Source organism: Tachyglossus aculeatus, chromosome 17 (assembly GCF_015852505.1).
Source record: "Tachyglossus aculeatus isolate mTacAcu1 chromosome 17, mTacAcu1.pri, whole genome shotgun sequence".
Taxonomy (NCBI): Eukaryota; Metazoa; Chordata; class Mammalia; order Monotremata; family Tachyglossidae; genus Tachyglossus; species Tachyglossus aculeatus.
Window position 1 is genome coordinate 2752694 of NC_052082.1, and position 72089 is coordinate 2824782.

Sequence of the window (72089 nt, forward strand, 5' to 3'; positions counted from 1 at the left end):
CCCCCAACTGCTGGGTACAGTGTTTTGCCAGAGTAAGCATTCAGTAAATGCTATCTATTAAGTGCCGGGAGGGCATAAGACCAGATAGAGTCCTTTGCCCACTCAGGATGCACCATCATGCTTTATCGTTCAGCTTTAATTTCCCAGAGCAGAATTCTGCACAAAGCGGATGATCAGTAAATTCTGTTGATGATGAAACTATTATTGTTCCCTGTGTTTTTCTGGATCATTATGATAGAACACCTTGAACAGAACAATAATGAAATAATTACAATCAGTATGCACTTCAAATCATTATTATTTAACATTCACCTAGCACGCTATACCTGTTAACTGCTTTCAATCACTCACAATATCATCCTCCAAACACAGCATTGTGGTGCGTGCTCTACTTAAATTACCTGGGAGCAAGAGAGACTGAGCCAGAAAGAGACTAAATAATGTGCCTAAGTTAACCCTTTGAGCTGGTCCTCGCTTCCCAATTCAGGCCTCCCGAATCCCATTGTTACTTAATCTTTGAAGCTCCCCACCTAGGGCAAACCTCCTATTCAGTTCTTGCTTTAGCCAAGTATTTCAAAATAAAAATTAGATAATAATAATAATGATAAGTGTGGTATTATTAAATGCCTATTAGCCAAGGTCCATACTAAGCACTGATGTAGACAGAAGATAATCACAGTACTAGAAGGGGCTCACACTCTATGTAGAAGGGAGAACAGGTATTTAATCCCTGTTTTCCATATGAGAATACTGAGGCACAGATTAGTGAAGTAATTTGCCAAAGGTCACACGGAGAGCAAGAGACGGAGCCAGGATTAGACCCCACGTCCTGATTTGCAGGCCCATGCTCTTTCTACGTGGCTATGCTGCTTCCCTGAAAGATCTGTGTTCTCCTTCTGGGTATATTCCCAAGCCTCCCAAAAAGGGACTAGACCTTTAAGAGGAGAATCAGTGCTGAAATCCTACCCGGCTTTAGCTCTGAATGGGCATGATTAAACACATGTGTAAAATACCACATTCCCAAGGGCACCGCAGGGAGTCGATGAGCATTCCATGGCTTATATCCTGGTGTAGAATTGCCGCTAGGTCTGTCCAGCACCTCTCAGAAAGAAATGATCCCCAGCTCCAGTACTCGATTTCACTGGGCGAACATGAAAATTTAGCAAATGGACCCATTTTTCCGTGGGGTGGCTACCGGTGGAATTTCCCATCAAGAACAATAGACTAACCCCAATCTTGACACTCTGGACCTGAGGGCCTGCACTCGTAAATGATAAGAAAAAATACAGTCATTATTAAGCACTATCAATCGATCAATGGCATTTACAGAGCCTTTACTGTGAGACGAGGACAGTAAAAAGCACTTGGGAGAGTATAACAGGTTTGATAGACATGTACCCTGCCCACAAGGAGTTTGCAATCTAGAAGCGGAGGCAGGCAGAAATTGAAATAAATTTTGAGTAGGTACACAGCCATTGTGGAGCTGAGGGTGGGATGACTATCAGCTGTTTAGAGGGTACACGTCTGATACGTCAAGGAAGATTAGAATGGAGCAGAGGCCATTAGATTTGTTAAGGAGGAGGTCATTTGTGACTTTTGAGGGGGACATTTGCATGGAGTGAAGAAGGCGGAAGCCAGAAAAGCAGGGTGTTAAAGAGAGAATTACTAAACCCTCTGATCCCGCATTGGGATCCCAGTATAAGAGAGGAGGGCTAATTAACCTGCTTGTGCCCATTGTGCAGATGAGGAAATTGAAGTCCAAGGAGGTTAAGTGACTTAGAGAATCAGCGTGGCTCAGTGGAAATATGTGTGTATATATGTATATATGTTTGTACATATTTATTACTCTATTTATCTTACTTGTACATATCTATTCTATTTATTTTATTTTGTTAGTATGTTTGGTTTTGTTCTCTGTCTCCCCCTTCTAGACTGTGAGCCCGCTGTTGGGTAGGGATTGTCTCTGTGTGTTGCCGACTTGTACTTCCCAAGCGCTTAGTACAGTGCTCTGCACACAGTAAGCGCTCAATAAATACAATTGATTGATTGATTGATTGATTGATTGAAACAGCACAGTCTCTGGAGTCAGAGGTCAGGGGTTCAAGTTCCACCTCTGCCACTTGTCTGCTGTGTGGCTTTGGGCTAGTCACTTCACTTCTCTCATCTGTAAAATGGGGGTGAAGACTGTGAGCTCCCTGTGGGACAACCTGATCACCTTGTAACCTCCCCAGCACTTAGAACAGTGCTTTGCACAGAGCAAGTGCTTAACAAATGCCATTATTATCATTATTATTGCCCAAGATCTCACAGCAGGCCAGTGGCAAAGCTACAGTTGGAGCCACCTGCCTCTCGAATTAAAGAAATCAGTGGAAAATACATTAGCGGAAAGGAGCCAACTATAACTCATTTTAATTTTTTCCCACGCCCGATACTCGTAGAGCCCTGAGTGCTCACATCAAGAAGAGCACCATTCTCAGACTGGTTTTCATTTGGGGTCTGCATAGGCTGATCCCACAGCCATTCCCTTCAAAAGATGAAGATGTGTCCCCTACACTGTTCTCCCTCTATATCCCCCCATAGTTGTGTGGCCACCACTGTAACTGCCACCAATGGACAACAGGAGGTGGGCTGTAGAGAGCATCACCCAAAGGGTGATCGTGTTGCCCACTCTGATTTTAATAGCAATTGCATTTTATTTATATAAATGATCAATCAATATTTACTGAGCCCTTACCATGTGCAGAGCACTGTTCTAAGAACTTGGGAGAATAATGATAATAATAATAATAATAATGATAATAATGGTGGCATTTGTTAAGCACTTACTATGTGCCAAGCACTGTTCTAAACTCTGGGGGAGATACAAGGTAATCAGGTTGTCCCACATGGGGCTCACATTCTTAATCCCCATTTTACAGATGAGGTAACTGAGGCACAGAGAAGTGAAGTGACTTGCCCAAAGTCACACAGCAGACAAGTGCCAGAGCCGGGATTAGAAGCCATGACCTCTGAATCCCAAGCCCTTGCTCTTTCCACTGAGCCACGAATACAACAGAGTTGGTAGACACATTCCCTGCCTACAATAAGCTTACAGTCTATAATAATAATAATAATAATAATAATGACACATTAAATGCTTATTGTGTGCAGAGCACTGTTCTAAGCGCTGGGGGGGATACAAGGTGATCAAGTTGTCCCACGTGGGGCTTACAGTCTTAATCCCCATTTTACAGATGAGGTAACTGAGGCTCAGAGAAGTTAAGTGACTTGCCCAAGGTCACACAGCAGACATGTGGCAGAGTTGGGATTCGAACCCATGACTTCTGAAAGCCCGTGCTTTTTCCACTGAGCCGCGCTGCTTCTCTAGAGGGAAGTAAAGCAGGTTTAACATTGGCTTCGGCTTTTTTTTTGTGGTTCACAATTATTTCAATCCCCCTTAATTGGTTTATAACCTGTAACTCATTTAGCCTTTCATTATCCAATGGGAACATATTTATTCTCAAATAGAATTTGAACATTCACACAGTAACCTGTGCTTTCATGCTTTTTGTACCCCTACAACTCTGACTTTAGAGCAATCAATTGAAGTAAACAGCAAATTTCAACAGACTTGAATACAATAATTTTTTTTTAATAGTAACTAATTAAGGAAGACAGCAAGCTGGTGTGCTGTTCAAAGGACTGTGTTCCTAGCTCTAGGGAACTTGAAAAAATAAACTATAATGAATAATAAAATACACTTTGCAGTTGAATATAAACTGTAAGCTCTTTTTTGTGACATCTGTTAAGCATTTACTACATGCCAGACACTGTATTAAACACTGGGATAAACACAAAACGATCAGTTCGACAAAGTCCACTTGCTAGATGGGTCTCACAGTTATAGAGAAGCAGTGTGGCTCAATGGAAAGAGCATGGGCTTGGGAATCAGAGGTCGTGGGTTCTAATCCTGGCTCCGGCACTTGTCTGCTGTGTGACTTTGGGCAAGTCACTTCACTTCTCTGTGCCTCAGTTCCCTCATCTGTGAAATGATTAAGATTGTGATCCCCCTGTGGGACAACCTGATCACCTTGTAACCTCCCCAGTGCTTAGAACAGCACTTTGCACGTAAGTGCTTAACAAATGTCATCATTATTATTATTATTATCATTATTATAATCCCTATTTTATCGATGAAGTAACTATGGCACAGAGAACTTGCCCAATGCCACACAGCATCATCATCATCATCATCAATCGTATTTATTGAGCGCTTACTATGTACAGAGCACTGTACTAAGCAGACATGTAGTGGAGCAGGTCTAAGAACCCAGGGCTGCTGGCTTCCAGGGTCAGGCTATTTCCACTAGGCCATGCTGCTTCTCTCATAATAATAATAATAATGGCATTTGTTAAGTGCTTACTATGTGCAAAGCACTGCTCTAAGCACTGGGGGGGACTACAAGGTGATCAGGTTGTCCCACGTGGGGCTCACAGTCTTCATCCCCATTTTACAGATGTGGTAACTGAGGCTCAGAGAAGTTAAGTGACTTGCCCAAGGTCACACAGCAGACATGTGGCAGAGCCGGGATTAGAAACCATGACCTCTGACTCCCAAACCCGTGCTCCTCCTGCTGATATTGTACTCTCTCATGGTGCATGAACTCTTCTGCTACACTGTGTAATAGTAAGCACTTACTCTGTTATATTGTAGAGAAGCAGCATTGCCTAGCACATAGGCACATTGCCTAGCAATGGGGAGCAGTGTGGCTCAGTGGAAAGAGCCCGGGCTTTGGAGTCGGAGGTCATCGGTTCGAATCGCAGCTCCTCCACTTGTCAGCTGTGTGACTTTGGGCAAGTCACTTCACTTCTCTGGGCCTCAGTTCCCTCATCTGTAAAATGGGGATTCAGACTGTGAGCCCCCTGAGAGACATCCTGATCACCTTGTAACCTCCCCAGCGCTTAGAACAGTGCTTTGCACATAGTAAGCGCTTAATAAATGCTATCATTATTATTATTATTATAGACCACAGGCCTGGGAGTCAGAAGGACCTGAGCTCTTATGCCACTTACGCCACTTACCTGCTGCGTGACCTTGGTCAAGTCACTTCATTTCTCTGGGTCTCCGTTACCTCATCTATAAAATGAGGATTAAGACTGTGATCCTCATGAGACATGGACTGCATCCAACATGATTCGCTTGTATCTACCCCAGTACTTAGAACAGTGTTTGACACATAGTAAGCACTCAAGTACCATGAAAAAAATTGTACTCTCCCTTAGTAGTATTGTGCTTAGTACAATACTCTGCACACATTAAGCATGCAATACAGTCTATTGACTAATTGATTGATAAATACTATTACTACTACATAAACACTCTGCTAAATCCTGGGAAAGAAGTACAAGGGTGAAGTATAGGCATACTCCCTGTCCCCGCGAGGGACTCACAATCTAAGAATAAGAGGGGGAATAATAATAACAGTAATATTGATGGTATTTGTTAAGCGCTTACTATGTGCAAAGCACTGTTCTAAACGCTGGGGAGGTTACAAGGTGATCAGGTTGTCCCACAGGGGGCTCACAGTTTTAATCCCCATTTTACAGATGAAGTCACTGAGGCCCAGAGAAGTTAAGTGACTTGCCCAAAGTCAGACAGCTGACAGTTGACGGAGCCAGGATTTGAACCCATGACCTCTGACTCCAAAGCCCGGGCTCTTTGAAATTTAAAGAAAGCTGAAACAAAGTTATAAAAGATAAAGACTGATAAATACCAAAATAGCAAAAGAATTTCAGGCTCCTCATGGATCAAGCCAATAGTCACAGGAGTCACAGTTGTGGCTATCGTAGTGACCATTCCCATTCTATAGTTTAAAGGCAGGGATGATGACTACTAACTCTAGTATACTCTCCCAAGTCCTTAGTGGCCAATGAAAATCTTTGATTGAGTGTCAGATTGTCCGAAGTACATAACTCGGGTTTTCTTTGGGTTTGAGTCCAAGAACAATTGCTGCACTGCATGGAGAAAGTCAGAACTGCTAACTTTTCCATCCCAGTCAAAGGGTGACTAGAGGCAAGAGACTCTGACAAGGTTGGTGACCCTGGGGATCCTAGAGGCTGGGTTGAACTGGAAGGTCCTTGAAGTCAGAGATCAAGTCTACTATTTTTTATTGTACTCTCCAAGTGCTCAGTACAGTGCTCTACACACAGTAAGCACTCAATAAATATGATTCATTTAATTTCTATCCATCCCAACATCTAGACTTGAAATTTCTTGTGGGCAGGGAACATGTCTACCAACTCTGCTGTGCTGTACTCTCCCAAGCATTTAGTACAATGCTCTGCCCACAGAAAGTGCACAATAACTATCATAGATTAGGCTCCTCAGTTAGATTAGAAGCTCCTTGAATCCAGGGGTCATGTCGACTTGATGGTTCCCAAGTGCTTAGTACCGTGCTCAGCAGAATTTGCGCTCAGTAAATACCCCTGACAGATCGAACCTCTCGGGCTCTGCTCCTTTCCCTTCAGGCCTTGAAATGGCTAGCGATCCCACTTCTTAATAAGCCTTACAACATTTGTCACTGAATGCGCTCTCATTTTGTTAATTACTCTCCACTTTGTTCATTGTGATTACCCAGGGAACTGCGATTTATCATATCTCTCCACTTCTTCAAGGACTCATTAGCAAATCCTGATCTTCCATGAGTCCTTATTAACATTTTTAATTGCAGATGCCTCTGGGGCTCATCTAAACTTTCCTTTTTCTTCTCAAAGTAGTAGTAATAATGAAATTCATTGTGCCACTAATGAGTGCAGTTGACATCGGTTCCGGCCCTTATCCTGTACCTGCAGTTCAGCAGTGGTTGTGTCTCCAGGGCTCTGTCGTGGTGGGGAGACACACTGTGATAGTGGGCAAAAGGGGTTCACCATTTCCATTGGATTTAGAGTCAGGAAACCCAGGATACTCATCCCTGTCTATGTAGGAGACTGAAATTTCCCACCCCTGGAGTTGGTGAATTAGTGATGGGGTCACCTTGAAGCAATGAACTGTCTTTCCTAAAGAGGGACCTAACTGGTTTGATTGAAAAGGATATGTTACTGGGAGAGTAATGATTTTTTTCCAGTGTTTTTTTTTTTATATACTATATTTTTAACTTTTACTATGGTCAAGCACCATCCTAAGTGCTGAGGTAGATGCAAGATAATCAGGTGGACACAGTGCCTGTCCCACATGGGGCTCACAGTTTATGTCAGAGGGAAAAAGGTTTAATCCCCATTTTATAGATGAGGGAACTAAGGCACAGAGAAGTTCAGTGTCCTGCCCAACGTCACACAGCAAAGTGGCAGTGTCATGACTAATGATAATAATAATAATAATAGTTAATTGCTTACTATGTGTCAACATTCTAGTAAGTGTTGGAGTTTATACAGATTATCACGTTCCACCCTACCAAACACCTAGTATAATGTTCTGCACACAGTATATGCTCAATAAATAGCGTTGATTCATTGATCAGGTAAAACCCAGCCCCCTGTCCCACAGAAGACTCAATGACCAGAGAAGGGAGAACAGGTGTTTAATACCTATTTTACAGAGGATGAAACAGGCACAGAGACACGACCTGCCTAAGGACTCACAGCAAGAATGTGGCAGAGCTAGGATTCGAACTACAGGGTACTTAAACAATCAATTAACTCATTCCCTGCTTTGTCTAGATTGTATAGTCCCTCTAATTGTGGGCAGGGAATAATAATGATGACATTTGCTAAGCGCTTACTATGTGCCAAGTACTGTTCTAAGCGCTAGGGAGGATACAAGGTAATCAGGTTTGTCCCACAGGGGAGCTCACAGCCTTAATCCCCATTTTACAGATGAGGTAATTGAGACACAGAGATGTTAAATGACTCCCCCAAAGTCACACAGCAGACAAGTGGCAGAGCAGGGATTAGAACCCATGACCTCTGACTCCCAAGCCCAGGCTTTTTCCAATGAGCCACGCTGCTTCTCTATGCATTGACCAATTCTGCTGCATTGTACTCTCCCAAGCGCTTAGTACAGGGCTCCGCACACACTAAGTGTTCAATAAATACCACTAATTGATCAAAGGAGTTGACACTTCAGTGGAGACACAGATATGGGAATATTTCCAAACAGAGTCATCAAAATAAATAATTGATTGTCCAGGTGAATAAATGTCTATACATAAGTGCTGAGGCTAGGTATAAATAGGTACCTAAGTGCTAGAGCTGACTGGCGGGTTTATCTGGCATGAGGCTCTGGGAATTTATAAGCAGCGAAGCTCGGAATTTATAATCAGAGAAGCAGCATGGCTCAGTGGAAAAAGCATAGGCTTTGGAGTCAGTGGTCATGGGTTCAAATTCCGGCTCCTCCAATTGTCAGCTTTGTGACTTTGGGCAAGTCACTTAATTTCTCTATGCCTCAGTTACCTCATCTGTAAAATGGGGATTAAGACTGTGAGCCCCCCGTGGGACAACCTGATCACCTTGTAACCTCCCCAGTGCTTAGAACAGTGCTTTGCACATAGTAAGCGCTTAATAAATGCCATTATCATTATGATTATTATTATAAGCAAAAGCGAATAGGAGATGCCATTGGTGGTGGGGACAGATGCGTTTTGAAGACAACAAAGAACCTTCTTTGGATCCAGGTGAGTGAGGGCTATTGGTGTTTTATCTGCTTATATTTTCTCTACCCCAGAGCGAGTGCTTAACAAGTACCGCAATTAACATCATAATTGTGATTATCTTCGGGCATTCAGTTGAGTGCCTTCATGTGAAGCATCGCGTATCAGCAGCGGTGACTACTGGTGTTTGGGTTTTCTGAGCCGGTGCCAGTCTGCGATCTAATGGCAGCATTAAACCCTGGGTGGCCCCCTAGTTCTGATCAGAGATGTCAGCAGCCCCATCACCCTGTTCGGAGGATCCAGACACAAGCTGTTCATCTTTTTGGCGTCCTCCTGTCCGTTGCTCGGTGTTTGTTATTGTTTGTGGGTGGGAGGCCGCTGTTGAGGTGAGCAGTCCTCAGGATGATTGATTATTTTTCTCCTGCCAGCTAGACCTGTGCTGAGAAATTTTTGAGCCAGAAAAGTAACAGAGCTTGCATTTCTGCCTTTGGCATTTTGTTGGTCAACTCATTCTGAAATGCAGTAGAGATAGTATTTTAAATATACTGCTGATAATAAGGCACTTCTTACGTGTGTACTGTGTACTAGAAACTGGGATAGAATCGAGGCTGTCAGATTGCACACAGTCCCTTTCTCACATGGGGCATTAATAGTAGTAGTGCTTATTGTGCTTAAGTGCTTACTGTGTGCTGAGCACTGCTCTATGTGCTGGGATAGATACAAGTTTATGAGGTTGGATGCAGTCTCTGTCCCACATGGGACTCATATTCTTAATCCCCATTGTACAGATGAGGCAACTGAGGCCCAGAGAAGTTAAGTGATTACTCTGAGGTCAGACAGATATGTGGCAGAGCCGGAATTAGAACTCGGGCTCTAGCCACTAGGCCACACTGAAGTATCCCCACATTACAGGTGAGGAAACTGAGCCCAGAGGAGTTAAATGACTTGCCCTAGGTCAGAGCAGGCAAGTAGTGGAGTTGAAACTCTCACTCCCAGCTCCTGAAGCCCAGTTCTCTAATCTTTCCTGTAGGCCACCCTTCCTGGCAAGGGGAGACCCTAGTGATTTAACAACAACAGCCACAAAAAAACCCCAAAACTCAGTGAACCCAAAATAATGGTGCATTTCCAAGCATCCTCTCCTTGCATTCAGGAAGGACGGTACCTCAGAATTACCCCAGAGAGATGCGGTAGCTCACCACAATCCCCATAGGGAGTTCCCATGATCTCACACAGTGTTATGTTCCAGGGTCCTTTCAGAAGCAGACACGGATGAACACACTACAGACAGAGAAGTTCACAGTCCTAGAGAAGCAGCATGGCATACTGGATAGAGCACTGGCCTGGGAGTTCGGAGGTCATGGGTTCTAATTCCGCCTCCGCCACCTGTCTGCCATGTGACCTTGGGCAAATCACTTCACTTCTCTAGGCCTCAGTTCCACGTTTGTAAAATGGGGATTGAGACTGTGAGCCCCATGTGGGATAGGAACTGTGTCCAACTCAATTTGCTTGTATCCGCCCCAGCGCTCAGTACAGTGTCTGCCACACAGTAAGTGCTTAATAATAATAATAATAATAATAATAATAATAATGGCATTTATTAAGCACTTACTATGTGCAAAGCACTGTTATAAGCGCTGGACAAATACCATAATAATAATTATTATTATTAGCCACATTGTGCATAGATAAGGGCTTCCCCTTGTTCTGTGGTCATGCTCAATGCTTGCAGCTCCTGCTTTCATTTTTACATCCAGATCTCTCATTGCTTCTGAAGTTTTGGGGCAAAAAGCCAGTCACTCCTTTCTTAATAGCCATATGTCATGCTAGTCTGTCCTCAGCAATTGACTCCCAAAATGGCCTGAGGCTTTGTTTTCTCATGTCCTTATAATGCTTCTACACTTTTTGCATTTGGCTTTCAAATTTCAGTTCTCCAAATAGCAGCTGTGTGCAGAGCACTCTACTAAGAACTTGGGAGAGTACAATATAACAATCAACCAACACATTCACTGCTGGCAATGAGCTTAAAGTCTAGAGGAGGAGAGAGACATTAATATAAATAAATTACAGATATGGACATAAATTCTGTGGGGCTGGGAATGGGGGGATGAATAAAAGGAACAAGCCAGGGTGACACAGAAGGGAGTGGGAGAAGAGGAAAGGAGGCTTTAATCAGGGATGGCCTTTTGGAGGAGATGTGCCTTCAATAAGGCTTTGAAGTGGGGGAGATAAATTGTCTGTTGGATATGAGAAGGGAAGACATTCCAGGCTAGAAGCAGGATGTGGGCAAGAGGTCCGCGGCAGTGAGATAGATGAGATCAAGATACAGTGAGGTTAACATTCATTCTTCTCACATTTTGATCAATGAGTGGTATAATAATAATAATGGTGGCATTTTTTAAGCGCTTACTATGTGCAAAGCACTGTTCTAAGCTCTGAGGGGGATACAAGGTGATCAGGTTGTCCCACTTGGGGCTCACAGTCTTAATCCCCATTTTACAGATGAGGTCACTGAGGCACAGAGAAGTTAAGTGGCTTGCCCAAGGTCACACACCTGACAAGTGGCAGAGCTGGGATTCAAACCCATGACCTCAGACTCCCAAGCCTGCGCTCTTTCCACTGAGCCATGCTGCTTCCACGGTATTACTGAGCACTTAGAGTATGCAGAACACTTTGCTAAGTGCCAGGGAGAGTGCAATGCAATACAGCTGGTAAACGCATTCCCTGTCAAGGAGTTTACAGTTTAGAGGGAAAGACAGACAATATAAACAATATTCATTCATTCCTTAATTTAATCATATTTATTGAGAGCTTACGGTGTGCAGAGCACTTTTCTAAGCGCAGTATCCCACCCAACATACTGGTGTTGAGGTGAGCAAAACGCTGAGGGCAAGAGACAAATTTTGTTCCAGAACCACACTATTTGGAATATGAAGTCATGTGAAATGTATTCATTCATGTGTTGATGCAGTGCTGGTCAACACACGCTGTATTAAGATCTTCTCTGAAACATCATCGACACCAGACTGTAAATGCACCCTGTAGACGGTGAACTCCTTATGGCCAAGGATCGCATCTACCAACTCTGCTGTATTGTGCTTTCCCAAACATTCGCCTCAAGGCTCAGAGCAACAAGAGCCAAATGAATCCCACCGATTGATCAGATTTCCTTTCAGAGTCTGACACGGCAGCCGAGTCAGCAGCCGCTTCGTTCTAGAAAAGATGCTTCTAGAAAGGCATACGCATTTTCAGAGGCAAAATGTGCTATGGCCTCCACCTGCCAATGGCCCTTTCTTCCTCTTAGAAGGGCCAAAACTCAGTGCCATCATCTCTCCAATTAGCCGCCTGAGCTGCGGCTAGCAGAGACCTGCCGCACACCAGAGTGAGGTGTCGGGAAGTAAACTCTGTGTTGGCCTAAGCAAAGCCCATTGCGGGGGATTAGGCAGATACTAGCGGGTCACTTCTGCTGCCCGTTGATCTCTGTGCCAGCAGTCGGTGCCAACAGCCAGTAAACAGATTTGGGGAACCTTGCCAAGACCCAGGCCACAACTGAGGCTTGTTGCCACCAACGCCGCAGAATGGAGGTGCAGGATCAGACACAGTCTGGGAAGCAGAGTTGCCTAGTGAAAAGAGTGGACCCGGAATTCACAGGACACAGGTTGTGATCCCACTTGCCACTTGCCTGCTGACTGATCTCGGGCAAGACACTAAACTGTCCTGCACCTCAGTTTCCTCATCTATAAAATGGGAATTAGATACTTCTTCTCCCGCCACCTCAGGGAGCCAGCCCCATGTGGGCCAGAGACTGCGTTTAATCTGATTATAATGCATTTACCCCAGTATTTGGCACCATGCTTGGCACATAGGAGAAACTTAAATGTCTCTATCATTATTATTATCATCTGCAAGATGATATTCAGGCTCTGTGGACCTTTTAGCTTGCGCACATAAAACAATGGGTCATAATTTCATCTTTTATGTTCTGTTGATGCATTCCTGATGCACCCTAAAGCTTAAGGTGAAACCCTGACCTAACATGTGCAATTAAATATTTGCTCTCTGTCCCCACTTGAACCGTGAGGCCCCTGTGGGAGAGGGACCATATCCAGTTTGATATATCATATCTACCCCAGTGCTTGACACATAGTAGGTGCCTAAAAACTACCCAAAAAATTATTAAATGTGATGAGACAGTTTTTACCCTCTTGTGGTTCAAGGGAAGCACTTGAGCATTTGAACACAGGCCTCTGGAAGTAGGAGTCACACGTGGAAATGTTCTGTTGCTTCCTCTCACACCCACAACAGAACTTCTCTCTCTTACTATTACATGAAGAGACCTCACCCATCTACCATGATAGTATGTGAACAGGATGGCAAGGAGGGGGAGTTATAAGAAAGGTAACTGAGGCTGTGTAGCCTCAGCCCAAATTCTGAGCAGAGGAGACATAGAGCAGTCAATACTAGTGAGAAAGACCCCAGAGGCCAGGTTAGGAGGCTCAAAATCAGTGGGCAAAAATCCAAGCAGAAATGGAAAACAGAAGGGGTGTGATCAGCTGGGAAGAGAGGAAAGAAAATCAGCCGTTTACCTCCTGCAAAGGCTTGGTGGCTTCAGTCAGTTGATTCCTAAAAGATGTGTTTCCGTTCAGGGAATATTCATTTAACATTTCTGTAAAGGCATCTGGGAATATTACGTGCATGCTTTCATAAGGACATTGTTTAGGTCCCCTATGTAATCGGAGGAGAGGTTTTTCTTTCTTGTAATATGAGATTTCTAATGAGAAAACCATTAACTGTATTGTGTTGTTTTCCTTATCAGCCTCCCCAAACCTGCCCTGCCTGTGCACCCTCTGGGTGAATAGCAGTGGTCTAGGCAATAGGGATTTCCATATCCAGGAGATAAGGCAGTTATCCCTTCAGTCATCGATCTGCAGTAGGCTCCCAAACACTGCAACCTGACACAGCAACAAGCTGCGTAGGTGTAATAAACAATAATTGTAGCTAGAGGAGCCCAAACTGGGAACACACCGCTTGCCCCTAATTCAGCATGGGACAAAAAGCATCTCTTAAACGTCATAAAATTTGGAGTGGAAGAGATTATTTTTCTGCTGTCTTAATTAAAGATCCAATCTTTCTGTCAATCTTTGAATACACACAAATCTATGTACACGTACACACACACACACACACACACACACACACACACACACAGAGCAATACCCAAGTATATCTTCACCTCGAGTAGTGGAGGGAGAATGTGACCATCATAAATTGTGTTTGTCATTTTGCTGTTCATCATCTTTGCCTATATCCTGACATTTTTCAGTCTATCAATAGTATGTTAGTGCCTACTTTATGCAGAGCACTGTACTAAGTGCTTGGGAAAGCACAGTACAATGGAGTTAGTAGACACTTCCTTGCCCACACAGAATTTACAGATGTATCATCACAATTTTACTCGAATACTAACAATTAGTATTATCATGATCATAATAATAGTGATATTTGTTAAGCACTTACTATGTGTCAAGCACAGTATTAAGTGCTGGGATAGATAAAAGATAATCAGGACAGGTACAGTCTCTGTCTCACATGGGGCTCACAATCTAAGTAGGAGGGAGATCAGGGATTGGAATTCCATTTTGCGGATGAGGGAACTGAGGCACAGAGAAGTTAAATGACTTGCCCAAGGTCACACAGCAGGCTGAGAGCAGAGCCAGGATTAGAACCCAGGTCCATGCTGTTTCCACTAAGCCATGCTGCCTCTCAAATAACGATTCCTCCCAGCAACTCATTGGCCAAACCCCTAGAGAAATCAGTCTCCAAGAAAGCATCTACCGTGTTGAAGTAGAGCTGTCTCAATTGGCCTTGAACCTTCTGTGAGTTTAGAAATTACTGACCTATCTCTCCATTAGAAATCCTAGAGCCAGCTGAATAGATTAAGCATGGTCCCAATTTCGAAGTGATATGGCAATTCTTTGAGAAGACAAATTGGGGAAAGATGACAGAGAAACAAGGGATCCTTGGGCGTTCAGTTATTAGTGTATAGAAACCAGAGCGTCAAGAGAGTAGTTGGAAAAGGCATTCAGAGCCTCTCCTTCTCTGTGACAATAACATTTCCTCTAAATATCACTATCAGGCGGGCCCCATAGACAACAGTGATTAGATGCAGGATCTGAGGGTATGTTTCCAAGAAGACAGTGCTAAAATCCCTTCAGGAATTGAAGTGTTTCTGAATACTTTCTAGAGGAAGATGATGAAGGATAAAAGCAAGCATTTTTTTTTTACCTAGAAAAGCAAGTTCAGTACCTGGGGAGGAAATCACATCACTTTCTTTGGGGTGGAGTCTGTCCTCTCTTTTTTCCATATTTAAAATTCAAAGACCTAACCTGTTCTTCCTCTCTCCATACGACTGTCCTCTGCCTTCTTTCTACACATTTAAAAATGTAGATGGATTTCAGCGGCACCTCTGTATTCCTTGCTTTAACCTGTAAAGTGCTTTTCTCACATCGTGTCACACTGCAGAAGCTGCAAACACATTTCCCTGCCCCTGCTTTCTTACCTTCAAGCCACTGTTCATTTAACAACTTTCCCATTACAATGTTTCAGCTGGCAGTCTGTACCTCGACAGGGAACACTGGCAGGAAATTCAGGGGAATGGAAACACCAGAGCCTTTTACGCTTGGGCCGCTTTTGGAGTTCACGTGAAATTCATTTCCCAAACCTGACAAAGCCTAAGTTGATGGGAAAATCTCCAAGCACATAATGCTGCCTTCCTAACCCCCGGCTCTTTACAATTAGATTTCTGCAATATTTAGAACACCTGCTTTTCCTCCATCTTAGACCGAGATCCCCTTTTGGGTTATTGACTGTGGCTGAGCAGATTATCACACCACCTACTCCAGTATTTAGCGTACAGTGAGTATTTAATAAATGCCACTAATCAACACAAGGTAAGCAGTATCACAAAATAGCAAGGAGCTGAAATTAGAACAGTGTGCTCAAAAATCAAATATCTGTGTATACAATCAATCACAGAAGCAACATGGCTCAGTGGAAAGAGCACGGGCTTGGGAATCAGAGGTCATGGATTCAAATCCATGCTCCGCCACTTGTCAGCTGTGTGACCATGGGCAAGTCACAACTTCTCTGTGCCTCAGTTACCTCATCTGTAAAATGGGGATTAAGACTGTGAGCCCCCCATGGGACAACCTGATCACCTTGTAACCTCCCCAGTGCTTAGAACAGTACTTTGCACATAATAAGCATTTAATAAATGCCATTATTATTATTATTATTATTATTTACTGAGAACTTACTCTGTGTGAATCATTGTACTAAGCACTTGGGAGAGTACAATATAACAGAGCTGATAGACCTGTTCTCTGCCCACAATGAATTTACAGTCTAGAGGGGGAGACAGACATTAATATAAATAAATTACAGATATGTATATAGGTGCAGTGGGATGGAGGGAGGGCTGAAAAAAGGGAACATATCCCAGTGCAAGAATGACGCAGGAGGAAGTTGGAGAGGAGAAAATAAAGGCTCAGTCAGAGAAGGCCTCTTGGAGAAAATGAGGGCGTAGTCAGGGAAGGCTTTCAGTAAGGCTTTGAAAGTGGGGAGTGTAATTGTTCGTCAGATACGAAGAAGAAAGGTGTTCCAGGCCAGGGGCAGGAGTGATAGACGAGATTGAGGTACAGTGAGTGATTAGGTTACAATTAGAGTAGTGAAGTGTGCAGGCCAGGTTGTAGTAGGGTAGCAGCGAGGTAAGATAGGAGGGGGCAAGGCGACTGAGCGATTTAAAGCCAGTGGTAAGGAATGAATAGACTGCAGTTTTATTAAGAAGTTTCAAATCATGCCTGCACTACCATCTTGTATTTACCATAGATTCAGCAGAGTGCCTGATATATGCATATATCTATAATTATATTTATTTATATTGATGCCCGTTTATTTGCATCGATGTCTGTCTCCCCCCCCCCTAGACTGTGAGCCTGTGGAGGGCAGGGATTGTCTCTCTTTATTTTTTGTATTATACTTTACAAATGCGTAGTACAGTGCTCTGCACACAGTAAGCGCTGAATAAATAAGATTGAATGAAGTATATATATATATGGACAAGTCTCTAAAATTCTCATGTGTAAAATGGGTGAATACTAGTTCTGTCTCCTATTTAGACCAGGAGCATCCATGGGGGACAGGGACTGTATCCGATCTATCTTATATCTAATCCAGTGCTCAGCACAGTGCTTGGCACATAATGAATACTTAAATACCATTATGATTATTATTAAAATTATATACACTAAGGTATATTGGTACAGTAACATTCTCTTCAACTGCTCAGCATACAACAGTGGTATTGATTGAACACTTACTGTGTGTAGAGCGCTGTACTTAGTACCCGGTAGAGTATAATAGAGCCAAGTTGTTAGATCCCTGCCCACAAAGAACTTACGTATGCTGTATCCTGAAGGATAGAAGGATATCTGGGATAAGATAGAAAGGAAGAAGATTTCTTTCCTAAATAGCACACACCAACCACAATCCACAGAGGAGAGACAAATGTTTGTTCTCCACCAGTTGCCAAAAATCGCAAATTGCATGCATGCAGTTGGAGAGAATTTGGATTTCCATCCCATCCTGCCTTGAGCTGCTTTATCCTACATCATTCCCAGAGTTCTCTGGGAATCTTCAGAGTGCCCTATGCAGTGTCAAATATCAAGCACCATATTCAAAATGTCCATTAGTATAATTCATTCTGCCCTGAAACTGTGTATGAAAGTGTCATCAGCAAAAAAGATGGGAAGGCTCAAATCCAACCATGTTGGCATAGCTTTCATTTTTTTTTGTAAGCTGATGAAAGACTGCAACCTAAATCATCCTTTTTATATATGAAAATTGTCCAAAATTATCCCAACTTGTGGCATCTATTTTAATTCATTCAATCATATTTATTGAGTGTTTACTGTGTGCAAAGCACACGAGAGATAGAATCATGAGTAAAATGTGGCTAGAGTGAGGTTTTAAGCTATTACAGAAAAGGTCATCCAATTTCTAGAATGAAAGGAGGGTTTAGCTATCTTAACAACCAAGGTTTCAAGAACCAAGGCATAAATAAGACAGTGAAGGGAAAAATGGCACTGGGTACCATGGACATGCTGTAGCCAAGCAGAAATTGTCTTTTCATGCCCAAAATGTGGGGGAGATTGCCTGTCACGAATTGGTCTTGTCACTCAGCATGAAGAGTATCTCCATCATCTTGAAATCTGAAGGACTGATTATTACAGACCAAAATAGAAATGTCTCCTTAAAAAGAAAGAAATGAGATATTTTTACTGGACTTGTAAAATCATTTTAGTGAAAAATCCCCTGTATGTTTGTAACTCCATGACCCAACCTAGAGAAAAGGACAATTGATAAAACCCATATTAAGCTGATAAGGAATTGGCTGGAAAATGAATATTGAACAGAAGTTTTATAAGCTTTTAAACTTTTTAGGGTGTTTTTTTTTTTCAGTTTGGAAACAGACTTAGGTCAGGTGTAAAACTACAAAGGAGCTTGCTAGAATATTCCAAAAATACTGTGAACTAAAATTATGTACTACTGTGTGGCTGACCTTGAAATCTGAGAAAATACAGTCTGCATACTTCTCCTTACTGGAGGAAAAAAAATAAACTCCAAACGGTTATATGAAAATCCAAAGCCTTACAGCTATCCTAGCTTACAGAATTTGAGAGAATTTGAAACAGAAATTTAATGTTGATTTAGAAATGAACTGTGCCTTGACTGGGGTATTTCCATTAGAGATTTGTCCATTTGTGATAAGCACAATTTAATTCAGTAGTATCAGTTGAGGCCTACTTTGTGAAGAACACTATGAGAGATGCTTGAAAGAATACATTAAGAATAAAAGAGTAGGACCTGCCCTCTTGGCCTGTCCTAGACCTTAAGATGATGATTTAATCATTCAGATATTCCAATCTGTCTCAGCCCCATGGCATTTATGTTCATATTTATAAATTATATAAGTTATTCATGTTAATGTCTGCCTCCCCTTCTGGATTATAAGCTTGACGTGGGCAGGGACTGGGTTACCAACAGTGTTGTAATGTACTCCACCAAGCGCTTAATACAGTGCCCTGCACACAGCAAACCCTCAATAAATACCACTCATGGATTAATTCTGTGAAATGTAGAAATGTAAGTTAATATTCTGGTCACAGGTGATGCAACTGGAATGAAGCTGTGCAGATTCCAGCCTCCCACCTGTCGCCATTCATTTATTCAATCTTATTTATTGAGCACTTACTGTGTGCAAAGCACTATACTAAGTGCTTGGGAGAGTACAATACAACAATAAACAGACGCACTCCCTGCCCACAATGAGCTCACAGTCAAGAGAAAGTCACTAAGATCCATTCTTTCCTCTCCATTCAAACTGTTACCTTGCTGATTCAAGCACTTGATCCTATAATAATAATAATAATGGAATTTATTAAGTCATATGCATCTCTTATTATTAGTAAGAAGAATTATGGTATTTGTTTAATAATAATAATGGCATTTATTAAGTGCTTACTATGTGCAAAGCACTGTTCTAAGCGCTGGGGAGGTTACAAGGTGATCAGGTTGTCCCATGGGGGGCTCATGGTCTTAATCCTCATTTTACAGATGAGGTAACTAAGGCACAGAGAAGTTAAGTGACTTACCCACAGTCACACAGCTGACAATTAGTGGAGCTGGGATTTGAACCCATGACCTCTGACTCCAAAGCCCGGGGTCTTTCCACTGAGCCATGCTGCTTCCTATTCCATCTTGACAACTACATTTGCCACCTTGCTGACATCTCTGCCTCCTGGGTGCCTCCCCACTCCAGCCCATACTACACTCTGCTGCAAGGATTATTTATCCACACAAACGTTCAGTTCCTATCTCCCCACTCCTCAAGAACCTCCAGTGGCTGTACATGCACCTCAGCAAACAGAAACTCCCTTCCATTGACTTTAAAGCATTCATTCAGTTCACCCCATCCTACCTTACCTTACTAATCTCCTACTACAGCCCAGACTGAACACTCTGCTCCACTACCTCCAGCTTACTCACTGTGTCATGGTCTCATCTCTCTCTGCTGGCACCTCTCCCACCTCCTCCTGCTAGCCTGAACTCCATTCCCCTCCATATACACCGGACCACCCCCCTCTCCACCCTCAAAGCATTATTAAGGTCACACCTCTTCCGAGAGGACTACCCTGCTTAAATCCTCTTTTCCCTACCTCGTTCTCCCTTCTGGCACCGAGATCACTTATGGATAGCGTGACTAGAGACTCGAGCAACTGGGGGAAGAGGCGAGTGCCCTTCAATGGAAAGTTTGACAGCAGGGTTCTCAACACTTAGGCATATTCTTTTGCTCAACTGTGCATTCATGTCTTGATTGAAGCCGCATGGCCTGGTGACAAGAGGGCTGGAGAGTCAGTTTAGCCATTTGCCTGTTGTGTGATCTTGGTCTAGTCACTTAACTCGTCTATGTCTCAATTTCCTCATCTGTAAAATGGGGATCAAATACTAATGATGGCTACTCCCTCCTACTTAGACTGTGAGTGCCCTGTGGGCCGGGGTCTGTGTCTGACCTGATTAACTTGCATCTACCCCAGAGTTTAGTATAGTTCTGGGCACATTGAAAGCATTTAACAAATACTATTTTTATTATTACTTTGATTAGTCTCTAAATACATCTATGTCTGCCTCCCTCTCCATTAGACTGTAAGCTTCTTGTGGTCAGGGAAGGTGCCGCTTAGTTACTCTGCCTTTTCCAAGGGCTTAGTACAATGCTTTGCACCCAGTGACCCCACAATACTATTAATGTTGTTTATTGAAAATTTACTGAGTGTTCTTACTTATTTACCGAGTGTCTTCTGACCATAAAGAACTGTGCTAAGCACTTGGTACGAGAAACAGAAGCAGAAGGCACATTTCCTTCCCATATGGAGTTTAGACTCTAGTGGAGGAAGACTGACATAAAAATATTCACATGCAGTGGAAACAGAATAAGTACAACTGAACATCTAGTGTCAACGGAATTGGGACGTAGACATATTGACCTAAGGAGCCATGCTCACCCATACTTTCCTCCCAATAAATCCAGGACAGGATCGCTAGCCATTCTCCATAGCGACAGCTACCTTGCCTAGCAGGCCGGATATAATTTCTCATTGAGGCAGTCTGAAAGACAAGAAAGGAAGCAAGAAACTCTGTATTTCCTGCTCATATGTTGTCTCAGCTGTTTGAAACTTACAGTTTCAGCTGAAGAATGTCCATTTATCACGTAATGCTAATCAGTTATCATTCTACTCTACATTTTGTATAAAAAATAGCTAGGAAGTCTGTTCTGGACTTGATGGATAGTCAGCACAGGACAGCGTATAACCACAAAAGACATAAATACTCACAGCTGTCTAGTCATAGAGATGACTGAACTCCAACAAAGCAGAGATGGATATGATGCATTCGGTGTAGGGTGGCCATTTGCACATTTTTATACTGGACAGTTTGGTTTTCAATCAGTCTGTCCCCATCCAGCATATACAGCCCTAACTGTCTTTAAGGCAGTTGTTTTCACTTCCGATGCCAACATCCACCGACTGTGACTCGTGCTGCCAAGGTCCACAGCTTAGCATCAGCGCCCATGCTCCCAGGGACAGGGCAGAGAGATGAAGCGGCTCTGGAGTGAGGGGGTTGGAGGGGAGAGTTCAGAGATCCCTCCACCGCCCAGGGTCATACTTCTGATTCTCTCTGATTTCCACTAAGGCCTCTCCTTTAGTCCTTATGACGCTCCTTTGTCACATTATGTTACCGGCATAACAAATGTGTCATAATGGATATCTATAGCATCTGAGTCTCTGAGAGACAACTAAAATCCTTGAGTATCATCAGCAGTTGCCCTCACTGAATGTCATTGGAACCCATAGGAAAAAAGAGAGTATGAACTTAATAATAATAATAATGATGGCATTTGTTAAGGGCTTACTATGTGCAAAGCACTGTTCTAAGCGCTGGGAGGAATACAAGGTGATCACGTTGTCCCATGTGGGGCTCAGAGTCTTAATCCCCATTTTACAGATGAGGTAACTGGGGCTCGGAGAAGTTAAGTGACTTGCACAAGGTCACACAGCAGACATGTGGGGGAGCTCGGATTAGAACCCACGACTTCTGACTCCCAAGCCCGTGCTCTTTCCACTGAGCCATGCTGCTTCTCTTAACTTGTATTGTGCCACCATACTGACCTTCCATCTTCTCAGGTCCCTTCTCCCTCCTTAAGTTAAGAGAAATGCTTCCTCTATCTGGCTAGGAAAATGCTTACCACCATATCTAATTGTCTTTTTTTTGTTGTTATTGTTTATGGCATTTGTAAAGAGCTTATTTTGCGTCTGGCACTGTACTAAACACTGGGGTAGATACAAGCTAATCAAGGTAGACACAGGCCAGGTTCCACATGGGGCTCACAATCTTAATCCTCATTTTACAGAAGAGGTAACAGAGGTGTAGGGAAGTTAAGTGACTTGCCCAAGGTTACACAGCAGATAAGTGACAAAGCTGGGATTAGAACCTAGGTCTTTCTGACTCTTAGGCCTGTGCTCTATCTACTAGTCCATGCTGCTTCTCTTTTTCTAAGGATAAACCGTACAGGAAGTAGAAAAACATGGAAATCCTATTTACTATTGGAAAATTTGCAAAAATGACCTCAGCCTAGTGAAGAATTCCAGCCACATCACTTATGAGCCATAGGCAACATCAAATAGCGGGACAGAGACACTTTCAACAAGGTCTTGAAATTGTATTTGCAAGCGGGCAGGGATTCTCTCTATTTGTTGCTGAATTGTACTTTCCAAGTGCTTAATACAGTGCTCTGCACACAGTAAGCGCTCAATAAATACGATTGAATGAATGAATGAATCAGCATCTTGGCGAGGCTTTGCTGTGTGACATAAATGAGGAGAATGGACAACAGTAAGTTATCTTTATGATGAACTGAAATGGGGCATGCACAAGCAGGGAGAACAAGAACAATCTTTCAAAACTTAGCAGAATAACAGTGATAATAATGATGATGTATGTTAAGTACTTACTATGTGTCGAGCAATGTTCTAAGCTCCAAAGTAGATTCAAACTAATTAGGTCCCACAGAGAGCTCACGGTTTGAAAGAGAGGGAGAAGAGGTATTGAATGTAAGGAAACTGAGGCACAGAGAAGTTAGATGACTTGCCCAAGGTCACACAGCAGGCAAGTGGTAGAGCTAGGAATAGATCCCAGGTGTTCTGACTCCAGGCCTGTGATCTTTCCATTGGGCCATGTTGCTTCCCATACCTTTATGATGAACAGTTCTCTAGATTGTAAGCTCACTGTTGGCAGGGAACATGTCTACCAACTCTCTTGTACTGTACTTTCCCAAGCGCTTACTACAGTTCTCTGCACGCAGTAAGTGCTCAATAAAAGCAAATGATGGATAGACTGATAGAAAGAGAAGTAAAACCGTTTCAAGACACGGCAGAAGTATAGTCTCTAAACGACATGATGGAACACAGGACTGCCAGTCAACCAGTCAGTGGTATTTGAGCACTTACTGTGTTCAAAGCACCATAACAGCAAACATAGTAGTAGTAATAGCAGTTATTAAGCACTTACTGTGTGTGGAGCACTGTACTAAGCATTGGGAAAGCATGCATAGGTGGGAATTAGGCACAGACTGTCACAATCTAAGGATCTAGTAATTAAGAGAGCGCTTACTTTCTTCCAGAACAGAGGCTTTGTGAAGAGTACATTGGAAGGAGAATCGTCTTTGGAAACTTGGAAAATGCACTCTTCTACTCAAAATCTTTTTCGCTCGCATTCTCTCTCCCTCTCTCTGTTTCTCATGGTCCTTAAATCAATAAAGCATTTACATTCATTTCCTATAGAATAAAAAAATTAAATTCAAAATTCGTATCTCAGGAACAACAAGAATGAACCAATGTTCATCTTTTAAATTAGATAATCTCAAAGTTCAATTATTAAATGTCATTGAATTCATTCATGTCTTTCATTTAAATAACCTGAGATCTCTGGAAGCTAAGCCTATTTCATTTAAATGACCTAAAGAACTGAGAACTTGTTACTTGAGTTGGCTGTTTTTTCCTGTGAAATTTCTTCCAGTGTTGTATTTCCCAGAGCAAAAAGTGTGTATCTGTTGAAGTCTCCCAATCGTGGAGTTTTTCTGTAGCAGTCTTATTCAAGAACCCATTTTCATTATCTACATATTTGTTGTTCTTGTCTGTGGATCAGCACTGAAATCAATTTTCTGGATTTTATACTCCAGTTCCATAGAGGAAATCAGTGCCAGTTTACTTGTGATTTTGGCTGCTGGTTAGTGCAAGGTATATCCAAATTATCATAACTTGAAATCAGAATTTATATGCGTACTATTACCAATTTTTGCCATGTGCTGCACCTCTACCCACCACTCACTTTTTACACCCAGTGCTCCAGAGGGCACATGATGGCAGAGATCAATCAATCAATCAATCAATCAATCGTATTTATTGAGCACTTACTATGTGCAGAGCACTGTACTAAGCGCTTGGGAAGTACAAATTGGCATCACATAGAGACAGTCCCTACCCAACAGTGGGCTCACAGTCTAAAAGGGGGAGACAGAGAACAGAACCAAACATACCAACAAAATAAAATAAGTAGGATAGAAATGTACAAGTAAAATAAATAAATAAATAGAGTAATAAATATGTACAACCATATATACATATATACAGGTGCTGTGGGGAAGGGAAGGAGGTAAGACGGGGGGATGGAGAGGGGGACGAGGGGGAGAGGAAAGAAGGGGCTCGGTCTGGGAAGGCCTCCTGGAGGAGGTGAGCTCTCAGCAGGGCCTTGAAGGGAGGAAGAGAGCTAGCTTGGCGGATGGGCAGAGGGAGGGCATTCCGGGCCCGGGGGATGACGTGGGCCGGGGGTCGATGGCGGGACAGGCGAGAGCGAGGTACAGTGAGGAGATTAGTGGTGGAGGAGCGGAGGGTGCGGGCTGGGCAGTAGAAGGAGAGAAGGGAGGTGAGGTAGGAGGGGGCGAGGTGATGGACAGCCTTGAAGCCCAGGGTGAGGAGTTTCTGCCTGATGCGCAGATTGATCGGTAGCCATTGGAGGTTTTTGAGGAGGGGAGTAATATGTCCAGAGCGTTTCTGGACAAAGATAATCCGGGCAGCAGCATGAAGTATGGATTGAAGTGGAGCGAGACACGAGGATGGGAGATCAGAGAGAAGGCTAGTGCAGTAGTCCAGACGGGATAGGATGAGAGCTTGAATGAGCAGGGTAGCAGTTTGGATGGAGAGGAAAGGGCGGATCTTGGCAATGTTGCGGAGCTGAGACCGGCAGGTTTTGGTGACGGCTTGGATGTGAGGGGTGAATGAGAGAGCAGAGTCGAGGATGACACCAAGGTTGCGGGCTTGTGAGACGGGAAGGATGGTAGTGCCGTCAACAGAGATGAGAGTGCAAAATGTGCTGGCCAAATCTCTAGCCTTAAACCACTTTTGTTCTCGCTCTCAGTCCCCAAGTCTTCATGATAGATTGGGATACTCTGTCATTCCAGCGGGAGACACCATCCTTGTCACTCCCTTCAAATGCATCTGCCCCTCAATCCAATCAAACCCTCCATTCATCCTAGCTCCCTCTTTTTTTTCTTACAGCCAAGTTTTTCCTGCTTCTGGAGGTAGCCTATTTACTCCCCTTCTCGACTTTCTCTCCTCTCTCTTCTACCCTAAACAGTTCTGCTAGTCGCTCAAGCAGTCAGGGCAGGATCAATCCCCCTGGGGACCCCACAGCCTCGATGTGAGACCCCCAGTGGGATGAAACTCCTGCAACATGCCCCCTCCCAAGGTCCAAGCCCATTGTCTGTACCTCCTAATGTCCCTACCTTAATTGGGCCCTGATGGTGGACGGAGTGTGTGCATGCAGCTGGAATCTGGGACTGTCGCCAGAGGATTCTGCACATCTGCCTTGTATTCTCCCTTCTCGCAGAAACAAGAGAGATGAACAAAGAGAGACACAAGACTAAGACTCAGCCCAAGGGAGGAATTCCTTCCAGGCCTGTGCCCACTGAGCTCCTAGGAGAAATCCGCTCATATTGAGGAATCAGCCAGGAAGAGAGACCAAGAGAACCCCCAAACGGAACACTGCTTGGAGGTGAACAGAGAGTGAGTTGGAGGCTGCTCTGCTGGTATGGTGTTTTCTACCAAAAGCTCTGTGAGTATGAATAATAATAATAATGATGGCATTTATTAAGTGCTTACTATGTGCAAAGCACTGTTCTAAGCGCTGGGGAGGTTACAAGGTGAGCAGGTTGTCCCACAGGGGACTCACCATCTTAATCCCCATTTTACAGATGAGGGAACTGAGGCCCAGAGAAGTTGTGACTTGCCCAAAGTCACACAGCTGACAATTGGTGGAGCCGGGATTTGAACCCATGACCTCTGACTCCAAAGCCCGTGCTCTTTCCACTGAGCCACGCTGCTTCTCTAAGTATAAATATAACAGTGTAAGTTACTCTGCCACCTCATCTAGACAGGGAGGAGATCAAGATTCAGCCTTACATAGCCTTGACTTGGAGCCAACCAGTCAGCCCACCCAATCAAGCTCAGATCTTATAAAAGAAGCGCTTGGTCTCGTGTCCCATTGCTCACTTCCCCATTTCAGCTGGGCTTCAAAAATCTGCTGCTTAGTGGTTCACAGAGTCCAATTAAGAAGGTGTTGAAAAATCCAGTAGTTTTGTTCAAATATATATTTATGTTCAGAGAAAAAATGCTTGCTTTCCTCTGATCTTCCTCTCAGGAGCCAGGCATCACATAACAACCACATATCTGAGTTCTGGGTTGAAGCAGAGCTCCTTTATTTTTTTAACCAATGGCATTTATAAAAGTGCTTACTATGTGCAGATCTCTGTACTAAACACTTGGGAGAGTAAGACAGAACAGAGTAGAGAGACATATTCCCTGCCCACAAAGATCTTACAGTCTAGATGGAGAGAATGACATTTATGTAAATAATTTACAATATATAATTTAAAGATACATGAGTAAGTGCTGCGTGGCCTCAGTTCCTTCATCTTTAAAATGGGGATTAAACAACTGTTCTCCCTCCTACTTACACTATGAGTCCTATTTGGGACAGAGACTACATCCAATCTGATCACTTAGTATCTTCTCCAGTGCTTAGAACAGTGTGAGACACATAGTAAGTACTGAACGATACCATAATTATTATTATACAAGTCTGAGGTGTGAAAAGCTCCCTGTCACCTCACTGAAATGAGAAGTCCATGATTCCTAAAAATAAATCCTGACAGGAAGGCAACAGAGGTACCCCATCAGTTTGTCAACGATCAGAGTAAAATAAAAGTTATCTTCACAGAAGGCAAATTTCAGATGATCACCTCAACAACAAAATTTCAAGGATAAATAAGGTTTTTGTGAACTACGATTTTGCTCCCTCTTTTGCAGAGCTAAAAGTTCCATTTTAGAAGCACGGTAAACATGACCTGGTTTAGCAAGCATTAACAATGGTCCGTACTGAACTAAATTTCCTAGGAAAATAATCATGAAAATTTCCTGCTTTGATTCCGGACCTCTTCCACTCCCGTCGGGGTTATGCATCTTTAAGGGACCACTTCTAAGCACTACAACAGCTGGATAGTCGGAGTGCTGCCAGCCCAAATGATAGAGTCAAAGAGCTAGAGCATTTCAGTAATGAATAGATGAAATGAAATGTGTCAGTCCCCAGAAGCAGCTCAGGGCTTGAGAAAGAAAGAACTGGTTGGACTGGAAAGGAAAAGAAAAAAAAAGGTTCAGGGTTTATGACTTTGTTTTTATTCTGCTACTGATTTCACTGCGTGTTGTCACTAATTGGCTATTTGATTTCCTAGTAGTGTTCCTGTAGACTGTAAGCTCTTTGTGGTCAGAGAGCATATCTATTAACTCTGTTACAGTGTATTTTCCTAAGCGTTTAGTGCAGCACTCTGTGCAAGGTGCTCAATAAATACCACTGATCGATTGATCATCATCATCATCATCAATTGTATTTATTGAGCGCTTACTGTGTGCAGAGCACTGTACTAAGCACTTGGGAAGTACAAATTGGCAACATATAGAGACAGTCCCTACACAACAGTGGGCTCACAGTCTAAAAGGGGGAGACAGAGAACAAAACCAAACGTACCAACAAAATAAAATAAATAATAAAAATAAAATAATAAAAATAATAAATAAAATAATAAATAAATAAATAAATAAATAAAATAAAATAATAGATTGATTATTCTCTCATGAGTCAATCAGTAGTATGTACTGACTGCTTGCTGTGGGAAGACGCACACTGGGAAAGTTCAGTGGAAACAAAACCGGTCCCTGCCTACAAGAAACTTTCACTGCAACAGAGGAGTTTACACATCCCACATGTCAAAGTGGGGCGGTGGGGCCCAGAGGGAAGAGCATGGGACTAGGATTGAGAATATCCAGTTTCTAGTCCCAGCTCTGACACCGACTGACCTCCTGTGAGACCTTGGACAACTCACTTAATGTTTCTGGGCCAACGTGAGTCAGGAGAAAGAAGGAACCTAGGAAATCCTGGCAACTCTGATGGTTAGGCTCTACTGCGGTACATTTAGCTCAAGATTTCCAATCAACAAGAACAAATAGAGAAACATGAAAAGCTAAGATAGAACACAGCTGCAAAGAAGGGGGAGAAAGAGATCTAGGTTTGATAAGGTCAGAGAGAAGCCATGTGAGGATTTAAAAGCCAGTGGGCTCATCTTGAATTATATTCTCTGAGGATCAGGGAGCTACTATATCATTCTCATTGTCTATATACCACGTTAGAACAAAGTGGAATAAAGTTAATGTCTTAAAAGGAGAGACATCTGTCATTTCCCTGGCGGCAAAACTATATCCATAACTCTAATGGGACATCTTACAACTTGAAACATATGGCTACCAAGCTAGTGTCACATCAGTGAAGTAATTTGATCGAGTCAAGAACTTTCACATTTGTCAGGAAAGTAATTGCAACTTTGGGGGCTCCAGCGATTTTGTGGGGCAGGGCCTGATCTTCTCCAACCCTGGCCAGTGGTTTTCCTCTTCCGAAGAGCAACAGCCAGTGGTATTCCACTGTTTGGGTTTGTTTCTTGCACCTGACATCTTGGGCTTTGCATGGGCAGTGGGAGGGAGATGGCGAGGTTCATTAGATTCTGTAGCAGCACTTTTATGCAAAACGAATAATGAAAGCACTCTGCCCCAGGTGTAAAAAAAGACTGTCGATAGAAATGCAAATCTCACTGAAAGATGCAGTGAATTCTAGGTGACAGAGGGGCAAGCCTGGACATATCGGGTACCAATGGATTATTCAAGTTGTATGAGAAAGGGTGAAGAGAGACTGAGGCAAAAACAGATCAGCACTCCTACAGGATCAAGCTCTCTCCTATACTCATTTCTGGGCCCTCCTGCTTCCCTATTTCCAGTTCTCCAAATGCCCCTAAAAAACAACCACCACAAAAAAAGTGCAAATGTAAAAGCACACTCACAGATACTAACAAGGCTAGAGCCACATGGCCAGAATAATGGAAGGAACCAGGAGCACACACAAGAGCATTCACGTTTGCATGCACAAAGATGTTTACAAAAGGAATAGAGTCAGCTCTACACGCATCTCAACGTTTAACAGCAGCAATAGGGGAAAAAGTGTGGGACTGGAAGTCAGGTGGCCAGGGTTCTAATCATTCATTCATTCAATCATATTTACTGAGCGCTTACTGTGTGCTGAGCACTGTACTAAGAGCTGTACTAATCCCAACTCTGTTACCGTCCTGTGGCTTTGTGAAAGTCAACTTCCCTCCTCCTCAGTTACTTTCTGTAAAATGGGCATCAACTACCCATTTTCCGTTCTCCTCAGACTGTGCCCACTATCGGTACAGGTATTGTGTCCAGTCTGAATGCCCTATATCAACCCAATACTTAGCCCAGTGTTTGGAACATAGTAATCACTTAAATACCATCATGATTATGTTGTTAGGAGACCCAGGTTTGAATTGCATCTCTGCCACTGGCTTTGCCATGTGACCTCGGGCAAGCTGCTTCACCACTCTGGGTTATGCCTCTTTTATGAAACGGGGGTGGAACAGCTGCTTTTCATATGTCAGATTGCGAGTCCTGTGTGAGACAGGCCAGTGTCCAATTTGATTATCTATTATCCACCCCAGTGCTTGGCAAAATTTTTGATTCACAGTAAGAACTTTAGGCCATTATTAGCGTCATTACAGTTGGGGTTGTGAGCCCACTGTTGGGTAGGGACTGTCTCTATGTGATGCCAATTTGTACTTCCCAAGCGCTTAGTACAGTGCTCTGCACATAGTAAGCGCTCAATAAATACGATTGATTGATTGATTGATTGATTAACCAGTCAATCATATTTATTAAGCATTTAATAATTGGGAGAGTATCATATAACAGAGTTGATAGACACACTCCCTGCCCATAAAGAGCTTACAGTTTAGTGTGGGGGGATTTTTATTCATGGTATTATTGGTAGTAATACCAATAATAGTAAATTATTACCTGTATATATGTATATATGGTTGTACATATTTATTACTCTATTTATTTATTTATTTATTTTACTTGTACATATCTATCCCATTTATTTTATTTTGTTGATATGTTTGGTTTTGTTCTCTGTCTCCCCCTTTTAGACCATGAGCCCACTGTTGGGTAGGGACTGTCTCTATGTGTTGCCAATTTGTACTTCCCAAGCTCTTAGTACAGTGCTCTGCACATAGTAAGCACTCAATAAATACAACTGATGATGATGATGATGATGTAGTAGAATGGGGGGACCTGAGGTCTGAGCAGATGCAGCCAGGCAAGATTAAGAGGAGGAAGCAGCCTGACCCTAGTAGTCAGAGCACAGATCTGGGAATCAGAGGTTCTAATCCCAGCTCTGCCTCTTGACTGCTCTGTGACCTTGGGCAAGTCACTTTTCTTCTCTAAACTTCATTCCTTCAGCTGTAAAATGGAGATTAAGACTGTGAGCCCCATGTGGGACAAGGACTGTGTCCAACCCATTTTACTTGTATCCACCCTAGTGCTTAGTACTGTGCCGGGCACATAGTAAGCACTTAACAAATACCGCAATTATTAAGAGAACTAGGACTCTGCCCGCTCAGTCAGCATTGAACAACGAGCTGGGGGAGAACTGCTGGTGGTCCAGCAGTGGGAGGAGGGAAGATCGCGGGATGGAAACCAGGAGCAGGTCCACAAAACTTGGAATGAGGCCACTCCACTCCCGGAATAATAATGACAGTTGAAGTACTGGTTAAGCACTTAGTATTGTCAAGTACTGTGTCCAACTCTGAGGTAGATAAAAGATGACCAGATCAGACAGTGTCTATCCCTCATGGAACTCACAGTCTAGAAGAAGGGAGAATGAATACTGCCCGTGAACTAGTAGAATCAAATAATTTGCCCACATCATCTTCATGTCTGACTTCTGAATAAACGAGTAAAGTAACTTGAAATATTTCAGAAACTGAAATATATGATCCGAAAAATGTTGGTTTTCATCCCAGATCATGGAAAAACCAGTAGTGAGAACCAAGTTAAAATGTGGAGACGTTGGGAGGAGCAGCAGGATGTTTATGCCAAAACTAACACTGACTGTGTTGCCATCATTTTATGCTGCCTTTCAAGACATTTGAAATTTAAGACCTCAGCTCTACCTGCTCCAGGAGTCCAAAGTAAGCATGTAATCCTGAGGCTCTGTGACATCATGATATTGCCACAAAAATGATTTAAAGGCACATTCCAAAATGAAGCACAGTATTTCAAGAAAGCATGCTTACCTCTCAATCCAAACATCCCTTCAAGTTGTACTTGCTCAAATATGAAAAACATCAGAATAATAAATCCTTTCATAAACACCCTCCCAAATATCCAAATGTTTGCTTTGGGATGAATGCTCTCCTTCAAATGAACTAAAGACTCATGTATGTGCATCATGCCTGCATGGGTGGCTGCACATAAGCGTATTCCTTTCTCTACAGTGGGCTTCACTCCCAGATGACAGAATGGGATTACGTAGTTAAATACTTAAATTCAATCACAAGGGATGATTCATTCAGTTTGAGTCCTAGTGGCCAATCCAGTTTCCCAAGATGCAGTTTTCCCTCAATTATGATAGGAAACAGTCTTTCCCTGAGATTGGGATGAAGCTTCAAGGTTAAACTTCTAGGAGAAAATGGTCTTGCATGTTATGAGCCATCAAAATGGGGATAATTGCAAGAGAAGCAATGTATAGATCTTGATGGATATATATCTATCTATTGAGAAGCAGCATGGCTCAGGGGAAAGAGCACGGGCTTTGGAGTCAGAGGTCATGGGTTCAAATCCCGGCTCCGCTAACTGCCAGCTGTGTGACTTTGGACAAGTCACTTAACTTCTCTGTGCCTCAGTTACCTCATCTGTAAAATGGGGATTAAGACTGTGAGCCCCCCGTGGGGCAACCTGATCACCTTGTAACTTCCCCAGTGCTTAGAACAGTGCTTTGCACATAGTGCTTAATAAATGCTATCATTATCATTATTATTATCTATCAAGCCCCTATAAAAGGAGGCAAACACAATACGGAGATATTGTGCCCTTTTATGTCCTTGGTCTGATCAGCAGGGAAAGAAACCAATGCCTAGCTCATCCTACCAACAGGAAGCAATGTATGAGAAGAGCAAAGAAAGGATTTATACAACCAGTAACACATTTCAACACTAGTTAAAAATGTCACATTTAAATAGCTGCTGCTGTTGGCCATTTGGGCTCAATTCATTTCCCATCAGTGGGTGGCCTAATAAAGTGGCAGATGGTTCACCTTCTCCTGAGTCCTCTAAGTGCTAAAGATCTGGGCCAGTGTTCATTTTTGAATCAACTCTACTGCCTAACATCTATATTGATTGGGAACATTACCCTATGAAAAATAGCACAGAATGAATGCCTTAATGGTTACACTCTACTGGTGTCATGAACAAAAGCTTTCCCTCATCGATACAAACTGAGCTTGTGACTGTCTTGTTCACCAGCCTAAGAATGAAACTAAGTCAAAGAAGACATACCGGTACTATATGTTTTTATCATGGTCAGAGTATCTTGGCTATACATAGAGAAGCAGCGTGGCTCAGTGGAAAGAGCCCGGGCTTTGGAGTCAGAGGTCATGGGTTCAAATCCCGGCTCCGCCAATTGTCAGCTGTGTGACTTTGGGCAAGTCACTTCACTTCTCTGTGCCTCAGTTCCCTCATCTGTAAAATGGGAATTAAGACTGTGAGACCCCCGTGGGGCAACCTGATTACCTTGTAACCTCCCCAGCGCTTAGAACAGTGCTTTGCACATAGTAAGCACTTAATAAATGCCATTATTATTATTATTATTATTATTATTATTATTATACATGGTGTGGACTGGAGGGCAAAGAGACTTGCATTGGAACAAGGCCTTCTCAGACTGAGCCCCCTTTTTCCTCTCCTCCTCCCCATTCCCACCACCCTACCTCCTTCCCCTCCCCACAGCACCTACATATATGTTTGTACAGATTTATTACTCTATTTATTTTACTTGTACATATTTACTATTCTATTTATTTGTTAATGATTTGCATTTAGCTTTAATTCTATTTGTTCTGACGACTTGACACCTGTCCACATGTTTTGTTTTGCTGTCTGTCTCACCCTTCTAGACTGTGAGCCTGTTGTTGGATAGGGACTGTCTCTACATGTTGCCAACTTGTACTTCCCAAGCACTTAGTACAGTGCTCTGCACTCAGTAAGTGCTCAATAAATACGATTGAATGAATGAATGAACAATGCAGTAATATCTGTCTGCTGATTAGCATGCTGTCATCCATAAAAAAAATGCTGTAGAAACATTTCCCCCATCCAATGAATGAAGCTGTCCGCCTTTCCCTCCTTTCACAGTGTTCATTAAATCCAACATTAAAAAACACCACTGAGATCTTTTACGCCAGTTTTTTCTTAGCTAATTTGGCTTGGTAAAATGGGATGTAGCAATGTAGTCATATTTGAAACTAGAAAAAAAAAGGTTTTAAATTAGGGGAATGATTCACACAGCATGGCCTGGTAGAAAAAGCACAATCCTGGGAGTCAGAGGACCTAGATTCTAGTCCTGGATCTTGCCTCGGTTAACTTAACTTCTCTTGCCTCAGTTTTCTCATTTGTAAAATGGACAGAAAGACTGTGAGCCCCATCCCGTTCCACCAATTGTCAGCTGTGTGACTTTGGGCAAGTCACTTAACTTCTCTGTGCCTCAGTTCCCTCATCTGGAAAATGGGGATTAAGACTGTGAGCCCCCCGTGGGGCAACCGATCACCTTGTAACCTCCCCAGCGCTTAGAACAGTGCTTTGCACATAGTAAGTGCTTAATAAATGCCATCATTATTATTATTATGTGGGACAAGGACTGTGTTCAACTCAATTATCTTCCATCTGCCCTAACACGTAGTACAGTGCCTGGCACATATCACTAATTATGGTATTTGTTAAGTGCTTACTATATGCCAGACACTGTACAAAGCACTGGGTTGAATACAAGCATATCGGGTTGGCCTCACAATCTCAATTCCCATTTTACAGATGAGGTAACTGAGGTGCTGAGAAGTGAAGTGACTTATCCAAGGTCACACAGCAGAGAAGTGGTGGAGCTAGGATTAGAATGAAGACCTTCTGACTTCCAAGCCCATGCTCTCTCCACTATGCCATCCTGCTTCTCACATGGTATGTGCTTAAATTCCACAATGATTAAAATGGCAGAGTCAGTAGAAACAGCCACAAAACAACCCAATAATGCCTCATACCGGGTCAATGATGATCAAGTACCGAAAATTCACCCAGAATAATTACGGTACTCATTACACACTTGAGAACCTTTAAGAATTTAAAGAAGTCTTAATAACTTGAAGCCTTAAGAACTTGAAGGGTGCTGCCTCTTCCTTTGAAGTGGAAGCTCCTTGTGGACAGGGAACATATCTCATGGTTCTATTGTACTTTCCTAACCACTGGTATTCTTTCGAGCACTTTCTGTGTGCACAGCACTGTACTGAGCACTTGGGAAAATACAATAGGATAGAGTTGGTAGACACAATCCCTGCCCACAAGGAGCTTACAGCCAGCTAGGTTTATTATAGTGCCCTGCATTGAGTAGACACTCAATAATACCACTATTATTATAAGAAAAATGATCACATGCTAGCAAGATAGACAGGAAAGAGACCAGTCTAAAACACTGAAGGAAAACAGGCCATGCCAGCTGATCCTTCAAGATCCCTTCTAGCCCTACAATTCTATTTGAAATAAACATACATGGAGAAAATGAATACAAAGAAGACACTCCCAATTTGTTTTAGACTAAAATCCATAAAAATGTGTTTAGGTTGCTAATTTTTTCAAAGATCTGTTGTTAAAAGAACGTGATTAGCATAAGTTAGACTTTTGAGTGCCAAAAGCAAAAAAAAAAGTGACATCGTTCCTAGACGTAGCTTTTAGCAGATCATGTCTTGAGTAATTAAGTACTGTCAGATCTGAGAGGACTAGTAATCGAAGCTGTATAGGATACAATTTATTGCCAAGCAATACTCAACAGAAAGTGGAATTAATGTGTTTTAGAACACGAAACTCTGTTCTGGGAAAGGGCCTCTAGGTCTCACAGTCAGAATGTCCATTTTGTTGTAAAGTGAAAAATGTTCAAGTGTGTCGGGGAAAGAGAGAAGGTTCCCAGAAATATGTTATTACTTACAAGGTCTCCATTGTTTCTTCTTCTGGTCCTGCTCTATCATTGGAAGAGGCAAAAGCACTAATCAGGACAACTCCTATCTGGCCCACTTTTAACCCACCCTATGGAGACCAAAGAGACAGACAGCTTGACTCCAAACCTGAACATTAGCATTAAGGGTTCTGCTCTGAACTGCTCAAAATAGTTTGCGTACCTGTATAGACGGAACCATCAGAAATAGGATCACACTCCATTAAAATGTCAGAAGATCAAGTTCACTGAGAAGGCAATTGCTGAATTTTCAATTCTCCCGGCTGCGTCTTTGTCAGAGTCTCAAGATTATTTAGGGGAATTGATTTACTAACATGGCAACCAACAAGATTTGTGTTCTGAGGGTTTGATTTATACTTCTGATTCATCTTTTCCTAAAAGCTGTGGATATCTACTTAGAAACAAAATTTCAAAAGAGTTCCCATTTCTATCCTAGCCAACTCCTCCAAAGTATTCAACTGGGTTAGCCTGCAGCTGAATGAATTTCAGAGCCCTAGGCTAGATATGTTTTAAACACATTCTCCTGGTAGCCTAGGAATAATGAAAAAGATTTTTTTTCTGCTCTTCAAAACTGTCACTTTTTAACTTTGAGGCTTCTTTTAGTGTGACTGACCACAATTGAAAAAAAAAAGTTAGGGGGATGACATTTTTCGCTCCAGTTTTATAGCACTCTTAATTATTGTCAGAATACTAAAAGCATTATATTTCTTATAAATCTTGTCTATCTCCATATCACAAGTGCTTAAAGGTACCATTCTTTGCATACTGGCAAGCTTGTTTTGACCTCTCTGGTATCTTCTCTCTAAATGTAACTGAAGTAAAAAAAAAACTATGCTGATAATGTGCTCCTATATCATGTTATTCATTATACGATATGTAATAATCTTCACTTTCAAGGTTGACAAACATCTTTCTTCTCATCCCCCTAACCCCTGGCTGTACTAATAAATAATAATAGTAAAATAATGGCTATATTAATCATAGAAATAGTGTTTGTTAAACCCTTACTACGTGCCAGGCGCTGTCTTAAACACTGATATGAGATAATCTGATCAGATGGTTCCCTGTCCCACATTGGAAAGAGAACAGGTATTCAGTCTTCATTTTGCAGATGGGGAGATTGAGGCATACAGAAGTTAAGTGCTTTGTTCAACATCACACAGCAGGCATGTGTCAGAGCCAGGATTAGAAACCAGGGCCTCTGACCCTCTGAGCCATGGTCTTCCCCCTAGGTCACACTACTTCTCACTGTCGATTAAGCAATGAACAATACATCTTTCTTTTCAGCAGCTCTGCCCATGATTTTTGTCAGATTTCAAGACATATAACCAAAGATGTTTTTGAACTATGGAGGATACTTCATTAAGAAATCAATGATGCAAATAACAATGAGTTAGGTGCATCATTCAGACGGCCTCATTGACTACAACCACCGTGGCAATAATAATAATAATGGCATTTATTAAGCGCTTACTTTGTGGAAAGCACTGCTCTAAGCACTGGGGAGGTTACAAGGTGATCAGGTTGTCCCACGGGAGGCTCACAGTCTTAATCCCCATTTTCCAGATGAGGTCACTGAGGCCCATAGAAGTTAAGTACAGAAGCGCTGTACTAAGCACTCGGGAGAGTCCAATATAGCAATGTAAAAGACACATTCCTTACCCACAGTGAACTTACGGTGTAGAGGAGGAGACAGACATTAATATAACTAGAGAAATTACAGATCTGTCTATAAGTGGTTTGGGGATGGGGCCCACTCCTGGCCACCCAGCCTGGTGGTCCTGCCGCTTTCCCTGCAGGAACATGGGACTGAGGCCAAAAGCTATCCCTGGACACAGACATCCATGTTATGTTTGTACATATTTATTACTCTTTTTATTTATTTATTTTACTTGTACATATCTATTCTATTTATTTTATTTTGTTAATATGTTTGGTTTTGTTCTCTGTCTCCCTCTTCTAGACTGTGAGCCCACTGTTGGGTAGGGACTGTCTCTATATGTTGCCGACTTGTACTTCCCAAGCGCTTAGTACAGTGCTCTGCACACAGTAAGCGCTCAATAAATACAATTGATTTATTGATTGATTAATTAAGTAACTTGCCCAAAGTCACAGCTGACAATTGGCAGAGCCGGGATTTGAACCCCTGACCTCTGACTCCAAAGCCTGGGCTTTTGCCACTGAGCCACGCTACTTCCCCAAGATGAAGTTGCAAGATGAAGTTGCATTTGCCCCACCACCAGCAGAAATCTAGATAAAAACATCTTGCCCCGATTTCCCAGAAAGCAGATGAGTTTATAAAATACGATTGAGGGCCCTGACCAAGAAGTAATCAGAAATTTGCCTGCTCCCTGGTGCTTAAAGAAAAAGAAGGCTTCTGTTCAGCCTAAATTGGACAAATTCTTCACCAAAGGTGAAAATGCATGAACACAGTCAAAAGAATGGGCTTTGACTTCTGCAGCCTCAATTATTTTACAATTCATTCTTTAAGTAGTATTGCTGTGCTTTGAATCACTTAAACAAATGGTAAACCATTTAGGGACATTTATCATTGCCACCTAGGGTGGGAAATGGGAATTTTATATTACTTTTACAGAGCTTCTGGAGCAGATCCTAATATGTAATATTTGAGTCTTTGGGACTCTATTCCTCACGATACACCAAACCCCATTTTAATGCAGTTTCTCTTCGATGATCTTTCGGGAGGATAATTAAAGTGTAAGGATGCTCCAATCACAGCAGCCACGCTTGGGACAGTGCTGGATGAAGTACCAACTGATCCACTCCAGGCTCACACTGTCTATACAGGCATTGTGACTAAGAGCTGCCCCCAAACCTTCAAGACAGAAAAACAGTGGAGCTCTTGGAGAATGAGGTCATCCACAGAGAGCTAATCAGCAGTGCCATTACAAAAGGCCCGCTGGAACAGAAAACTCCAGCAACTGCCATCATAACTAATGAGTCACCATTTCTCCTTGGAACTGTCTTTTGGGCACAGTTGGATCAAGTCATCAAGATCGGTTCTATGCAAATGACTCACAAGAAGTCTAGTTGTATGCAAACCAGTTACTGGACCAACAGAACCTTGCAACACCTCATAACTCAGAAAAAGATGAATATTACAGACACCTCCTTGGAATATGAAAATCAAGTTTAAGAACACGACCCATCAATCAGCGGTATTTAATGAGCAGTTACTGTGTTCAGAGCACTGGACTAAGCACTTGGAAGAGAACAACATAACAGAATTGGCAGAAATGTTCTCTGCCCTTGATGAGTTTACAGTGTAGAGAAATGAGTGATAGATAATGGGTGCCAAAGGAAAAATGATATAGGGCAGTGTTTGACATAAAGTAAAGTGCCTACCAAATTCCAAAATGATGATAATAAATAATAATAATGATCACAGATTCTCTGAGGAGTAGGATGGCTCTAGTTTTAACTCAAATAAGGAGAAAAGCCTGCAGAGATGGTAAAATCAATAATTGCCCTCAATGCACTGGCTCTTGCTGACGAGGCCCTTCAAAGACACAGAAAATCTTCAGCATGCAACGATGTGACCCTTGTCTATCTATTGAGGAAAACACAACAGCACTCAGAGAAGTTAAAAATGGCAAAGCATTTGGATACTTGTAGATCTTTGAATACAGGGCAGCCAGCCTCCCAAATTCCTCTACTACCCAACCTCGCTCCAGAACCCCTCTGTTCGCTCCCAGTCAATCAATCACATTTATTGAGTGCGTACCAACTGTACTAAACTCTTGGGGTAGTATAATACAACAATATAACAGACACATTCCCTGCCCACAACGATCTTACAGTCTAGAGGGGAACTGAGCTGTGAAATCCAATGTGAAGGCATCTGGTGCCTTGTCTGTTGGATCAGGTGATGGACCAGATGAAAATTAGACTGTCTGGTATAAAACAGGGCAAATGTCCATGCTACACAGGGCAGTCAGTCACTGAGCCTCCATGGGATACAACTCATGCTCACTGGAAAAAAAAACAAATCCTGAAATCTACAGGCAAACAGGCCTCCATATTTATTCATGGTAAACTGAGGTAGATATGGGCATCTGTGGGGAGAGTTTGTTTTTTCAGATGATGCTAGGGCTTTCTTCTTAAACTATGCCTTAATCTATACTACAGTGCACATGGGGGCAGTGCCAACTCAAAATTTTCAATATACCTAAGGCCTAGTCATCTATATGCAGATCACTGCCCTTTAAATGCAGCAGAACACCTCAGTTTCTATTTATCAAAATGGGAATTCACAGTCAGTTCCTCCGGGTGTAATCCTTGGGGCTCAACTGAAAGACATGTGTTGATCTCTGGAAGATAATGAAATTTTGGTTGTGATACTGTCTAAGTCTGTCTCCTGATTGGTTGCTGCTAGACAGGTGGACAGAAACATGGGTTTCTAATCCTTTTGCCCTACTGTGACCTGCCTGGATTCTGGAAGATTCTGTGTGGTAAAGGACGGCACTGTGATTTGGGAAAGCTCAAAAAGGCTGTCTCTCAATCGGACAGCATTTTGATGCAATGTGACCAACGGGAAAGAGCACAGGCCCGGGAATCAGAGGACCCGAGTTCTAATCCTACCTCTGTCACTTGCCTGCTGTATGACCTTGGGAAATCACTTAACTGTTCTGTGCCTTAATTTCCTCATCTGTTAAAATGGAAATTCAATTCCTGTTCTCCCTCTTACTTAAATTGTGAGTCCCATGTGGAATACAGTTAGTGTCCAATCTGATGATCTTGTATTTACCCCAATGCTTAGTACAGTGATTGTTTCATATTGGGCGATTTACAAATACCATTATTATTTTTATTAGTTTGACCCAGGTGGCTTCCAAGGTGAACTCTAGTGGCATCTCAATTGTAAGCTCCTGGAGGGAAGGAATCATGTTTACTAACTCTACTGTATTGGACTCTTTCAAGCACCTAGTACAGTGCTCTTCATACAGTAAGTGCTCATTAAATACCATGGATTACTGAACATATTTAATAGCCCTGCAAATGTAAACCCCTCTAAATTGGTTTGAATGACAATTGCAGCCAATTACTCTCCCGCACTTCAAAACATTATTGAAGGTAGATCTCCTCCAAGAGGCTTTCCCTGACATAGCCATCCTTTCTCCTATGCCCACTCCCCTCTGCATCGCTCTGACTTGCTCCCTTTATTCATCTCCCCTCCCAGTCCCATATATTTATGTCCATATCTATAATCTATTTATTTATATCAATGTCTGTCTCCACCTCTAGACTGTAAGCTCGCTGTGAACAGGGAATGTGTCTGTTTATTGTTATATTGTACTCACCGAAGTGGTTAGTTCAGTGCTCTGCTCATGGTAAGTGCTCAATAAATATGATTGAATAAATGAATGAATGAATATAGATTTTCCCCAGGCATTTTAAATTCATAAATGAATACATCGAGTAGTGGTAGTACTAGTTATAGTCCATAGTAGAAGTAGCACTTGGGAAGTGGAGAATAAATGAATGACATGTTCCTTGACCACAGAGAACTTGCACTCGAATAGGGGAGCCAGTATTTATTGAGCAGTCACTGGAAGCCATGCGCTGCACAAAGCACTTGGGGAACTACAACTAAAAAAAAATGTATAAAACTAACTTCTCCTCTGCAGTTGAGGTCCAGCTTCCAGCTTCCCGCTCTGCCAGGATCCCAGGAAAATATAGGTAAAACTGTCCACCCCAACCATGAACCTGCTTACCAAACTCTGTGCTGCGTTGTCGATTAGTATGTTTTTCTTCCTGCCCCAGGTGGCCCGTGGTGGAGCTAAGAGGTTGATTGATTGATTCAGTGGAGGCTGTATCACGTCCTGTATTCTTTTTGGGTTTGCTCAGGAAAGAAAGCACAGAGAAGTGGCCCTGAGGTGACCCACCGACGTTCAAAGAGTGGTCGTGTCCCATTTCTCTTGGCACTTTCATGTTGGGGAAAAAAAAAAAGGCATGAAACTTCTCTTCAAATTCTACTGGAGTAAGTTATAGAAGGCAAACACCCATTGTGATGAATTGTTATTTCTCTCCTCCTGGTGCCCGGGAGGGGTGACACTGTGATACTTAAATGTGGTGATGCAGTTTGCAGATGGAAAAGTTCCTCAAATTGACTTTGAACAAGGTGTAAGACCTCACATTTACTGTAAGCTGCATAGAAGATGTCTTTAAAAGGGTAAAATGGGTCACTGTAGGTCCTTTGTTGAATTTGCTGGGGGGAAAGCTTTCCAAGGTTTTGAAGTTTTTGCTATAGAAAATGGGCAGGATTTTAAGAGATTCATTTGATCTGTCAAAATAGAAGTTTGCAGATCGTGGGAAAATACTTTCTTACCAAAAGACAGAATGTTCACGAGATAGTGAAAGCTTGAAATTGACTGAAGAATTGGATTAATCAATATGACTTATTGAGCACTTACTGAGAAGCAACATCGTTTAGAAGAAAGAGCACAGGCTGGGGAATCAGAGGACCTGTATTCTAATCTCTCTCCATTACATCTGTGTGACCTTAGGCAAGTCACTTAAATTCTCTGTTCTCCTTCTCCTCTAACTTGGAAACCCCTTGTCCAACCTGAGGATTTTGCAACTACTCCAGCATGTAAGTACAGTGTTTGGGACAGTGTAACAGCCTAATAAGTATTATTATTACATTAACTACAAGAGCACAAAGATTTTGTGGCAGGAATGAAAGTCTGTGCCTCTACTGGAACAACTTAGCTCACACTCAAAAGAGCTGATTGAAAGAGTGCATGCTATAGCTAATGCAAGATGGATCAAATTTAGTATTCTGAATTACCAGAATTGGTGCCAATTTTAGAATATTGTAGATATTTACAGTTGTCCTGCAAACTCAATCAAGAAGCCATTGAAGGGCAATGTTGCTGAACTATACTTTCCAAGCGCTTAGTACGGTGCTCTGCACACAGTAAGCACTCAATAAATACGATCGAATGAATGAAATTCATCCATGGGTCTGTGTGTGTGGCTGAAAAGACCAATGAGGAAGTAGTAGTCTCAAACTCACTGTACCCAAAGAAAGACTATCTTATGGTGTTCTGTTGTGCTTATTGTTTGCAGTTTCTGCAGCTCACTCCTTGTATAAAATAGGATGAGTTGTATACACAGTCTACTATCACCACTGCCAATTGTTTGGCACATATAACATACTGAAATAAATTCAAGTAATGGTCAAACAAATCATCCGCACACAGTAAGAGTTTAACAAATATAACACTAATAATAATAATAATCCCCAGAACATTCACTGGGGCATCGATTTCATTAGCAAATGTTTGCCATTCAATTGTGATGCTGAAGTTTAATCTTTGTTGAGATCAGCTGGACAAATGAGGTTTTGTGAACTTTATCAGGGAGGTTTTAAAAATCCATCTCAGATAAAAGAGTTACTATTTGCAGAATCTTGGTCAGACATGAGAGGAGATTATCCACGCAGGCACATAAACTCCATGACAATCGGCATCGGTGAAAGAGGGAGATTTAGATGAAAAATTAGCTTCAATTAATTCACTCTTCACTTATTCCTCAGAAAGGACCAAATTCAGCAGTATTCTCCCGTAGGATTTAGATCTGGAGATTTTAATGGGGGTTGGAACTCTAGGGTTAAAGGACCTTTTTTTGCTAGTTACATCCCATGTCCTGGCAAAGAATGTCCATGGCACTGAACAAACTAACTGCCAACATAATCAATTATTTCCCCCCACTTCCCTAAAGTGTCAGGACAGAGACTCATCCTTCCATCCTAATGGGAGAACACCATCGTCATCATCGTCATCCTTCATCACAAACATCAATGTCATGGTTTCTCAAGTGTTTACCATGTACCAAACACTGTGCTTGGCATTTGGGTAGATAAAATGTAAGTATATCATTCACAGCCCTTCTCCCATATGGGGCTCAGCCTAAGGTGGAGGGAGTTCAGGTATTTAATCCCCACTTTACAGATGAGGAAACGGAGGCACATAGAGATTACGTGACCTGTCCAAGGTCTCCTAATAGGTAAAATGGTGAAGCAGGATTAATAATATTAATAATTTTGGTATTTGTTAAGTGTTTACTATTTGCCAAGCACTGTTCTAAGTGCTGGGATAGATACAAGGTAATCAGGTTGTCCCATGGGGGGCTCACAATCTTCATCCCCATTTTACAGATGAGGTAACTGAGGCCCAGAGAAGTTAAGTGACTTGCCCAAAGTCATACAGCTGATAAGTGGTGGAGCCGGGATTTGAGCCCATGACCTCTGACTCCCAAACCCGCGCCCATTCCACTGAGCCAGGCTGCATCTCTAGCAGCGTGGATTAGATTAGATTAGAACCCAGCTCTTCTGATTTTCAGTCCAGTGCTCTTTCTACTAGGCTATGCCTCTTCCCCTGCGATCATCATCATCAAATGAGGAAACCTGAATTTGGCATTTAATGATTCAACTTTATGTTTTCTGTTTCACGGGCAATGTTCTTCAAAACTGTGTAGACAACTTATCTAAGGCCCCTGAACATCACGGCCTGATATCTACTGCATTTATCATGACTTTCGACAGTATCCAGTTCCTAGCAAAATCAGTTCCTCGTGATTTAGCTACCAGAAACAACTCTAAGAAGTCTTGCTTAATTTTTAAGTCATGGAAAAATGAAGAACATCTTCTGGAATTCAAACTCCGGAGGAAATGAAGAAACCCGAGGAGTCCTCTAACTCTGCCCTTGTGAACGGGTCCTGCTGTGTCAGCTTAATCTGGAAGTAGCCATGTTGCTTTCTACAGCCCACTGGGGATAATTAAAACAGAGTGAAAAAGTTCTCTCTGAATATTTTACTGAGTATTAGTGGATTGGCAGGAACTGTCTGGTTTTCAATTTGAGATTTGTCCTAGAAGTCTTCATTAAGCCATATGGTTCATTCAAATAGTGGCAATTTCTAAGCTGAAAGGCAACCAATATTTTGGATGATCAGAACCCTCTCTCAGGACCAAATGAAGTAAAGCATATGTTCCATGACACCATATATCCAGTGAGTTCCCAGTATGAAGAGCAGTAGTTTACTGGGCCATGACTTCAAATGATAATTTCACATTTTGAACGCTTTACTGAATTTTCACTTGGAAAGCCCTATTAGGTAAAATGTCAAAATATCACTTGCCAACAATGTGAGGTTTACGTGTTTCTAGACTCATTTGTTATTCTGAATCAGGTTGACCAGGTGCAAGGATTGAGAGTTGTGAATGAAACAAAGACAAATGCATTCATTAAATTTAATAAATTCTCAGGAGGGGAAACACCTATAAGCTTTGGATATACATTAATCCCTAAAATATACCAAATTAGTTTGATTTCCCATCTATGGTAAAGAATGGATGTTTTGTCTTGCCTTCACGCTATTGTGTGCTAAATTTGCTGTTTGGGAATCATGTGGAAATCTAACGCCTAGGCAGATCCACAAGACAGGGAAAGACTTGCCAACCTGTACTTCCCAAGCGCTTATTACAGTGCTCAACACACAGTAAGCGCTCAATAAATACGATTGAATGAATGAATGAAAGATAAAGTAGAAAATCAAATCAAGACCAACATGTCCTTGAGAATATTGGCAAATATTGGTCAACGACAAACTTTGACATATCACTGATTGCCGATCTTACCATTCTCCTAAATGGACCATATACTGGGAATCACACCAAGTTTCTTGAACGGTTTCAACCAATTGCAAGAAAAGATAATTAACCACAAAGTTCTAGAAAATACACAAATCACTAGCCTGGGAGCACAGGTTTTTTTGTTTTGTTTTGTTTTGGTTTTGGTTTTTTAATGTCATTTATTAAGTGGTAAGTATGCACAAAGCACTGTACTAAGCCCTGGGGTAGATTCAAGATAATTAGGTACGACCCAGCCTTTCTCTCACATGGGGCTCACTGTCAAAGGGTTTGGATGACAGGCATTCATTCATTTAATTGTATTTATCGAGTGCTTACTGTGTTTAAAGCACTATACTAAGAGCTTGGGAGAGGACAATATAACATTAAACAGATACATTCCCTACCCACAACTGGCTTACAGTCTAGAGGCATCAAATGAGGAAACTGAAGCACTGAGAAGTGAAATGATTTGCCCCAAGATCACACAGTAGGAAAGTGGCAGGGAACATATATGAGGACCTAGGTCCTCTGATTCCCAGGCTCACACTCTTTCCTCTAGACCATGCCGCTTCTTTACTTTATGAATGTCTAATCTCAGCTACACTACATGTCTGCTGGGTGACCTGAGGTAAATCATTTAACTTTTCTGCGCATCAGTTTCTTCATCTGTAAAATGGGGAGTCCATACCTGTCCTCTTCCTAATTAGACTATGATCCTTACAAGGGGCAGGGACTGGTTCTGACCTGATTATTTTGTGTCTACTCCAGTGTTTAGTAAAGGGCTTGGCACATAGTAAGCACTTACAAAACATGGCAGTTAGTATTAACACCCCAAGTTTTACAAGCCCACCAGCAGTTTCCAGCACTTATGCACTTATTTATATTTGACTTAAGGATTTTAGATATGCATTACTCAATTGTACATTCAATTGCTTACTTTGAGTACTCTATTTGTAATTATTTTCACATTTTTCCCCTCCCTCACTTGAGTTTGAGGCCTCGAGGAGGCCAGGGAATGTGGACAAGAAATGTTAATTGTTTCATACTTCCAAAACACAAGGTACCCAGTGGCCTCTCACTAATACGATTACTAGCCTGACTACCCAAATGGAAGCTTGGGAGAGTAAGACACCAAAAGAAGCAACACCACCCAGTGGAAAGATCACGGGCCTTGGAGTCAGAGGACTTGGGTTCTAATTCCGCTCCACCACTTGTCTGCTGTGTGACCTTGGGCAAGTGTCACCCGTCGTCCGGGGACGGGTTCATTCGGTAATCGGCATGGCGAGGGAGAGAGGGAGAGAAGCCAGGGATGGAAAGCCTGAGTTTTATACAAACTTCATTCTGCGAGGCCAATTGAATTATTTAATTGTTTAGGTGCAATGAATTGAACTTTCCTTTCAGGAGGAATGCTATTAATTAGTAATATTAGAGCTTTGCTAATGGGAGGAATATATGTGTATATACTTGCATATATTTCACACGTGGCAGAAAACCCAGGTCCAACCCAGGCAGAATTCCTTGACAATTTTTTGTACGTGGTAGGGCAGCTAGCTCCCACCCAGTTGTGCTTCCCACTTGGGAGGAGTCCACTTAATTTACACACCCATGAGGAAGCCCCTAACTCCCACCCATGGGTGTTTTCCACTTGGAAGGAATCCATTCATTCATTACACACCCATGGCGAAGCGCCTGTCTTCCAGGACCACGAGTGTCCAGTGGGATGGGACTCTCCCCCATCCCACAGCTCCTCACTTGGTGCAGGTAGAACGGGCTTCTCACGCTCTGGACAGAGGTGCCCTGCAGCCCTCTGTTGCATGTCTTGATCCTCTGCAGAGAGGGCCAGAGGCTGCAGGAATTTATCACTTGGGCTCCTAGGCCATTCCAGCTTCTGGCCTCAGTTTTTCCAATCTCTGCCCTCTCACCTCCTCCAAACCTAATTTGATTGGCACAGGAAGGAGAGGGTCACCTTCTGTATTCCTGGCTTGGGCTGTCAATCTAGCAGATTGGGTTGTGGGGGTGGTATCCCACCTTCACTTCCGAGTTCCGCCTGCTGGCTCAGGGGTCTACGAGATAGCATTTGACCTTGAGATGGCCGGTACTCCAGGGTTGCCTTGGGACATACAAGTCACTTAACTTCTCTCTGCCTCAGTTTTGTCATCTGTGAAATGAAGATTAAGAGTGTGAGTCCCAAGTGGTACATGTACTGTGTCCAGCCTGATAATCTTGTATCTCTCTCAGTGCTTAGTATAGGGCCTGGCACGTAATAAGCGCTTAACAAATGCCATCACAAAATAAGACAGTTTAGAAAACAACAAGAGATACAGCAAGTGACAAGACTAGTTTTTCCACTAGGATAATTCATTCATTCACTCATTCATTCAATCGTATTTATTAAGTGCTTACTGTGTGCAGAGCACTGAACTAAGCATTTGTAAAGTACAATTTGGCAACATATAGAGACGGATGCTACCCAGCAACGGACTCACAGTCTAGAAGAGGGAGAAAGACAGCGAAACAAAACAAGTGGACAGGTGTCGATGCCATCAAAATAAATATAATTTTAGCTATATATACACCATTAATCAAATAAATAGAATAATAAATATGTACAAATATACACAAGTGCTGTGTGGAGGGGAAGGGGGTCGGGCAGAGGGAGAGAGTGGGAGCGATGGGGAGGGGAGGAGGAGGAGAGGATAAGGGGGTGCTCAGTCTGGGAAGGCCTCCTGGAGATAGTGAGCTCTCAGTAGGGCTTTGAAGGGAGGAAGAGAGCTGGTTTGGCAGATGTGTGGAGGAAGGGTATTCCAGGCCAGAGGTAGGATGTGGCCAGAGTTCGATGGCAGGACAGGTGAGAACGAGGTACAGTGAGGAGGCTAGCAGCAGAGCAGTGGAGGGTGCAGGCTGGGCTGGAGAAGGAGAGAAGGGAGGTGAGGTAGTAGGGGGTGAGGTGATGGAGAGCTATGAAGCCAATAATGAGGAGTCTTTGCTTCATGCGAAGGTTGATAGGCAACCACTGGAGATTTTTGAGGAGGGAAGTGACATGCCCAGAGCGTTTCTGTAGAAAGAGAATCCGGGCAGCAGATTAAAGTATAGACTGAAGCGGGGAGAGACAGGAGGGTGGGAGATCAGAAAGGAGGTTGATGCAGTAATCCAGTCGATAATAAGGGATAATAGATAATAAGGGACTAGCAGTAGTAGGAGGTGGAGGAGTAACATTTATTGAGCATATTTGGTGCAGTGCACTGTCCTACAACAAGATAAAAGCCTACAACAAGCTTACCATCTAGAAGGGGAGACAGTCATTAATATAAATTAATTAATTATGGCTACATAGCTAAGTGCTGTGGGGCTGAGGAAGGGGTGAATAAAACGTGCAAATCCAAATATAAGGGTGACAGAGGGACGAGGGAGAAGCGGAAATGGAGGCTCAGTCAAGGAAGGCCTCTTGGAGAAGATGATGCCTTCAAGAAGGCTTTGAAGGTGGGGAGAGTGAATGTCTGTCCAATATGATTGATTACCAATCAGTGGCATTTGTTGAGTACTTATCATCATCATCATCATCAATCGTATTTATTGAGCGCTTACTGTGTGCAGAGCACTGTACTAAGCGCTTGGGAAGTATAAGTTGGCAACATATAGAGACAGTCCCTACCCAACAGTGGGCTCACAGTCTAAAAGCAGACTGTGCAGAGTATTGTACTAAGTACTTGAGAGAATTCAATACAGTAGTTAATAGACTCGATCCCCCCTCCACATGGAGCGAACATGAAAATAAAACCTAGGAATGCTTAAATTTTTTAAAGTAGTATGCCTGTGCTACCTATGTTTTATAAGTGATGGTCCTCTCTAAAACTGTGAGTTCCTTGGAGGCAGGAATCGTGTCTACCAACTCTCTTGTATTAGCCTCTCTCAAGGACTCTTCACTTCCTGCCTCTGGCCTGGAACACGCTCCCTCTCCATATCTGTCAGACAGAGCACATCTCCTCCAATAGACCTTCCTTCCCTAAGCACTCATTTCCTTTTCTCACTCTTTTTTCACCCTCAATTGCTCCCCTTATTAACACCATGTGCATATCCGCAATTTATTTATTTATATTAATGTCTGTCTCCCCTTCTAGACTGTAAGCTCACTGTGGGCAGGGAATGTGTCGGTTATAGCGTTGTGTGGTACTCTTCCCAGAACTCAGTACAATGCTCTGAACTTGTTCAGTAAATACTAAGCAATAAGTGTTGAATAAATACATTCATTAAGTGTTCAATAAAGTGATCAATAAATATGATTCAGTACATTGCTCAATAAACAGGATTGATTGATTCTGTGTTTTTTCTGGCTGCATAGATTCCCCTTGCTTTTCTTATCTTTAGCTCTCTCCCTCCCACGTCCCTTTCACCCTCCATCCAGCAGCCTGGAGGCGGTCAGCACGGCCCATTACCATCAATCCTTCATCTTCACTTTCTATTACCTAGCTCAGCTGAGAACTCCTCAGCGCTCACAGCTGAGGGCATTTTCAAACTGAGAATCATATTACATGGTTGTCAGGAGGTAAAATAGGTCTAACAGACACTGGTTCATCCACTGCTTTCCTGGCCTGACACATTAGAAAACATTTCTCTCTGCTGAACTCCAGGACTCCTCCCCAGAGCAGAATGTCCCCCAGCTGAAATTTGGCTTTGGCAAACTCCAAAAATACCCCTCTGACCCAAACTGTTTCAAAGCTAAATGTAATTATTTGACATCTAATTAGGCTGCAGGAGAAACTGGGATGATAAAACTATTTTCTTGAGGAATTTTAAAGTAAAATCCCCCTGCTGTTTTTCTTTCTTCCCAGCCTCCAGAGGGTCAAATACTCTTTTCTTCCTAAACCATCTTCCTACAGTTCAGTCACCTCGATAATTAGGTTTTTGTTGGTTTTGTTTTTTGATTTACTTTGAAATGTCTGAGAGAGAAAATAATGTAAAAGAACACATTGGAAACACAAAGGTTTAAAAAAAATGCCCTGATGTGGTTGAATCAGGGTATTTACTATGCTCTGTTCTATGTGCCTGTTTGGTGGATACAAGACAATCAAATTGGACACACTGTCTGTCCCACACTAGGCTCACTGTCTTTGTAGGAGGGAGAACAGGTATTGAATCCTCATTGTGCAGATGTGGAAACTGAGGCACAAAGAAGTAAAGTGACTTGTCCAAGGATAAACATCAGGCAAGTGGCAGATTTGAGATTAGAACCCAGGTACCCTGACTCCTAGCCCCATAAGCTTTTCACTCAACATTACTTCCTCCATACTATAGTATCTTTTCTAAGGATTTTAGACCCTGTGCAGGAAGAGCACTCCATTTCACAATTTTGAAATTAAGAAAGGAAAATCTGATTCACTTAGTCCATGCCCAGATGCTTAGAGAGGAGATGTGTTGTACAGACCCATCTATCTCTGATTTATGTTTTCACACATTCCCAAAAATTACTTTGGTATTAATGCTTATTCAGTTATTTATTCTGGTTACTCTAGCTGTATATGTGTGTGTCAAGTCTTTATCCGAAGTCACTGCCACAACCCCTGTTTGTGTGTAAGCTTCTTGTGGGCAGGGGACTTGTTTCTTCTTTATGTTTTCATTTAGTACAGTGCTCTTCATGTCGTCAGCACTCAATAAATACCACTGATGGTTTGACAAAGTCCTTTCTCCAGTGCTTAGTGTGGAGCATTACACAGTTAAATAAATACTATTACTTCTCTTTGTCCTTTCCTGTCCCTGAAACAACAGCTTCAGGATGAGCCATAAGAACACAGGGAAAAAGGCAAATGTCTTTTCTAGTCACAGTTAGAGCACCAGAGAGGTCTTTCAGCTAATGCATCATCTTGAATACTCGTCCCATTAGCTTTTATATTCAGGTAGAATTTAGATTGTTGAACTGATCCAAGCACTTAACCTATCCCATGTCTACTACTGCATAAGCCTCTTTGCTGACTTCCCTGGCTCTAGACTATAAGCTTGTTGTGAACAGGGAATATTTCTGTTATTCTGTTATATTGTACTCTTCCAAGTGCCTATTACAGTGCTCTGCATACACTAAGTGATCAATAAACATGATTGACTGACTGACTGCCTTCTGTTTCTCCCCTCTCCAATCCATACTTCACTCTCCTGCCCAGATCATTTTTCTAAAATAAATTCAGTCACGTCTTCCTACTCCTCAAGCATCTCTAGTTAATAATAATAATAAAAATGATGGCATTTGTTAAGCTTACTATGTGCAAAGCACTGTTCCAAGTGCTGGGGAGGATACAAGGTGATCAGGTTGTCTCACGTGGAGCTCACATTCTTCATCCCCATTTTACAGATGAGGCAACTGAGGCACAGAGAAGTTAAGTGACTTGCCCAAAGTCATACAGCTGACAATTGGCGGAGGCGGTATTTGAATCCTTGACCTCTGACTCCCACATCCACGCTGTTTCCACTGAGACACGCTGCTTCTCTAAAAAATGGTTTTTGTTAAGCGCTTACTATGTACCAAGCACTGTTCTAAGCACTGGCGTAGATACAAGGTAATCAGGTTGTCCCACGTGGGGCTCCCAGCTTCATCCCCATTTTACAGATGAGGTAACTGAGGCACAGAGAAGTTAAGTGACTTGCCCAAAGTCACACAGCTGACAAGTCGCAGAGTTGGGAATAGAACCCATGACCTCTGTCTCCTAAGCCCAGGCTCTTGCCACTGAGCCACACTAGCTGTTTGCCTATCCACCTCCACATCAAATGGAAATTCCTTCCCTTGACTGTAAGGCACTCAATGAGCTCTTTCACTCCTACCTTGCCTCGTTGATCTCCTACTACACCGTGCTGGCCCACTTATCTCTAAAGCCAGCCTACTTCTTGTATTTTGATCCCATCTATCTGGCCACCAACGCCTTGTCCATGTCCTCCCTCTGGCCTTGAGCTCTCTCCATCTCCATAAACAACAGGCCACCACTCTGTGGTCTGGGGAAGCAGGGTGGTTCAGTGGAAAGAGCCCGGGCTTTGGAGTCAGAGGTTATCGGTTCAAATCCCGGCTCCGCCACTTGTCAGCTGTGTGACTTTGGGCAAGTCATTTCACTTCTCTGGGCCTCAGTTCCCTCATCTGTAAAATGGGGATGAAGACTGTGAGAGCCCCGTGGGACAACCTCATCACCTTGTAAACTCCCCAGCGCTTAGAACAGTGCTTTGCACATAGTAAGCGCTTAATAAATGCCATCATCATCATCACTCTTCCCACCTCCGAAGTCTTAGAGCCCGTTGTTGGGTAGGGACCATCTCTATATGTTGCCGATTTGTACTTCCCAAGCGCTTAGTACAGTGCTCTGCACACAGTAAACGCTCAATAAATGCAGTTGAATGAATGAATTCATTAATTAAAATGACACCTCGTGCAAGAGGCCTTCACCAATTCCTTTTTTCTTCTACTCCCTCTCCCTTCTGTGTCACCCATGCATTTGGATCTGTCCCCTTTAAGCACTTGATATTCACCCCACCCTCAGCCCCATAACTCTTATGTACCTATCTACAAATTATTAATTCATATTAATATCTCTCTTCCCCTCTAGCCTGTAGACTCCTTGTGGATAGGGAACGTGCTACCAACTCTGTTGTAGTACACTTTCCCAAGCATTTAGCACAGTGCTCTGTACAGAGAAAAAGCTCAACGACTGCCATTGATTGACTGATTCTTTCATTCATCTCTTGTAAACAAGGGCTCTTGTCTGGATCAGTGTGTAGTCAAAGGACCACCCTGTGAGATTTGTTTATTTTCTAATTGTAACAAATGTCATCTTGGTTTGTTTATTGTAACAATTGCTATCCTTTTATTATTAATATTATTGTAACAATTGCAATGTGAGTTTAATTTCTAACAGATAATTTGTAACTTATTTCTCTTTTTAATTTCACTTTCACTCTTCTCTTTATCGGTGCCAGCACATTTCCAATTACTTCCACAGTTGCAACCACTCGGCTAAATCGGAACAATTTCAATGATCTGGCTTTTCACACCAGGGATTTCTGAAACTGTAGTAAGTGTGTCCTTAGGGAGAAACATCAAGTCAATAGAGTAACCAAATCATCAAAGGAGCATCTCAGCATTCAGAACAAGTACCTAAGGGTTTACATCACTCTTCTGCAGGGCAAGAAATGGTTTTAAGTCACTCTCTTCTGATGGACAAGGAATGATTTTAAATCACTCCCTTCCATGGGACAGCAAATTCTTCTACAAGGGCCTATGAAAGAGGTACGCTCCCTCGAGCACTGACTTCTACCAGCAAAAATACCAGTGTCCTGGCAAGAAGAGATCCCAGAAATGTTTAATCTACTTTACGTAGTTCAGCGAAGCTCTAAAATTTCCTGACATTAAGTCATTTTGCCTTTTCTTTAGTTAACGTGATATCACAATTCACCCAGAGGAACATAGTGAGCCCCACTTCAATCAGTCAATCAGTCATCTTAATTGAGTGCCTAAATTGTGCAGCTCACTGTGTGAAGCACTTGGGAGAGTGCAATAGAAGTAATCAATTGACAAATCAATCATATTTGCTGAGCACTTACTGTAATAATAATAAGAAGAATGATAGCATTTTTTAAGCACTTACTATATGCCAAGCACTGTTTTAAGTGCTGGGGTAGATACAAGGTAATCAGGTTGTCCCACGTGGGGCTCACAATCTTAATCCCCATTTTCCAGTTAAGGTAATTGAAGCACAGAGAAGTTTAGTGACTTGCCCAAGATCACACAGCAGACAAGTGGCAGAGATGGGATTAGAACCCACAATGCTCTGTAGGTAGAGCATTGTACACATTCATTCATTCGGTCATTCAATCGTATTTATTGAGCACTTTCTGTGTGCAGAGCACTGTATTAAGTGCTTGGAAAGTAAATTTGGCAACAGATAGAGACAATCCCTACCCAACAGTGAGCTCACAGTCTAGAAGGTGGAGACAGACAATGAAACAAAACAAAAACAAAGCAAGTAGACAGCATCAATAGCATCAAGCTACTCAGCACTTAATGGTAATAATAATAATAGTAATAATAATGATAATAATAATAATGGTATGGCATTTCTTAAGTCACCTCTCAGGATCGCACCTGGAGAGTTTCCAGTGCTCTACCAGTATCAGCTATGGGAGGGAGAGTCAGGCAGATGCCATTAGAGAAGCAGCATGGCTCAGTGGAAAAAGCACAGGCTTTGGAGTCAGAGGTCATGGGTTCAAATCCCAGCTCCACCACTTGTCAACTGTGTGACTTTGCGCAAGTCACTTAACTTTTCTGGGCCTCAGTTCCCTCATCTGTAAAATGGGGATGAAGACTGTGAGCCCCACGTGGGACAACCTGATCACCTTGTAAATTCCCCAGTGCTCAGAACTGTGCTCTGCACATAGTAAGTGCTTAATAAATGCAATTATTATTATATTCCATTCCTAGCTTGGGCAGTGGCTAGTGAGTGGAAGGCAATCTGCCACAAGTCAAAACTAACCCACGCTGGGCAGCAGCGGCATGGGAGAGATTTGAGGGTGGAGACTCGGGTTTACTGGGAGGAAGGTGGCAATAGTAAACCACTTCCATATTTTTACCGAGAAAACTCGGTGGATACACTACCAGAACGATTGCAGATGGAGGGTGGGGCGTTCTGGGAGAGACTTGTCTGTGGTGTCACTATGGGTTGGAAACAACTCAACGGCATAAGACAAGGCAATTTTTTTAAGTGTTTACTGTGTGCCGGTCACTGTACTAACAGCTGGAGTAGATACAAGCACTTGTGAGAGTACAATACAAAGTACTTGGTAAGCAGAGTCCCTGCCCACAAGGAACTTACAGTCTAGATGGGGAGACGGACATTAATAAAAATTAATAAATTACGGGTATTCATTCATTCATTCAATCGTATTTATTGAGCACTTACTGTGTGCAGAGCACTGTACTAAGTGCTTGGGAAGTACAAATTGGCAACATATAGAGACAGTCAATCAATCAATCAATCAATCGTATTTATTGAGTGCTTACTGTGTGCAGAGCACTGTACTAAGCGCTTGGGAAGTACAAGTTGGCAACATATAGAGACAGTCCCTACCCAACAGTGGGCTCACAGTCTAGAAGGGGGAGACAGACAACAAAACAAAACATATTAACAAAATAAAATAAATAGAATAAATATGTACGAGTAAAATAAATAGAGTAATAAATATGTACAAACATATATACATATATACAGGTGCTGTGGGGAGGGGAAGGAGGTAAGGCAGGGGGGATGGAGAGGGGGAGGAGGGGGAGAGGAAGGGGGGGAGCTCAGTCTGGGAAGACCTCCTGGAGGAGGTGAACTCTCAGTAGGGCCTTGAAGGGAGGAAGAGAGCTATCTTGGCAGATGTATGGAGGGAGGGCGTTCCAGGCCAGGGAATTGACGTGGGCCGGGGGTCGACGGCGGGACAGGCGAGAACGAGGCACAGTGAGGAAATTAGCGGCGGAGGAGCGGAGGGTGGGGGCTGGGCTGTAGAAGGAGAGAAGGGAGGTGAGGTAGGAGGGGGCGAGGTGATGGACAGCCTTGAAGCCAAGGATGAGGAGTTTTTGCCTGAAAATTGGTAAATTGGTAAATTCTTTGGGGATGAGGGTGGGGTGAATAAAGGGAAGAAATCCAAGTTTGTGGGTGTGGCAGAAGGGAGTGGGAGGAAAGGAAATGAGGGCTTAGTAGGGGAAGGCCGCTTAGAATTAGTGGACATGACACCTGTCCTCAAGGAATTTACAATCTAGCAGGACAGACAAACACTAAAATATACTGCAAATAAGAGGAAGAATGTGAAAGCACATAAACTAGTACTTACGTAATAAAGTATGTAAGAAGTCTACCTAAATCTTACCAGGGGTTGTAAATTTTTAAGTGCTTAGGTGGTGTGGAAATCTCACCTGGCAACTGGAGAAATATAATGTGGTGAGAGTGAGAATTAATCAGGGAAGGCCTCCTAGAGGAGATGTGATCTCAGAAAGGATTTGAAGGTGGGGATTTACCCTTAACCATGAGCATTTGTGTGCCTATCTTTAAATTATGTCTTATAAATTATTTATTTATTAAATGTCTTTTTCCCCCTCTAGACCGTAGCTCATTGTCGGTGGGGAACGTCTGCCAACTCTATTGTATTGTACTCCTCCAAGCAATTAACATTGCTTTCTGTGCATAGTAAGAGCTCAATAAATACCATTGATTATTGATTGATTGATTAGCAGCACCTCCATCTGAAAGAGTTGAAGGATGGGGGAGTTCCAGGTAGGGATGAGGGGGAGAGCAAGAAGGTTGGCCTCCAGAGAGAAGAGAACAAGGCCCGGTGATCAAGTGAGTTTAAGAGGAATGAAATGTTCCAGCTTAATGTTATTTTTGCTTTTCCCCCTGACCTTTTGGGATAAAAAAATAAATACAACCACTAGCCTACCATAATTTCAGTTTAAGCTTCAAACATTCTGCATATTCAGAATTGAATACCTGAGGTATTGCAACCTATTACATTTTGTGAAGTCAATTCAGGATGAGAAAGTGACTTGCCCAAGGCCACACAGCGGAAAAGTGGCAGAGCTAGGATTAGAACTCATGACCGTCTGACTCCTAGGACCTTGCTCTATCTCCTACATGATGCTGCTTCCCCGTACATATACGTTTCCTGCCCATTTTCTTAAGGTCATTAGACATTGTAGCCAGAGGCACTTACTGGGGACAGACTCAAGGCTGGAAAGAAACGTATAAATTTCTTTCCATATTTGGATTAAATTTGTCATGTTAAACTCATTGAACTGCTCTTGCCCAGAGCAAGAAGATTCCAGATCCTGAGTTGTAGTGCCACCCCACTGTACTGGGGCATGTGCAAGCTTAATGGTTAAATAGGCACAATGTAATTTGAGATTCTTGTGTGGAAAAACAGGAATCTGAGTCACGTTAATTAGAAAAGAAGAAGGTGGTGAGCTCCTCCTTTCCAATTTCAGACTCTTCAGCCAAAATGAGGAATGCTTCTATTTAATATTCATATTGGATTGATTCTAACAGCTAAACTCTTCAAATTTTAAAGACGTTTATTCCTCTCAATTTGCAAATTTTACATCTGTTGCTCTGAAATGGTGTTCAAATAATAATGTTCAAAAATGAAAAATGTTTGGTTCCAACCAAAATTCCTGGCTGATTGGGTGGGCGTAACACGTTGTATGGCTCCATTAATGTATTACATTTACTCAGTTATTTTATACTGCACCTTATGCAAATGAAGAATTACTAAATACGTTCTATTTTCTCAGCAGTGTTTCCCAATGCCCAGTATTTGGGAAGAGCACTAGATTATTTTTGAAGAGGTTTACAGGAAGCATTTTCAATAACTCATTAAACAGATTCAGTAAATAAGTCACAGTAATGGCTTGACATATGCTTGTGTTATTAAAAAAGGGAACAGTTGGGTCTGGAATTTGTGATTCTTATTTTTAATTACTGAATAAAGTAAGTATATTTTAACTGGGGCATGAGCTCAAACTAAAAATAATGCATATTTGACCCAGTATCTGAGAAGAAAAATGACCCAGTCAACCCAAGAGTTTGGGGGTAACACCAACTGTTGATAGAAATATGATTTTGCAGCAAGGATTTTGTGTTTGTTCTGTCCGTATGGTATTTCTTCGGCAAATCTCATCCCTTGAAAGGAAAACAATGTCAGATCCCAGAGCAAAACAATGTTTTTAATGTGACAAATTGAATCCAGATAGGGAAATTAAGTTGCACATGCGTTTCCAGCCTTGAGTCTGTCCCCAGTAAGTGCCTTTGGCTACAACATCCGATGACCATAAGAAAGTGGGCAGGGAATGTGTATACAAGGGGAAGCAGCATGGTGTAGGGGATAAAGCACAGTCCTGGGCATCAGAAGGTCATGGGTTCTAATCCAAGCTCCACCACTTTTCTGCTGTGTGGCCTTGGGCAAGTCACTTCACTTCTCGGGGCCTCATATCCCACATCTGTAAAATGGGGATTAAGACCGAGAACCCAAAGGATGATCGGGATTGTGTCCAACACGATTTACTTGTACCCAGTGCTCAGTACAGTGCCTGGCACATAGTAAGTGTTTAAAACGTGCCACGATTATTATCATTTCTATTATTAACAACTCTATTGTATTGTACTCTCCCAAATGCTTATTACAGTGGTTGCACACAGCAAGTGCTCAGTAAATACCACTGACTGAGTGATTGATTGAAAGTATGAGAGTGAAAACTCAGCTGACATGAAATAACCTGGTGGTTCCAAAAACCTCTGCATCCACAAAGGGAATATATTATCTTCAACTATTAACTGCACAACTAAAGCATTTGTCTACAGGGGAATTACTAACTTGAAACTGCTATTAAATAGCTCCACATTCTTGCTTCTTTTTTTGAGGCTACGATGTTTTCACTCCAGCAACTACTTTCTGTAGTTCAAGCTTTTGTTTTATCTTGTTTGGTAGGTTGGTTCAAGTCTTCTCAATCCACAAAAAAAGCGTGGTACAGGGTTCGTTATTATTATTATTATAAAGTGCCTTCGAGTCATTTCCAATTCATAGCAACTCCACGGATATACTTTCTCCAGAACGTCCTATCCTCTGCCTTAATCCTCAAACCTTTTAACAGTTCTTCCATTATCGTTGTTATGGTCTCTATCCATCTAGCTGCTGGTCTTCTTCTTCTGATTTTCCCTGGACTTTTCCTAACATTAGTGCCTTCTCCAGAGAATTAGTCCTCTTTATTATGTGTCCAAAATATGCTAATCTAAGTCGAGTTATTTGGCCTTCCAAAGACCACTTTGGTTTAACTTGCCCTAAAATCCCTTTCTTTGTTTTTCGGGTAGTCCATGGTATTCACCACAGAGAAGCAGCATGGCTCAGTGGAAAGAGCACGGGCTTGGGGGTCAGAGGATGTGGGTTCTAATCTCGCCTCCACCACTTGTCAGCTGGGTGACCTTGGGCAAGTCACTTCACTTCTCTGTGCCTCAGTTCCCTCATCTGTAAAATGGGGATGAAAACTGTGAGCTCCACGTGGGACAAGTTGATTACCCTGTATCTACCCTAGCGCTTAGAACAGTGTTTGGCACATAGTAAGCACTTAACAAACATTATTATTATTATTATTATTATTATTATTATTATTATCAATTCATTCAATCGTATTTATCGAGTGCTTACTGTGTGCAGAACACTGTACTAAGCACTTGGGAAGTACAAGTCAGGAACATATAGAGATGGCCCCTACCCAACAATGGGTTCGCAGTCTAGAAGGGAATTATTATTATTATTATTATTCACAAAAGCCTTCTCCAACACCACATTTCAAAAGAATCAATGTGGTATAGGGTAAGAATACCAAAACCTACTCTGCATTCCATTAATTGTACGTTTTGAATTGCCTCGAGAATATAAGCAAAATCCCATTCAACTAAACCTTCTCAAGGATTCTATATCCTATGAAGCTATTCAAAATATTAACATGGCTAGGGCCCAGACAGATCTTTCGCCAATCCACAGTGTCTGGTATGAAGGTAGACCTTACTGGTTTTGATAAGCTTTCACTGAAATTTCAACACATCCTCTTTCCTGTCCCTTAAAATAGGATGAATCATTTGAATAAATGTTAGTTTACCCGAAGTGCATCTTTAGTTCTGCTGGTAACATTTCGAAAAAGAAAGGAACCTAGTGTTTACTGAGCCTGCCATTGTTAAAAAGATGAATCTGGAAAATTTCCCAGATAGCACATCTGCCTGATATTCAAACATCTCATCAAAGGGCACAGATCAGAGAGACAGAGAAGATGCAAAGACAACTGGATTTTTCAGGATTGAGAGAATTATTTCCTTGTGAAATCGTAAGTGACCATCACCCAGTTGCGATGGTTGAGGAAAGCAGTGGCGCCTAATGGATAAAGCATGGGTCTAGGAATCAGAGGGCCTGGGTTCTAATCTAGACTTTGCCACTTGACTGCTGTGTGACCTTGGACACGTCACTTAACTTTTCTGTGCCTCAGCTTCCTCAACTGTAAAATGGGGATTTGATACCTGTTCTCCCTCCTACTTGATGGTGATGCCCATGTGGAATAAGGACTGTCCCACCTGTTTAAGAATATCTACCCCCATCTTAGAACAGTGCTTGACGCATAGTAAGCACTTTAAAAATACCATTAAAAATTGTATCTGCCTGTAGAATGAATATATAAAAACAAGGGAAATAGAAGCTCAAATGCCATTGTGAAGCATATCTGAAATGCTATTGTGAAGTCTATTATGTTAGAAATGCAATGCAACTTAGCAAGCTAAGTTTGGGGGCAGGAATTCTGGAGCCTACTGTCAGTCAATAGCATTCAATGAACACTACAATTAACTCAGACAGTGTTGCTTTCCAGCCAAGAACTGGGAATCAGTTATGGTGGAGAGGCCAATATGGAGCACTGCTATCTAGAAAGGATTGATTATTTTTGAACAAAAGCTTCAAAAGCACCAAGAGTCAAGGAGAAAAGAATGGAAACAACAGCAGATATTGCTATAAGCATCAAACATGGCAACACAGCGATGAATGGCTTTTGTGTATGCACAGTGTGGCTGCAATGTGGGCTTGAATTGGCTTTTTGAATTGGACACACACTCAAGGGTAAATTTTACCAGCACTGGTCTTTTCTGTGAATACGGAGGACAACTAGGTATATGTATGAGGGTGTTAATAGTAGTACTCAACACATATAAGCACACACATACACATGCGTGCTTTTGCGTGTTCATTCACTCGCATAATTGAGCACTTACTGTGTGCAGAGCACTGTACGAAGTGCTTGGAAAGTACAATTCAGCAACAAAGAGAGACAATCCATGCCCACAACGGGCTCACAGTCTAGAAGTGGGGAGATGCATCAAAATAAGTAAACAGGCGTCAATAGCATCAATATAAATAAATGGAATTATAGATATATTGAGAACTGACTACCTAAAATTAAGAATTCATACTCTCCAGTCTCAAGGATCCAATTATCCAAAACACACGCCATGACAATTATATATTTATCCAGATAACACTATACTGAAATATACACAAGGATCAGATACTGTTGTGTTATTTCTCAGATCACTGAAACAACCAGAGCAAATTTTATGTAACAACAAACGATTATTTTATTGGGACATTTTAATCTATCTACATCAGTCAGTTCCTCCCACCTGTTCCTACACTCCCTGGTCTGTTTCAATCAATCGACTCATCAGTAGTATTTATTGAGCGCCTACAGTATGCAGGAAAGATCAGATTTGGCTAATAGACTGTGGACTGAAGGGAAGGGAAGGGAGAGATGGTTTTGTCCTGTGTGTAATGGCTTTGGGGAATGGTGTCTTGTTGGTTTTTAGATCTTCCTCCATTTTCTAGTTTGAATTTAGAAATCTGAAGCCCCTCCGCAATGCCACCACTCTGACAGACCCCTGGCTCTGTCTCCTACCTTGAAACTTCACCAGCCTGGTCTGAGTAGATTTTCTAACTTTGGGACTAACTGAAAGTGGGAATCTTCAGAGAAGTTGGGCAGAGGAATGAGGAAGACTGTGGCAGCACCAAGGCCATATAGGAAACAACTATGCTGGCAGGAAAGTTTCTGTTTATTGTTATATTGTACTCTCCCAAGTGCTCAGTATAGTGCTCTTCACACAGTGAGTGCTCAATAAATAAAATTGAATGAATGAATGAATGAGCTAATCATTCCCTCAAATTTGCCCCCATATACTAGTAATAATAATATTTGTTAAGTGTCTACTGTTGTACTAAGCACTAGGAAAAGAATATATGGGTGACAATTATTTGCATTCCATGAAGCAGCATGGAGAAGCAGCGTGGCTCAGTGGAAAGAGCTCGGGCTTTGGAGTCAGAGGTCATGGGTTCAAATCCCATCCCATGGGTTCAATCCGGCCCCGCCAATTGTCAGCTGTGTGACTTTGGGCAAGTCACTTGACTTCTCTGGGCCTCAGTTACCTCATCTGTAAAATGGGGATGAAGATGGGACAACCTGATCACCTTGTAACGTCCCCAGCGCTTAGAACAGTGTTTTGCACATAGTAAGCACTTAATAAATGCCATTAATTATTATTAATTATCCCCAAGGGACTCACAGTCTGCGTATAAAATGAAGACAGGTAGGTGAGGCACAAAGGGAAAATCGAAGCAATAAATATCTAAAAACCACATACAAGCCCAGAACAATGATCATACGAATAAGAGGAATAGGGTATTTTGGTTAAGCACCAGATTTTCATCTTCCTCATGGCTCAGTCCAACAGCCGCAGTCACTGGCACCGTTTTCTTAGTGCTCTAAAAGTTGAGAAAACATCACGTTACTGTTGAGTTTTCATACTTCCTTTGCTGGAGCAGGGGCTGTTGGGAACTCACCATGGGGTTTGGAGACTAAAGGAAGGTTGCAGATAAAGGAATGCATTGACCAGGGTAAATCAATCAATCAATCAATCAATCGTATTTATTGAGCGCTTACTATGTGCAGAGCACTGTACTAAGCACTTGGGAAGTACAAATTGGCATCACATAGAGACAGTCCCTACCCAACAGTGGGCTCACAGTCTAAAAGGGGGAGACAGAGAACAGAACCAAACATACCAACAAAATAAAATAAGTAGGATAGAAAAGTACAAGTAAAATAAATAAATAAATAAATAAATAGAGTAATAAATATGTACAACCATATATACATATATACAGGTGCTGTGGGGAAGGGAAGGAGGTAAGACGGGGGGATGGAGAGGGGGACGAGGGGAGAGGAAAGAAGGGGCTCAGTCTGGGAAGGCCTCCTGGAGGAGGTGAGCTCTCAGCAGGGCCTTGAAGGGAGGAAGAGAGCTAGCTTGGCGGATGGGCAGAGGGAGGGCATTCCAGGCCCGGGGGATGACGTGGGCCGGGGGTCGATGGCGGGACAGGCGAGAGCGAGGTACAGTGAGGAGATTAGTGGTGGAGGAGCGGAGGGTGCGGGCTGGGCAGTAGAAGGAGAGAAGGGAGGTGAGGTAGGAGGGGGCGAGGTGATGGACAGCCTTGAAGCCCAGGGTGAGGAGTTTCTGCTTGATGCGCAGATTGATCGGTAGCCATTGGAGGTTTTTGAGGAGGGGAGTAATATGTCCAGAGCGTTTCTGGACAAAGATAATCCGGGCCGCAGCATGAAGTATGGATTGAAGTGGAGAGAGACACGAGGATGGGAGATCAGAGAGAAGGCTAGTGCAGTAGTCCAGACGGGATAGGATGAGAGCTTGAATTAGCAGGGTAGCGGTATGGATGGAGAGGAAAGGGCGGATCTTGGCAATGTTGCGGAGCTGAGACCGGCAGGTTTTGGTGACGGCTTGGATGTGAGGGGTGAATGAGAGAGCGGAGTCGAGGATGACACCAAGGTTGCGGGCTTGTGAGACGGGAAGGATGGTAGTGCCGTCAACAGAGATGGGAAAGTTAGGGAGAGGACAAGGTTTGGGAGGGAAGACAAGGAGCTCAGTCTTCGACATGTTGAGCTTTAGGTGGCGGGCAGACATCCAGATGGAGATGTCCTGAAGGCAGGAGGAGATGCGAGCCTGGAGGGAGGGGGAGAGAGCAGGGGCAGAGATGTAGATCTGGGTGTCATCAGCGTAGAGTAAATTCAAGTTAACTGGTAGAGCTTTCTCATCTCAGTATTAGAGAAGTAGAATGGAACAGGGTGGAAACACTCTCATAAGATTTAGACATTAAAGCAATAAGGCAGCTGTAGGCAACCAGGTCTGAGTCCCTTTCTTTAACCCATCAATGGTTCACTCACTCATGTTAGACCTCAGTAGAGGTAGTAGCCAAATGGCATCTGCACTGGACCTACCTCTCCCTGGAAAGGACTCCCTCCCTCCGCACATCTCTCTTCCTCCCTTCAAAGCCCTACTGAGAGCTCACCTCCTCCAGGAGGCCTTCCCAGACTGAGCCCCCTTTTTCCTCTCTTCCCCATCCCCCCGCCCTACCTCCTTCCCCTCCCACTTGTATATATTTGTATAGGTTTACTACTCTATTTATTTTACTTATACATATTTACTATTCTATTTATTTCGTTAATCAATCAATCAATCAATCGTATCTATTGAGCGCTTACTATGTGCAGAGCACTGTACTAAGCGCTTGGGAAGTACAAATTTGCAACACATAGAGACAGTCCCTACCCAACAGTGGGCTCACAGTCTAAAAGGGGGAGACAGAGAACAGAACCAAACATACTTTAATGATGTGCATATAGCTATAATTCTATTTTTTCTGACGCTTTTGACACCTGTCTACATGTTTTGTTTTGTTGTCTGTCTCCCCTTCTAGACTGTGAGCCCATTGTTGGGTAGGGACCATCTCTATCCGTTGCCGACTTGTACTTCCCAAGTGCTTGGTACAGTGCTCTGCACACAGTAAGGGCTCAATAAATACGATTGAATGAATGAATGAATGAATCCTGATTCCCACTGGCTCTTGGGCCATGGAAATTTTTTTTCTCTGAGGTTTTTCTCAGGGAGAGGGCTCAGTGATTGCTTCGGGTGTGGGGGATGCGGAGCTGGGAGAAAGTCAGGGAACTGTAGCAGAGACAAGACACATTTTTCTAAAGCAAGCAGGCCTAATAAGCAGAGGGGAAAATGAATGAAATATGTAAGCAGAGGGGCTAGAATGGAGAGCCCTGAGCAAAAGTTTAAATTTGATCAGGGAGCAAGTGCTATCCAGGGAAAAGGTAGCAGCCTCTGGCATTAAACTCAATATAAATAAATATTGGAATGGAATTGATGAGAGGAGCTGAGCTAATGAAAATACAAGTTGGCGTTCTAGAGCTTTCCTCTGAGAAACTGAACACATTTAACAGACACCGTCTTATTAATCCTCAACACAGCCATATGAGAGAGAGGGAAGGCAGCCAGTATTTTACATATAAAGTGCACGACTTCCTCAAAAAATGGAGGGCCCAGTAGTGAATTGTGAATTTTTAAAAACATCAAATTTTCCTAACTCCAGGTTCATTGTACACTTTGGCAGTCCAGGTTACTATCTGAATGAATATTTTTTCTAAAGAGTAAGAACTTACCTTTTCATCCAACTTAAGTGTACCTTGATTACAATATTGCATAATGCAAAATGCTAACATCTCTTTAGTGAAAACTTCAAAGGAGATCAGACTTGCTTTATGTATCATTCGGTGCCCCTAATTCTTTCTGCGTTTATCGTGATTTAAAAGTCCAAAATGCTTTTTCCCATCCAGAGAGATTAAAGTGGAAAAATATCATCACCACTATCAGATACTATTCATTTGTCAATACCATTTTATCCTCGAAGAGAAGTAATGTCTTATCCAGAGGACTCCAACTGGGCCAGAGAGCTGCATGGATGTTTAATTCCATAATTAAAATTGAATCACAGGCCCTGTGCCTTTTGTTCCTCAGTCCAGGACTGTGATCCCCTAATCACATTATTTTTTACTCATGTAACTATTCGAATGTAGGCTTGCAGGGAGTTTACAAAAATAATTTGGTCTTTGAGAATCTTGAATTTGTCTGTCTTTATAGCCCAATATAAGCACATAGTAGAGTACTCTGCACAGAACTCAGGAAATGCCACTGGTGAATTCATGTCACCACTGCCAGGGCTAACCTATCTGTGGAAGTGTCAGGGACAGGAGACGGTGTCCCTGACCACCCAAGGCTAAGAGAAGAGGGCTACCAAGTAGGGAGACATATCAAACATCTTGGATTTTCCAGAGTCTCCACGCCTGGTACTTTGTTACTCCCGGGGGAAATCACTAGCGACTTCAGGGCTTGTCTCTTCATTCAATTGTAAGATTCTCAAGAACAGGGATTACGTCTACTAATTCCATTTTTGTACTATTTTTCTCTCCCAAGTGTATGAGAGGCAGCAGAGCACGGGCTTTGGAGTCAGAGGTCGTGGATTCAAATCCCGGCTCCACCAATTGTCAGCTGTGTGACTTTGGGCAAGTCACTTAACTTCTCTGGGCCTCAGCTACCTCATCTGTAAAATGGGGATTAAGACTGTGAGCCCTCTGTGGGACAACCTGATCACCTTGTAACCTCTCCAGCGCTTAGAACAGTGCTTTGCACTTAGTAAGTGCTTAATATATGCCATCATTATTATTAGTAGTAGTAGTACCATGCTCCGCACACAGCAGTTGCTCAATCAATACGCATAAAGACTAGAGTTGCTCTCCATAAGGGTTTAGGGGAACTGGGAGAGGCTCCAAACTACTGCCTGGGATGTGCCAAGATGGTTACTTTCCATCCTCTGCAGCCATACAAATAATAATAATAATGTTGGTATTTGTTAAGCGCTTACTATGCGTCAAGCACTGTTCTAAGCGCTGAGCACTGTTCTAAGCGCTGGCACTGTTCTAAGCGCTAAGCATTCTAAGTGCTAAGAGAATCCACACAAACCTGGACTCTCAAGAGAATCATCATGGGGAACCCATGTGGCCTAGTGGATAGAGACTGGGAGTTACAGGACTTGGGTTCAAATCCTAATTCCATCACTTGTGTGCTCTATGACCTTGTATAAATCACTCAACTTCTCTGTGCCTCAGTTTACTGTTTACTGTAAAATAAGAATCCAATAACTGCTCTCTTTTTAAACTGTGAGCCCCCCTGCGGGACAAGGACTGCATCAGAAATGTATGTAATATATCTGTCCCAGCAGTCACACAATCAATCATTTTTATTCATTCATTCATTCACCCCTGGGAGAGTGCAATATAATAAAGTTGCTAGGTATGTTCCCTCCACACAAGGAGTGCCCAGCACTTAGTCCCATGCTTGGCACACAGTAAGTGGTTAACAAACGCCATTATGGCATGGCCCTCTGTCTTTAGGTTGTGTATTCATTTGTATGCCCTCATTCTGTGGTGATTTCACAGTTTTATAATTCCAATTTTATAATTATAATTCCAGTTTTATCATTCATATTTATAAAAACATAAATTTATATTTATATAAATTTAATATTTAAATATATTTGTATTATATTCATGTGTTATGTTATTACAAATATGAATATATTATGTTTATATTTATATTTTATAATTCCAGTTTTATAATTATAATTTTATGATCTTGACGGTGCCATCTTAACCCTGATAAGCACAGCTGTGCAAATTTGCAACAGCGTGGCCTAGACGAAAGTGCACAGACCCGGGAGTCTGAGGACCTGGATTTTAATTCCAGCTTCGACGCTCGTGTGCTGTGTGACCTTGGACAAGTCACTTCACTTCTCTGGGCCTCAGTTAGCTCACCTGTAAAATGGGAATTGAGAAAGTGAGCTGCATATGGGACGTGAACTGTGTCCAACCTGACTATCTTGTGTCTACCCCAGTGTTTAGTACAGTGTCTGGCACATTGTAAGTGCTTAACAAATACCATAAAAAAGCAGCCGACTATTGCCTCAAGATCTGTGAAAGAATTGGATTCTAGTTTTTTGTGTGTTTGGCACCTCTCAAGTCCCTACAGAGTTTGTACTGGCCAGAAAGATAACAGGCACACAAAAGTTTGAAAAGCTCTGAGAAGCTGACCTTGTTTAAACTCTTTAATCATATAATTAAGAATTCAACTATGCCACTGGATCACAGTTGCAAAATGTGTACAGCTCTTATTCTGACCTTTCAAAACCCCATTAAGTTATGTAAATAGAGAACAAAGGAATGTGTACTGTGCATAAACAGTTTGCTAATGTCAACCAGAAGAGGACAGCCTGCTCCATTTTGGTCCCCGTACTTATGCGAACAGGGTTCTGGCATCTACGGGGTTTTTCTATTGATCTGCAAATAATGGATCCATGGTGGCTGGGGCTTTGGTGTGAAAAATGTAGTCGGAGTGGAAACTCTCCTCAGAGTGCTCGGAAATCAAAGAAAACTGACTCGGGAGGAAGAAACGCCGGCCCTGCAATGATTTAAGAACGACTAAGGGCTGATGTCCTATCATGGAGAATTGCCGTTCATGCCATTCTAAGGGGCTATGCCATTAGGAGTGTATTCATTCATTCAATCGTATTTATTGAGCACTTACTGTGTTCAGAGCACTGTCCTAACTGCTTGGGAAGTAGAAGTCGGCAACATATAGAGATGGTTCCTACCCAACAATGGGCTCACAGTCTAGAAGGGGGAGTGTATGCTCCTTGAGGGCTGGAAACACCTCTCTCACTTCTGTTATATTCTGCCAAGTGCTTAGTACAGTACATTGTACCCAGTAGGTGCTCAGGAAATTCCATTACTACTAAATATAAGATTGATAATAATAATTAAAATAATGATGGCTCTTGTTAAGCACTATGTGCCAAGCACCATTCTAAGTGATGGGGTAGATGAAAGCTAATAGGGTTGGGCACAGTCCCTGTCCCACATCGGGCTCACACCCTTAATTGCCATTTTACAGGTGAGGTAACTGAGACCCAGAGAAGTGAAGTGACTTGCCCAACATCACAAAACAGACAGCGGCAGAGCTGGGATTAGAACCCAGGTCCTTCTGACTCCCAAACCTATGCTCTATCCTGTGCTCCGGGCTGCTTCTTGTCTCATACTATAATGAAGAGACATTTCACAGCTTGAATTTCCCTGGTCCTGAGGCTTTTGGAGAGTTCAGCCCTTTTTCTGGAAGTTGTCAGACAACTGTAGAGCAGATACTCAGCCCTCACTCTTACTTCGATAATGTGGATGGACGATACTTTTATACCCATTTGCTGCACATAGGTTCACATTGTTGGTTCTGCAAGATGCTCAACTTTAAGTGTCTCAAACTATGAAAGCTTTTAATCGTGCAGTTTCTACTGCAGAATCTCAAGACTTTTGATTGGCTGAAATGCAATTGCGTTTTCAAATTTCACTGAATCCCTCTATGTGCCCACAGATTCTTGAAAGGAGAAGAAACTGTGTATGTGCACTGATATGGAGGTAAAGTACAAGCATAAATGCAGGAAGGAGGAAGTATGTTGACTAGAGGAATACTTTGTGGTAGAGATTGGTATTCTTACTGGGTCTAATTCAGTCATTCAATCGTAATTATTGAGCGCTTACTATGGGCGGAGCACTGTGTCTAACGGGTCTAACGCTATCAGTTCTGGGAGGTATAGATCATTACAGGTAAGACTGCACTTTCAATCACTCAATCGTTCATATTTATTGAGTATTTACAGCGTGTAGAACACTGTACTAAGCCTTCGGGAGAGTACAGCATTACAAAGTTGGTTGACATATTCTCAGCCCACAGGGATTTAACAGTACAGGGGGGAAACAGATATTAATATAAAGGAATAAATAACATATACATAAGTGCTGTGAGGCTGAGGCAAATCCAAACTCTAGGCCGACGCAGCAGGAATTGGGAGAAGAGGACATGAGGGATCCGGTGTAGTTTGGAAATCATTCCAGAGTCTCCCATTCCTTTACAGTAAGGACACTCTTCCTCAAGTTTTCCCTCTTGTTGTAATTTAAGTCTAATCAAGTCCACCCCCTCAGAGGAAATGAAATAAACCTGTGTCCTTATCTCGTTCCTCAGATAACACACTGCATCCCAGCTGAAACTGGGAGTCAGTTGCTGAAGACAGATGGGAGGGGTACACTAAAATCAAAAGTCAGCAGCTCTACACCTTCGACTCCTGCTCCTTCTTCCCTCTCTGCTTTTGTAAATGCTCTGACCTATAGTAGAAGCAGAAGCTCACCATGGGCAGGGACCCTGTCTACCGACTCTGTTGTATTGTACTCTCCCAAGAGCTTCGTACAGTGCTGGCCACTCAGTAATCACCCAGTAAATGCCATCGACTAATTGATGGGAAACTGAGGGCAGAGTAGAAAGCCTATTCCTGTAATCTTTTCCTTTCAAGGACTACCTAGGCCAGGATCTGGGAGAACTACATTTCCCAGAATACTTTGGAAAACTGCCCCCGTCAGGGTAGAGGTGAGGGTAGCCAAAGGACACTGGGACACGCTCAGCCAATCAGCAAGTTTCAGAGAGCTTTTAAATCCAAAAGAGCTCAGTTGCTTTCCTTGCCTCATCCCAGCCTATGGCTCTGTGCCCTTTCCTTGCCTGAATTATAAGTCCTCAGACTCGGTCAACTATGTTCGGGTGTAAGTGTTATTCACTTATTGCTTTGTTTAATTATTCTTATTGACCACAGTGGTCATCTAGCATGTATCTCTTCTTTTGCTCTTTCTCTCTGTTAATTCTAAATCCCTTAGTAGAATATTTTGCGAGTCGGAACACTTAGAATAGACTGTGAATTTTTCTGAGGCTCCCCTAACGTTGCCCAAAATTGACTTGCATTTTCTAACATACTCTAGATTATAACTATGAGCCTGTGGTGTGGAACTATGATGCATGAGATTTTAAAGAAGCCCAGATCGAACACTCTGCTAAAATCTATATCTGTATACAGTTTTCTGCTACTCTGTTGCATGAGGCTTTTAAAATTACAATATAGATGAAAAGCACCCTTTTTTAGCCTGACTGCCTTTTTTATGATGATAATTGCACTTGTTCAGCACATACTATGTACCAAGCACTGTATCGAATGCTGGGGTAGACAAGGAATAGACAGATTAGACACAGTTCCTGTCCCACAGGGGCTCACTATCTGATGGGGAGGAAGAACATTAACCCCCATTTTACAGATGAGGAAACAGAGGTACAGAGAAACTAAATGACTTCCCCAAATTACATGGCAGAGCTGGGAATAAAACCCAGGTGCTTTGTTTCCCAGGCCCGTGCTCTTTCCACTAGCTCTATATGACTGGTTCAAGACACATGAAGTATAATATAATAAATCAATTCCAATAATTCTAAAGAATTGATTTTTTTCCCAGATAAATTTGCGAATTCAACAGCCCAAATTCACAATGACTTGTAAGTTTTATGTTTCCAATCAACAATGTTTGTTGGGTGGAGGAAATAGGCAGTAAAACTCCAGTTTTCTTAGGGTCTGTCAGGCCATAGAACTGTGCTGATTCTGGAAAGGAGCTTCTAATTCATTCAATCATATTTATGGAGCACTTACTGTATGCCCACCACTGTACTAAGCACTTGGAAAGCCCAATTTAGCAACAAATGGAGACAATTCCTACCCAACAATTATTTTCCTGTGTTCTACGTGTGCTCCAAGAGCACGGCCATCAGAACCCACGTCAGAGGACCTGGGTTTGAATCCCAGCTCTACGACTCCAATCAATCAAATTGATTTATCATTCTCCTCAAAAATCTCCAGTGGCTACCAGTCAACCTACGCATCAGGCAGAAACTCCTCACTCTCGGCTTCAAGGCTGTCCATCACCTCGCCCCCTCCTACCTCACCTCCCTTCTTTCCTTTTACAGCCCAGCCCGCACCCTCTGCTCCTCTGCCACTAACCTCTTCACTGTGCCTCATTCTCACCTGTCCCACCGTTGACCCCCAGCCCACGTCCACCCCCTGGCCTGGAATGCCCTCCCTCCGCACTTCCGCCAAGCTAGCTCTCTTCCTCCCTTTAAAGCCCTACTGAGAGCTCACCTCCTCCAGGAGGCCTTCCCAGACTGAGCCCCCTCCTTCCTCTCCCCCTCCCCATCCCCCCACCTTACCTCCTTCCCCTCCCCACAGCGCCTGTAGATATGTTTGTACAGATTTATTACTCCATTTATTTTACTTGTACATTCTTACTATTCTATTTATTTTGTCAATGATGTGCATCTAGCTTTCCACATAGTAAGGTGCTTAGTAAGTGCCACTATCTATTATTATTCTTATTACTATTGTTAATAATATTATTTATGTGCTAATCCTGGCTCCGCCAGTTGGCTGATGAATGATTTGGGGCAAGAACACCTAACTTCTCTGTCCCTCAGTTTCCCCATCTGTAAAATGGGAATTAAGTACCCATTCTCC